The 57,858-nt window shown below is 48.1% G+C and overlaps 1 protein-coding gene across 1 annotated transcript; it reads right to left on the bottom strand.

Moving 5' to 3' along the window:
• Window positions 1-37,741: 37,741 nt before the first annotated feature.
• On the bottom strand, window positions 37,742-54,815 carry SCNN1G (sodium channel epithelial 1 subunit gamma). Its single transcript, XM_048867973.2, has 13 exons — window positions 54,710-54,815; window positions 49,299-49,623; window positions 47,831-48,128; window positions 46,739-46,932; window positions 46,142-46,245; window positions 45,497-45,660; window positions 43,896-43,994; window positions 42,854-42,971; window positions 41,600-41,678; window positions 41,452-41,509; window positions 40,758-40,819; window positions 40,479-40,554; window positions 37,742-39,979 (listed from the first exon to the last, which is right to left on the bottom strand). The coding sequence occupies exons 1-13, from the start codon at window positions 54,738-54,740 to the stop codon at window positions 39,590-39,592; spliced, it is 1,998 nt and encodes a 665-aa protein (XP_048723930.1). The 5' UTR covers window positions 54,741-54,815; the 3' UTR covers window positions 37,742-39,589.
• Window positions 54,816-57,858: the final 3,043 nt, after the last annotated feature.

The following is a 57,858-nucleotide window of genomic DNA, read 5'->3' as shown; positions in this document are numbered from 1 at the left end:
AACCAGCTTGATGTTACTTCGTCTTTCTCTAAATACTCATGGCTCAAATCATGTCCTTAGTTACAGGTTCCTAGGGTTGCACAGGTGTAACTGAGGACAAAGTTAGTAGTATGTGCTCTTTGAGGAATGGGTATCTGAAAATCTCCCATAATCAGCACTTTATTGGTTCCTTCCCGTTCTCTGAGGAGTGAAGTCAGACACTTTGTGGCTGCTGAATTTTTCAGCGTGAGGAAGAATTTGAAGGATCACTGATTGTGGCTGTCCTGATGACAGGAACATACTGTGCTTTTTGCATTAGTTATGTAAACTTTGTTGAGAAGGTCTTTATTTTTGAGCAAGATATTGTAGCATTGTTGCATATAAAAGATGGCATAGAATCATAGAATATCAGGGTTGGAAGGGACCTCAGGAGGTCATCTAGTCCAACCCCCTGCTCAAAGCAGGACCAATCCCCAACTAAATCATCCCAGCCAGGGCTTTGTCAAGCCTGACCTTAAGGAGATTCCACCACCTCCCTAGGTAACAGATTCCAGTGTTTCACCACCCTCCTAGTGAAAAAGTTTTTCCTAATATCCAACCTAAACCTCCCCCACTGCAACTTGAGACCATTACTCCTTGTTCTGTCATCTGCTACCACTGAGAACAGTCTAGAGCCATCCTCTTTGGAACCCCCTTTCAGGTAGTTGAAAGCAGCTATCAAATCCCCCCTCATTCTTCTCTTCTGCAGACTAAACAATCCCAGTTCCCTCAGCCTCTCCTCATAACTCATGTGTTCCAGTCCCCTCATCATTTTTGTTGCCCTCCGCTGGATGTTTTCCAGTTTTTCCACATCCTTCTTGTAGTGTGGGACCCAAAACTGGACACAGTACTCCAGCTGAGGCCTCACCAATGTCGAATAGAGGGGAATGATCACGTCCCTCGATCTGCTGGCAATGCCCCTACTTATACATCCCAAAATGCCATTGGCCTTCTTGGCAACAATGGCACACTGTTGACTCATATCCAGCTTCTCGTCCATGTCACCCCTAGGTCCTTTTCCGCAGAACTGCTGCCTAGCCACTCGGTCCCTAGTCTGTAGCGGTGCATGGGATTCTTCCGTCCTAAGTGCAGGACCCTGCACTTGTCCTTGTTGAACCTCATCAGATTTCTTTTGGCCCAATCCTCCAATTTGTCTAGGTCCCTCTGTATCCTATCCCTACCCTCCGGCGTATCTACCTCTCCTCCCAGTTTAGTGTCATCTGCAAACTTGCTGAGGGTGCAATCCACACCATCCTGCAGATTATTTATGAAGATATTGAACAGAACCGGCCTGAGGACTGACCCTTGGGGCACTCCTCTTGATACCTGCTGCCAACTAGACATGGAGCCATTATCACTACTTGTTGAGCCCGACAATCTAGCCAACTGTCTGTCCACCTTATAGTCCATTCATCCAGCCCATACTTCTTTAACTTGCTGGCAAGAATACTGTGGGAGACCGTGTCAAAAGCTTTGCTAAAGTCAAGGAACAACACGTCCACTGCTTTCCCCTCATCCACAGAGCCAGTAATCTCATCATAGAAGGCAATTAGATTAGTCAGGCATGACTTGCCCTTGGTGAATCCATGCTGACTGTTCCTGATACTTTCCTCTCCTCGAAGTGCTTCAGAACTGATTTCTTGAGGACCTGCTCCATGATTTTTCCAGGGACTGAGGTGAGGCTGACTGGCCTGTAGTTCCCAGGATCCTCCTTCTTCCCTTTTTTAAAGATGGGCACTACATGAGTCTTTTTCCAGTCGTCCGGGACTTCCCCCGATCGCCATGAGTTTTCAAAGATCATGGCAAATGGCTCTGCAATCACATCTGCCAACTCCTTTAGCACTCTCAGATGCAGCACATCCAGCCCCATGGACTTGTGCTTGTCCAGCTTTTCTAAATAATCCCGAACCACTTCTTTCTTCGCAGAAGGCTGGTCACCTCCTCCTCATGCTGTGCTGCCCAGTGCAGTAGTCTGGGAGCTGACCCTTGTTCTTGAAGACAGAGGCAAAAAAAGCATTGAGTACATTAACTTTTTCCACATCCTCTGTCACTAGGTTGCCTCTCTCATTCAGTAAGGGGCCCACACTTTCCTTGACTTTCTTCTTGTTGCTAACATACCTGAAGAAACCCTTCTTGTTACTCTTAACATCTCTTGCTAGCTGCAACTCCAGGTGTGATTTGGCCTTCCTGATTTCACTCCTGCATGCCCGAGCAATATTTTTATACTGTTCCCTGGTCATTTGTCCAATCTTCCACTTCTTGTAAGCTTCTTTTTTGTGTTTAAGATCAGCAAGGATTTCACTCTGAAGCCAAGCTGGTCACCTGCCATATTTACTATTCTTTCTACACATCGGGCTGGTTTGTCCCTGTAACCTCAATAAGGATTCTTTAAAATATAGCCATGATTCACTACTCTGAAACCTGTCATTATGACTCAGGGACTTGTAGTTTAATCAGGCTTCGGCTGTGATATTTGAAAAACCAAGGTGGGGCCACTGGTATATGTTCTGTGATTACAACAGCTTCCGGTGAAATCACAATGTCTTTTAAGTATTCTCTGAAGGGGACTTGTGAGGGGAGACATCTACTTTGGGAGAAAGAAAAGAGACACCAGAAACATCAGTATGTGGCAGGACAGCCACATGGAGCTGGCAACTCTACTTCCTGGGGCTTGGGGAAACTTTCTAGAGTTTAATTTTGGGTGGGTTCCCGCTCCTTGAGTTTTGTTCTGAGTCTGTTCAAATATCAAGTTTGAAGCAATACTCAAATACGGAGGAAGGATGGACACTTTAGCACATCTCAGTGGATTTGTGTTCAGTCTTTGACTCTGGCACAGACTGCATGGGTGACTTCTGACAAGTGATTTTTTCTCTCTGTGCCTCATTTCCCCATCTGGGGAAAATGGGGAAAATAATACTTCCCTACCCCTCAGAGCTATTGGGAAAATACATCTATGTATACTGGGCAGGCGCCCTGATACTTTGTTGATGGGGCCATGTAAAACCATCTATCTTAGATACATATTTTGCCTTTTTTTCAAAAATAATAAATCAATGATGGTTTGGTCAAAATTGAGCCCAGGTTTATTTGAAAGGTCCAGGAACACTGATGACCTTTTAGATGATCCTGTGCCAAATTTTGCTTTTTGTCACGAAACCTTTGCACAGCTCAGCGTAGCAGCCTGAACCACTTAATCAGAAACTGACTAACACAAAGGATACCGTCTTGCTCCCTTTGAAGTTAATGAGAATTTTGCCATTACTTCATTGAGAGTAGGAGCAGGAACAGGGACACTAAAAAACAAAACAAAGCCCAAGGTGCCTCACCACTACTGTGAAACCTGTCCAGTACACCAAGACTTGGGGTAATGCCCACAACACATTGTCATGCCAGCAATGGTATTGAAATAGGGGCTGTAGGAAGTACTGTATTGAGAATTGTGAAATTCAGGGCTGTGTGTATCAATATAATGAGTGATTGGACAGGTATGGAAATTACTACACAGTCAAACATAAAATGATGATAATAGTTTATGTGAACTCCTTTAAGGGCAGCGAAAACAAACAAACACAACTTGGTATGTTTGACCTAAAGCCCAGAAACTTATTTTGCTAGTATTAATAATTATATATCTGTATTGCAGTGTTTTCATAGCCATGTTGGCCCAGGAGATGAGAGAGATAAGGTGGGGAAGGTAATGTCTTTTATTGCACCAACTTCTGTCCGTGGAAGGGACAGGCTTTCGAGCTACACCTCAAGAAGAGCTCTGTGTAGCTCGAAAGCTTGTCTCTCTCACCAGCAGAAGTTGGTCCAATAAAAGATATTCCCTCCCTCACCTTGTCTCTCATTTATATATATAAAAATCCAAAATGGGGTTTCTCTCTCCATTGGCCTTCATTGTTTTCAAAGTCTTTGTTGTTTGTGGCATGCCATGCACACCTGGAAATTTTGGTTAGTATCTAATATCCTCTTGAATATCTTATCCTATGGATATTAGGTGTTTTAAATGCTCTTCGTTGTGTAATGTCATAAGTCCCTGAGAAGCAGATTTGGCCCTGATCCAGCAAAGCAATTAAACATTTGCTTAATGTTAAGCAAATGCCTAAGTGTTTGTAGGATCAGGACCTTAGGGCTGGGTCTGGTTCTCAGAATGATGGGGCACATGTTACTGAAGTCTGGTAAATGAAAACTTCACAAGAAGTTTCCGTATAGATTTTTCTTGTAAAGTGAGGGGACCAGGTGTAACTGATTTGCAGGAAATGCAGCCGCGGGGGAGTTTGCATTCTGTTTTGTATTTATCTGGTGTAGTTTCATTATTGCATAACAAAAGAATGATGTGTTTCCTTTGTCATGAGCCAGGCTGGTCTAGCTGTCCTAGAAGATGCTGTGCAAACACACATGAAGTCACATTCCTTCCTCTAAAAGAAAAGGAGTACTTGTGGCACCTTAGAGACTAACCAATTTATTTGAGCATGAGCTTTCATGAGCTACAGCTCACATGCATCCGATGAAGTGAGCTGTAGCTCACGAAAGCTCATGCTCAAATAAATTGGTTAGTCTCTAAGGTGCCACAAGTCCTCCTTTTCTTTTTGCGAATACAGACTAACACGGCTGTTACTCTGAAACCTGTCATCATTCCTTCCTCTGAAAAACCTTACAACCTGAAAAGGGTTCTTGCTAGCCCAGTGTGCTGACCAAGTTATATTTTATATTCACTCTAATTAAATCAAACTCTGCAATTTCAGTAGGAAAAGGTATTCTTCACTTCTAATTCCAAAATCTTGTATGTAGTATGGCTGTGTGCTGTTAAACAGCTGCTTTGTTCCACCTCAGAAGTAGCTGCATTTCAGTGGTGGATGAAATGACCACTGTGTATAGTTTCTATACCAGCTTAAGTTTATAAAATACCGCAAGATCCCTTATCATGAAAGATGCTAGTTAAATATGATATTATCATTACAAATAATAGTTCTTCTATTGTATTTTGCACCCAAAGGACTCGCTTTTTTACAGCATTAATTTATTAAGCTTTGTGTTACCTCATTTGTGGTAGAGAAGTATTGATTTCAGTAGGAGCAGGATTTTGCCTATTATATCCGTTATACAGATGGATAAGTTGAGGGAGAGAGAGATGAAGTGATGTGCTCTAGGTCACATAATGAATTTGTGGCAGAAACCCATGAATCCAGACTGTGTCTCCTGCTAAAACCTGTGTCTCCTGCATAAACCATGGTGTTTCCTTGTTTTTATATGTTAATTTATTTTGGTAAGTGACAAAAGTTCTCTTGATGCACAGAAACTCTTCTGGTGCTGCAGGGTAGTTCCTGAAACCCTTTCTTCAGGTCTCTGACAATTCTTCTCTGAAAGCTTATGCTCAAATAAATTGGTTAGTCTCTAAGGTGCAACAAGAACTCCTTTTCTTTTTGCGAATACAGACTAACACGGCTGCTACTCTGAAACTTCTCTGAAGGGTGTGGAGTCTCGCACTGGAACTAACTGCACCATGGAGGGGGAAACTCTTTGCAGTTTTTCCTCCTCTCTTCCAAAGTAGCTCGCAATAAACAAACATTTCACAGTCTGTTTCTAAAATATTGCCTGGAACTCAGGGCAGCTCCCAGTGGGACATTGAGGCAAATAGTGTAAGAAGGTTTTTTTAAAAGGGCTGGGAGTGGGTAATATTATGGTCATTGATAACATTTACAAGGATAGAAGCTAAAAGACAGTGAGCCCAATCCCCTCCCCAGGCTGTACATTATGTGCCACAAATCAATAGCAAAACTCCCAGTGCCTTCTCCAGGAGCAGGACTGGGCCCAACGTAATACAAGTAACATGCACTTCAGAGTGTAAACTCATCACCTGCCGGAGTAGCAAGTCCTGATATGTAAAATTTGGCTAAGGAGCATTATGGTTTATTTGTTTTATTGGGTATTTTTCTTCCTCTGAATCAGCAGGTATAGGCCACTACCAGAGGACCAAGAGACCTTTGGTCTTATACATTACTTAGCCTAACAGTCCCTAATAGGACAGTTTTTACTTTTATGATATTTTAATCACTTTAATTAAGTTCTTAAGACAAATGGGTGGAAGGTGTTCAAGGTTCTGGTTCTGCTAATCAGGAGAGTATTCTTTCTTAGGCACGTTTCAGAGTAACAGCCGTGTTAGTCTGTATTCGCAAAAAGAAAAGGAGTACTTGTGGCACCTTAGAGACTAACCAATTTATTTGAGCATAAGCTTTCGTGAGCTACAGCTCACTTCATCGGATGCATACTGTGGAAAATACAGAAGATGTTTTTATACACACAGACCATGAAAAAATGGGTGTTTATCACTGCAAAAGGTTTTCTCTCCCTCCACCCCACTCTCCTGTTGGTAATAGCTTATCTAAAGTGATCACTCTCCTTACAATGTGTATGATAATCAAGGTGGGCCATTTCCAGCACAAATCCAGGGTTTAACAAGAACGTCTGAGGAACAGTGGGGGGGGGGGGGAGGTGAAGAAATAAACAAGGGGAAATAGGTTACTTTTTATAATGAATCAACCATTCCCAGTCTCTATTCAAGCCTAAGTAAATTGTATCCAATTTGCAAATTAATTCCAATTCAGCAGTCTCTCGTTGGAGTCTGTTTTCAAAGTTTTTTTGTTGAAGGATAGTCACTTTGAGATCAGAAATTGAGTGACCAGAGAGATTGAAGTGTTCTCCGACTGGTTTATGAATGTTATAATTCTTGACATCTGATTTGTGTCCATTTATTCTTTTACGTAGAGACTGTCCAGTTTGCCCAATGTACATGGCAGAGGGGCATTGCTGGCACATGATGGCATATATAACATTGGTAGATGTGCAGGTGAATGAGCCTCTGATAGTGTGGCTGATGTGATTAGGCCCTGTGATGGTGTCCCCTGAATAGATATGTGGGCACAGTTGGCAAGGGGCTTTGTTGCAAGGATAGGTTCCTGGGTTAGTGGTTCTGTTGTGTGGTATGTGGTTGCTGGTGAGTATTCGCTTCAGGTTGGGGGGCTGTCTGTAGGCAAGGACTGGCCTGTCTCCCAAGATTTGTGAGAGTGTTGGGTCATCCTTCAGGATAGGTTGTAGATCCTTGATAATGCGTTGGAGCGGTTTTAGTTGGGGGCTGAAGGTGACAGCTAGTGGCGTTCTGTTATTTTCTTTGTTAGGCCTGTCCTCTAGTAGGTGACTTCTGGGAACTCTTCTGGCTCTATCAATCTGTTTCTTCACTTCCGCAGGTGGGTATTGTAGTTTTAAGAATGCTTGATAGAGATCTTGTAGGTGTTTGTCTCTGTCTGAGGGGTTGGAGCAAATGCGGTTGTATCGCAGAGCTTGGCTGTAGACGATGGATCGTGTGGTGTGGTCTGGGTGAAAGCTGGAGGCATGTAGGTAGGAATAGCGGTCAGTAGGTTTCTGGTATAGGGTGGTGTTTATGTGACCATCGTTTATTAGCACTGTAGTGTCCAGGAAGTGGATCTCTTGTGTGGCCTGGACCAGGCTGAGGTTGATGGTGGGATGGAAATTGTTGAAATCATGGTGGAATTCCTCAAGAGCTTCTTTTCCATGGGTCCAGATGATGAAGATGTCATCAATGTAGTGCAAGTAGAGTAGGAGAGTTAGGGGACGAGAGCTAAGGAAGCGTTGTTCTAAGTCAGCCATAAAAATGTTGGAATACGGTGGGGCCATGCGGGTACCCATAGCCACCAGGTTTGCCGTGACATTATCAGGGATAGTGTTACTGACGGCTTGTAGTCCATCTTTGTGTGAAATGTTGGTGTGGAGGGCTTCTACATCCATAGTGGCCAGGATGGTGTTATCAGGAAGATCACCGATGGATTGTAGTTTCCTCAGGAAGTCAGTGGTGTCTCGAAGATAGCTGGGAGTGCTGGTAGCATAGGGCCTGAGGAGGGAGTCTACATAGCCAGACAATCCTGCTGTCAGGGTGCCAATGCCTGAGATGATGGGGTGCCCAGGATTTCCAGGTTTATGGATCTTGGGTAGATAGAATATCCCAGGTCGGGGTTCCAGGGATGTGTCTGTGTGGATTTGATCTTGTGCTTTTTCAGGGAGTTTCTTGAGCAAATGCTGAAGTTTCTTTTGGTAACTCTCAGTGGGATCAGAGGGTAATGGCTTATAGAAAGTGGTGTTGGAGAGCTGCTGAGCAGCCTCTTGTTCATATTCCGACCTATTCATGATGACAACAGCACCTCCTTTGTCAGCCTTTTTGATTATGATGTCAGAGTTGTTTCTGAGGCTGTGGATGGCATTGTGTTCTGCATGGCTGAGGTTGTGGGGCAAGTGATGCTGCTTTTCCACAATTTCAGCCCGTGCACGTCGGTGGAAGCACTCTATGTAGAAGTCCAGTCTGCTGTCTCGACCTTCAGGAGGAGTCCACCTAGAATCCTTCTTTTTGTAGTGTTGGTAGGGAGGTCTCTGTGGATTAGTATGTTGTTCAGAGGTGTGTTGGAAATATTCCTTGAGTCAGAGACATCGAAAATAGGATTCTAGGTCACCACAGAACTGTATCATGTTCGTGGGAGTGGAGGGGCAGAAGGAGAGGCCCCGAGATAGGACAGCTGCTCCTGCTGGGCTAAGAGTATAGTTGGATAGATTAACAATATTGCTGGGTGGTTTGAGGGAACCATTGCTGTGGCCCCTTGTGGCATGTAGTAGTTCAGAAAGTTTAGTGTCCTTTTTCTTTTGTAGAGAAGCAAAGTGTGTGTTGTAAATGGCTTGTCTAGTTTTAGTAAAGTCCAGCCATGAGGAAGTTTGTGTGGAAGGTTGGTTTTTTATGAGAGTATCCAGTTTTGAGAGCTCATTCTTTATCTTTCCCTGTTTGCTGTAGAGGATGTTGATCAGGTGGTTCCGCAGTTTCTTTGAGAACGTGTGGCACAAGCTGTCAGCGTAGTCTGTGTGCTATGTCGATTGTAATGGATTTTTTACCTTCAATCCTTTTGGTACGATGTCCATCTGTTTACATTTGGAAAGGAAGATGATGTCTGTCTGTATCTGTACAAGTTTTTTCATGCAGTTGATAGATTTCCACTCCATACGGCTAAATGCAGTGCCTTGCATAATGACAGGTTTCAGAGTAACAGCCGTGTTAGTCTGTATTCGCAAAAAGAAAAGGAGTACTTGTGGCACCTTAGAGACTAACCAATTTATTTGAGCGTGAGCTTTCGTGAGCTGCAGCTCACTTCATCGGATGCATACCGTGGAAAATACAGAAGATGTTTTTATACACACAGACCATGAAAAAATGGGTGTTTATCACTACAAAAGGTTTTCTCTCCCCCCACCCCACTCTCCTGCTGGTAATAGCTTATCTAAAGTGATCACTCTCCTTACAAAGTGAGCTCTGTGCCACAAGTGGGTGGGGCGGTGGTATTTAGCACGTTGCACATTGGGAGCACTACCTGCATACGAATAAATAAGAAGAAGGAAGTGAGGATCTCACCAGCACAATTAGATGGGTCACAAAATTGTTAACAGGGGGAGCTAGCTATTGGCTTCAGAATTCTGTATGGATGTCAGGAGATAGCAAGTTTTGCACATTCTTTCGCTTTTAGCTAGACATTTCCCTGGGCCATGTGGCCTGAGAGGTCCCCCAATGCTAGCAGCTGTTACCTGATTATTAATCCACTGCAGTGCTGGGTTGATACTTTCTGCTTTTTAAATCATTCAGGTTGTTAGAATTATAGAGGCTGCGCTTAGAGCTCAGTAGATACAAAAAGGATTTTCATTCAATGTAATAACACCTTGTTACTGTCTATAGTAGCAAAAGATGCTTAATTAGAGTTTTGGTTTTATTGCAGTCTGAAAAAGTTTCAGATTTCTTTCAGAAGAAAGAGTTATGAATTCACAGTCCTTTTTGTAGCAATCAGCATGGTTCTTCCTAGGAATTCAGAGGCTCCCAACACATCCATAAGAACAGATTTTGGAAGGGAACATTCATCACAAAATCCTCCAAGACTGCCTCCAGAACTGGACTAAATGTTCCAACAAATATAAAGGAGATAGCCATATGCTAAAATGAAGAAACTACTTCTCCAAGATTTTGACAGACAGCTCAAGCTATCGAAAGAGAGGAAACAAAGCTTGGGCTACTGATTTCCTTACTGTGGGGCCTACTTTAAAATGTGACTTTCCAGAGCCTCAAAACATTTAATACCAGTAAATGGAATAAACCATCACTAATGTAAGCAGTTCACAAGAAACTGACACAGCAGAGTTAGTCATGGTTATTCCATTAAACAAGTTAAAAATATCAAAAGCACCAAGTAACTTAAGAGCCAAAGTTCTATTGAAAGTCAAGTGTATCTATACAGAGATTGCATTATCCTACTATTCTCTGAATAATTAAATTGCACAGGAACTAAAAGTCAATTACAATCACTAAGAAAAAAATGCACATGTTGCAATAATGTGGAAGCCACTGGGAATATCCAGAAGGGAATAAGGTCACAAGGCAGCAGCTGCATTTACCAGCTTAAACAAGATTTGGCCATTGAAAATCTACAACTTAAAGGTTCATAGTTAGATCTTTAACTCAGCTGTTATTTCCATATTAACATATGGATGTGAAAGGTGGAAATCCACCAAAGGTATAGGCAGATGTCTATATGCCTTCAAAAGAAATTGCCTTAGAAATATTCTAGGTATTAAACTGAATTACTTTATAACAAATACCACAATTTTGTTAGTGCTCAATAATCCCTTATCTATAATGTTATCCAAGAGAGAAGATGAAAATATTTGAGACGTATGAAGAATGAAGCAAGTGTGTCTTCCATGGCAAGTGCGCCACTGGGCAGCTGAAGAAACGCAAAAGGAGCCATCCCCTCCTTTGAACAGTACTCAGAAAGGGAAAACTTACAGGATTTAACAACATAGAGGACATGCAAAGAGCAGCCCAGGAGAGACCAGAATGGTCAGGGCCGACTCGAGGTTTTTTGCCGCTCCAAGCAAATAATTTGCCGCCCCAAGCTCCGAGAGCGCAACTGCCCAAGAGGAAAAAAAACAAAAAGTGGCCGGAATGCCGTCCCTGGAATCGTGCTGCTCCAAGCATGGGCTGGCTTTGCTGGAGCCTAGAGCCGGCCCTGAGAATGATGGAACCTTTTCCATGCCCTCAGCAATGTCTGATGGTGTTGGAATTACTCAGATTCGGAGGATAAGAAAGGGATTCCTCTTTAGGTTTATCACAGCAGTGAAATGGAAAGTGAAAATGCGACTCCTTTATTAAAAGGTGAGTTACACACTCACAGGGATGCCGGGGACAAAACAGCCAGCAGACAGTGCCTAAGGATTTTATTTTATCTGATGATGGATATTTTTCCCTTCCTTGCTGTTTTTCCACATGGAGGAAGAGGAGGAATGAAGGACAAAGTGCAACCTACCAGCCATGATATCCTTTGGCCAGGGAGGGGGCAGCTGGTTTCCCTATCAGCCATAATGACCACCCACTATTACTTTTGCTGGGTAACGTTCTCCCATAAGGCGGCGAGGAACAAGTGTCCTTACACTCCATCTTGAAGGAGAGATTGAGACACTCCCTCACTAGGTTTGAATTTAGATGTCGCTTGCGGTTACAGTTCCCACATACAAATCTGACTCTGAAGGGTTAATGGGAATTGGTCATGCACGTCCCCCTAGGCCAATGGAAGATTTTTTGTGTTGACCTAGTTACGCCTCTCGGAGAGCTGGATTTACTACACTGATGGAATAACCTCTTTTATAGCTGTAATATGTCTACACTACAGTGATACAGCAGTGTGATCTGCTGCAAGACCTTGGGCAGATCACTTCTTTTCTCTAGACCTCTGTTTCCCTCTCACTCTTTCTCTATTTTGTCTATTTAGACTATAAGGGCTTTGGGGAAGGGACTTTTTCTTATTACATATATGTACAGAACCTAATAGAATGGGGCCCTTGTCTTGTTGCGGCCCCTAGGAGATTTTGTATTATAAATAATAATAATGGCTGATTTTATTTATTTTATTTACTTTAGTTTAAAAATATCTTTAAAATGACTCAGAACCATCTAGCTGTGCACACTGTAACCCTATGCAACCCTATGGTCTTAGTATGGTTACCTTGTTTTCCCTTCCTATTTGTCACATCCATTTATTACATCTTGTTTCAAATTATATGTAAGCTCCTCAGGACAGTGTTCAGTGTTTGTACAGCACCTAACTCCAAGGGGCCCTGATCCTGGGGCCTCTGAGCATTACTGTCAGACAAATAATAATAATAACAGTCATAATAGAGGTTTCAGAGTAGCAGCTGTGTTAGTCTGTATTGACAAAAAGAAAAGGAGTCCTTGTGGCACCTTAGAGACTAACCAATTTATTTGAGCATAAGCTTTCGTGAGCTACAGCTCACTTCATCCGATGTAATAGAGGGTCTGATCCTCATTTACTTTATACTGCAATGTCAGTGTAACGGGACCGTAAAGTGGGAATAAAGTACATTTTACAGTTACATGTATGTGAACTTTAAGGAGCAGAGTAAAGGGACTGTAGTGTAAATGAGAATCTGATGCAGAAAATATTGATAATTGGGTAGTTTCCATGTTTTTACTATAATGGAAAAAGTATTTTAGTTAGCATGACAGCTGATCTCTCCACTCCTGCTTTGCATTCTCGACTTGTCGAGATGGTGGCTTCCTGTTATTTGTTATTTGTTTTAATTAGCTTGTTTAAGAAACATTTATTTTTTCCTCGTTGCTTCTTGTATGCAGTTCAGAGTGGTGCATAGAATTTCATTTATGTGATCCTTGAGTTTTCCTTGATACATGAGCCAACCGAATGGGAATAACAGCATCCAGAAAGACAACTCCACAATGATTCTTAGGGCCCAGATAAACATGCATTGCACAGTGAAGAAGGAGAGGAAACTCACTAATTTATCCTCCTCTCTCTCTCTCTCTCTCTCTCTCTCTCTCTCCCTGGATGTGGTTTGCAGGCTGGGCTCCCCCTGGGGGAGTGTGTGAGACAGGAGAGTATGAGAGAGAAGAACTGGCAGAGAATTCCAATCAAATACAGGTGGTGATCAGGTATCCTAGAAATCCGTTCGCCACAGAACAGTGCACAAAAATGCTGAATTTGCATTTTTACAGAGAATCTTTAGTTTTTATATTTTGTGAAAAAATAAACATATATTAACTAAATTTTACTGACAGTGCCAGTGTCACTTATTCAATGTGCACAACTCCCCTTCTTGTCGTTGATTTTTGAATGTGCTGACTGCCCGAGCCCCAGCCACCCAAGCAGCTGGTGGTTCGGTTACAGGGCTGGCCTTACCATGAGGCGAACTGAGGCAGACTGTGTGGGGCTGGATTCTCTCTGCTGGAGATGCACAGAGATGGTGGAGTGCTGGGCTGGAGGAAGGAGGGCACAAGAGACAGAACAGGCAGGCAGGAGAAAAGGGGAGAGGGAATCACAGAAAGCAGCAGGAGCTGCAGGGAGAGAGAGGAGGAGGAGACTCTTATGTACCTCTCTACTACCCCCAGGAACCTGGACTGATTAACCCCAACTTCTCAGGGAGCTTCCTGTGTACTGCTGCTTCCCTGAACCCACTTGAGGAGAACAGGCAGTCAACTGAAGTAGTAGGAGCCAGTTAGGCCCTTAAGATGCTGATATCTTCCCTCACTCAGGCCCTGCTACCAGCCTGCTTATTTGTCCCCTTCAATTGAGTGTTGAGAGCCACTCTAGCTGGCCTAGAACAGCAGTCATGAGTGAAAGAAGAAAACGCCCCTCTGGGGCAGCATTCGGGAAAAGACAGAAAGCAAAGGAAGCTTTTCTATCTAAGCAGGAAGGAGCTCTCCTGAGATACATAGACACAAATGTTCACGGTGGACCTTCCGGCCCCAGGGAGGATGTGAGTGGTGAGGAGATGCCTGATCTTCCAGTTAGTCAGAGTGCAGGTGACCTGGCAGCTACTGCAGCATCCATATCTCCATCTCAAATGGATGTAACCATGCACGTTCCTGAAGAAAAGTGTAGATCAGAGAAGAGTGTGGTGGGGGCACAAGAAACAGCTGCTGCTGAGTTTAGTTCCTTAAGTCTAGATGATCTGGGACTGTGGACCCACTTGAGCAGTAGCCTGAGGGACTTCCTTGTACTGCATGGGCCACAGCAAGTGAAAAACTTCATGTTCCCCAAAGACAATGAAAATAGAAGTTTCCATCCAACACATTACTGGCGTGAAATCCCCAATGGTGACAAAGTGGAGAGGCCGTGGCGTATGTACTCAAAAACGCAGAATGCTGCATACTGTTTTTGTTGCAAACTCTTCCAGTCTAATGTTCCAGCCACACTGGGTTCTACAGGAATGAAGGACTGGAAAAATCTGGCTAGAAATCTGGCATGCCATGAGAAGGCAGCAAATCACCAGAGAGCATTCTGTAGGTGGAAAAAGCTTGAGATGAGACTAAAGTTAAAGGCCACCATAGATGATCAGCATCAAGAGAAGATTGCATCAGAGTCTCTTTACTGGTAAAACGTTCTGAAAAGGCTCATTGCCATTGTGAGAATGCTTGCGACCCAAAACCTAGCCCTGCGTGGCACTTCAGATCAGCTGTACGTGCCAAACAATGGAAACTTCCTTAAAGTTGTGGAGCTGATGGCTGAGTTTGATGCTGTACTCCAAGAGTATTTAAGAAGAGTCACACACCACTACCTTGGAAAAACAATTCAAAATGAGATCATACTGGCAACAAAAGTCAAACAGAAGATTGTGGCAGATCTGAAGTCAGCAAGATATGACTCTGTTATTCTGGACTGCACACCTGACATCAGCCATATGGAACAAACTTCTTTAATGGTGTGTTTTGTAACAACAACAGAGCCTAGTGAAAATGTCCCTGCAGTGGTGACTGCCAGAGGATTTTCTAGACTGTATTGACATTGATGATACTACAGGAGCTGGTATGACAAATGTGCTTCTTAAAAAGCTGGAAGAGACGGGAATTGCGACAGCTGACAGAAGAGGTCAGGGCTACGATAATGGTGCCAACATGAGAGGAAAGAACAGAGCAGTGCAGACACGGATCCGAGAGTTAAACCCTCGAGCTTTTTTTGTCCCATGCAGTTCTCATTCATTGAACTTGATGGTCAGTGATGCAGCATCAGCTTCTCGTGAGGCTGCTGAATTTTTTAATGTAATTCAAAGCATCTATGCATTTTTCTCTGCATCAACTTATTGATGGCAAATTTTGAAGCAACATCTGGGAACATCCTCTCTGACACTGAAACCACTGAGTGCCACACGATGGGAAAGTCGAGTGGAAGAGATAAAGCCTATCAAACACCAGATTGGGAAGATAGATGATACCACAGTTGCCATTATGGAGGATAGTGTTATGACAGGCACTGTTCATGGGAGAACAGTGGCGGAGGGAAATGAAATCACCAGAAACATACATAACTTCAAATTTCTGTGTGGCTTAGTGTTGTGGCATGACATACTGTTTGAAATAAATGTTGTAAGCAAGAGACTCCAAGGTGTTGACCTTGATATATCTGGAGTAATGGAACAGCTGAACAAAGCAAAGTCTTACTGGTCAGATGAGGAATTTCAAAATGTTCTGAAGAGTGCACATAAGTTGGCAGAGGAACTTCACTATTTTCCCACCCATTCAAGCTATTTTCCCACCCATTCAAGAATACAAGAGTCACCGAAAAAGAAGACATTTTGATTACAAGGCACAGGATAATCCCATAAGAGACCCCAAACAACAATTCAAAGTTGAATCCTTTAACCAGGTGCTAGATTGTGCAATACAGTCAGTTGAAGAACATTTCATGCAGCTCAAGGAACACAGCAGTATATTTGGGATGTTGTATGATATTCCAAAACTCCTCACTATACCTGAAGAAGACCTATACCAGCAATGCAGGGCACTAGAGACAGTGTTGACACATGATGACATGCACAATATTGATGTGAGTGATTTAGGTGATGAACTGAAAGTCCTTTCAAGATACATTTCAGCAGGATCAACTCCAAACACTGTTCTGGAATATATGTGCACAAAATAAGATGACTACCCTCTTTCCAAATGCTTTTGTTGCTCTGCGCATACTTCTAACACTTCCTGTAACAGTTGCCAGTGGAGAACGCAGCTTCTCCAAGCTGAAGTTAATAAAAACACATCTACACGCCACAATGACACAGGAGAGGCTGGTCAGCCTTGCAACCGTCTCAACAGAGCATGAGCTGGCCCAGACTGTGGACCTTCAGGAAGCAGTTCAAATCTTTGCAACCAAGAAGGCACGGAAAGCACCATTTTGATTATTCAAACAGATAAAAATGTCAGTGTTTACTATGCGGACAAGAAAAGTTACATTTGCTGTTCAGGCGTTTGAAAGTTAAGTGTTACTTAAAATTTTTGAACAAGGCATTTTAAGTTGTTAGTTCTCCTTTATTGGGGTAGCAGAGCAGTGCCATGAGAGGAGTAGAAGAGAAAGAAGGCAGAATTGAGAACTTTCAAAGTTTTGGCCCAAGCGAGGGGGCATGGAGGTGTCATTTGAGCTCCCCGCCTCAGGTGCCAAAATGTTGTGGGCTGGCCCTGTTTGGTTAATATGGAGAGCCAGATAATGGAGGCTCTAATAAATGGGGTTCTACTGTACATAGCTAAACATATTCCAGTAAACTGCTTCCAGCGTGTGGAGGTTACGCAATGGCGTATAGGGGGTCATGTTTTAATGCATCTCAAATTTCACTTCGGCCTCCAGGACTAACTCAGCAAGTCAGTAATGTTAAGATAAAAGCAATTTTTGAGTTTTTTGTGTGCATTAACGCACCCCCCACCCCAATTTTCTGAAAATATAGACTACAAACATATAAGTATTGGGTAAATCTAACCAAATTTAAATTCTATTTATTTTATTTTATTATAATAATTGATGGCACTGGTAGGCTTTGAAATTGCTTAAACATTGTAAATATATCAATAAAATATTGTGTTCAACTGATACTTATATATATTGTGGATAGGGAAACTGAAGTTCAGTGTTTCATTTTAATTGTGGAAAATGGATTTTTATGTTCTTTTCATTGGAGAATTTTGGGGTTTTATCACAGAAAACTAGGATCCCCAGTGGTGATATAAAAAGGAGGAGAACAGTGTAATGTTAGTCCAGACCCTACAATTAAGTATGTTCTTTTTGCTCTTTCAAATTACATCGCAACCATGCTCACAGGCAGGAGGGACTGATGAGACTTCAGTTCCACCTGCTGAGGATCTCTGAGGCCTGATCGTGTTGTAAGCTAAAGGGAAGAGTCGCATTAAGTACATTAAGTAATTTTGCAATAAGGTTGTAGCCCTGCATTCCAAGGCTTGTGCCAACCTGTGTGTCAGTCAAGGCCAATGTTCCCTCTAATTTTTGACAGGCCGTGTGTGCAAAAAATTTCTTCTGTGCAAATTGTGCTTCTGTGCAAATTTTTGTGCGCGCGGTGTTTCGCTGTGTGCGTGGGGTTTAGGATCTGTGTGCGTGCACACAGCTTAGAGGGAACACTGGCAAGGCTGCACCCATGCATTCAGACTGGTTGGTGAGTAAGCTCGGGAATGGGAATTAGAAACTCCCAAGTTCCAATCCCAGCCCTAACATGGCCTTCTCCTGTGGCTCTGGGCAAGTTCCTTTACCTTGCTTCCTTTATGACCTCACCTGTATAATGGGGACAATGCTTTCTTACCTCACCTGGGTGTCATGGGGTTTGATTAGTGTGTGTTGCGCCCTACCTATGGACTCCACATTATTACTACATACTATCTGCCTGTCCCAGCCTGTCTTGTTTTCCTAGTTGTTCCAGGAGGGTCAGTTCAGGGTGTGGCTGTGGCAAGCGGCTCAGCACAGGGTTTCCTTTTGATGGGTTTCGAAGGCATTTTGTGGCTGTTGTCTACTTTGCTATTTGATGTATTTTTAAATCAGGGCTCTGGATGAGTGGATTAGCGAAATGTAAAGAAATAAAAGGAAGAAAACAGCTTATTGCAGTGTAAAGAAGAAATCTCAGAATTCTACGTACAGAATTCTGTGTACAGATGAGGTATCAGGATTCTGTCTACAGAACTGAGAGCAGCATAAGAGAGAAAGAGGATATTAGGCCTGTGCTTCAATTTTTTAAAATCTTTCATGAACTGTGCACTAGATTTCCCTCCACTATAGATCCTGGGTCTGATTTCTCAAGGTGCTGAGCATCGGCAGCTCCCATTTATTTTAACTGGAATCGTGGATCCTGGGCATCTCTGAAAATCAGACCCCAGGTTACTGTGATCTCATTTGTGGCTTCTTCTTAATCCCATGGGAGGAGCTTTCACTGCTGGTAAATAAGAAAGCAATGACTGTTGAAAGGAGGGGTATAAGCTTTGTTAATAGGAAGGCTGCCATGGGGATTCTCAGCCTGGGAAAAGAGTGGCATAAGCTTGATATTAAAGTAGGATATTTTCAGTGGGACAGACTGTGACTGGCAGCCAGTTTTCACATAGTTTAAGAACTGTATTCGAATTGTAACCTGCTTCCTCAATGGTTGTTCAGGCTTTGGACTGTCATAGGTCCTTAATACAGCCTGTGCAAACTGAGTTCTCCAATGCAGGCAGGTGCTGCTCACACAAAGGTTGGACACAAAGCTAAAGTTGGAGGGGGACACGTGAGAAAGAGATTTCTTCAAAGCTCAGCAACAATGAAAGATTCTCCCGCCAGAAAGTGAGGAAGAAAAATTGAGCAAAACTCTGGGAGAAGTTAAACCAATGACAAAAATAGCTTCAAATACAATGTAGCAACCTACCACATGCACATGAAATGCTCATAAATACCAAATAGCCACAAGGCTTACAAGCCCTCACTCCTGGAATGGGTTACCTAGGGAGGTGGTGGAATCTCCATCTTAGAGGTTTTGAAGGCCCGGCTTGACAAAGCCCTGGCTGGGATGATTTAGTTGGGGATTGGTCCTGCTTTGAACAGGGGGTTGGACTAGATGACTTCCTGCGGTCCCTTCCAACCCTAATCTTCTATGATTTTATGAATGCAAGGCAGGTACTGTTGCAGAAACAGGAGAGGGGTGAATATGCGACCAATAGGGAAAGCTTGGGGAGCACACTGGCCCACAGCAAAAAGGGGAAACTCTAAAGTTGTCTACAAAGGGAATGAAGCATATTTTCCATGAGGAGAATTGTCCACTGTGCTCTGTGATTGTGCCATTTCCTCACGCACCCTTTCTGCTGGACCTGAACATCTCTGAATTCTCTTAAAACGTGTGATCAGTTTTGCCTGCCTTAATTTTCCAGTAAATAAGCAATGGCAACCACAAGGATCTGTTTATGTTGTGGGTGTGGTGGGGCGATGGCAGGGACTTCATACCTGCCAAGTCTTGCTCATCTGCAAGGAGACCCCCCCCCTTATTTTGGATTAACCTCAAATTATTGAGGAATTTGGGGGGTGCTTACTGCTTTCAGAGGTTGCCTCGCTTCTGCCTGTGGCCTCCTTACTTCACCCTACTGTTTAAATTAAAGACAGCCACGTGACCCTCAGGCTCCTCCTACTCTTTACCCATAATTTGAGCTCTGGTTGGAGCAGGGGTGGGCAAACTACGGCCCGCAGGACGGATCTGGCCCTTCAGGGCTTTGGATCCAGCCCATGAGATTGCCCCCCGTGGTGCCGCTCTCAGAAGCAGCCAGCACCACGTCCCTGGGGCCCCGGGGTGGGGGTGGGGGGCAGAGGGCTCCGTGCATTGCCCTTGCCTCCAGGCACCGCCCCCTGCAGCTCCCATTGGCTGGGAACGGGGAACCGCAGCCAATGGGAGCTTCGGGGGAGGTACCTGGAGGCGTGGCAAGGGCAGCGCACGGAGGCCTTCTCTCCCTGCCCCCTAGGGGCTGCGCAGGGACGTGGTTCCGGCCGCTTCCTGGAGCGGTGTGGTGTGGGGCCCGGGCAGGCCGGCAGGGAGCCTGTCCTGGCCCTGGTGCATGCCGCTGCCACCCCTGAGCCCCCTTCTGCACTCTGCACCCCTCCTGCATCCCAACCCCTTCCCTGAGCCCCCTCATACGCCCCACACCCCTCCTCTGCCCCAATCACTTGCCCTGAGCCCGTTCCTACACACCGCACCCCCTTCCACACCCCGCACTCCCTCCCGCACCCCAACCCCCTGCCCCGGCCCTGCATACAATTTCCCCACCCAGATGTGGCCCTCAGCCCAAAAAGTTTGCCCACCCCTGGGTTAGAGCTACGTCTAAAGTATCTCACTTTCCAGAGGAAGAGTTTTGCACTGTGTTATTCAAAATCTGTCAGAATTGCCTGAAATCTCTCAGCTGAATCCTCACAGCTTGACAGAGACACAGGCTGATTGTTTTGGATGCTGTGTGTGAACTATGCAAGAAGGAGAAGGCATTTAAAGACACTCCTGAGAAGCAGTGGGAGTGAGAACTGCTGACTGAGATAATTCAGTTTAAATATTTTTGTTGGGGACTGAGAGTGAGAGAGATCAAAGAATATTATCCTGTTCTCTTCAGGTTCTTTTATTGTGTCCATCACCAGGGTATCTGAGCACTTAACTCTTTTATGCCAGGAGCTGAGACTCAAAACCTCCAAGAAGAGACAGGAATTCAAATTAATTAAGTACCTGTCTGCCCAGACTTTGTGGGCACAGCTGTGGCACATGGCTTTAAAAGTGTGTTTTTTAGAACATCTCTCCATCCTTTTATTAAATATTACTTTTATCATGAGGGATTGTTTCACAGCCAAGGACTCCTGGTTCATTAGCAATAAAAGAGGTGTCAGGCAGGAAGAGTTGGAGGAAAGTGGCCGTTGCTACACCTGGGGGCTCTGCAGTTGGAGAGCTAGCAGCCTGGACTCATCTTGCAGTTCTGAGCCCATGGTGTCACACTATTCTAGGTCCATCCTGAAGCCTGATCCTCTTTCTTTAATTCAACTCCTCATACTACAGCCATATGGGAGGCAAAGGTCCTTTTGAGCTGGAGCTGAAGTTGATCCTCCTTCCATTTCAGACCATGAACACATTGTGACCAACTGCTGATAAGCCTCAAGCAAAGGAAGCAACTGGTGCCCCAAAGGGAGCTGGGTGTCTCTTATGTTACAGAACAAACCAAAGGAAAGATACAACCAGCCCAGCTCCATAGCACATGAGGCTCCTGTTCTGGACATCTCAGGTTGTTCCTGCCCCAGATCAGTGGCCTTCAGAAAGGATGAGAAATTCTCATCCCAGAGCTCCGTGCTTCCTAAGTGCTGGGCAGTCACAGGGCCCCCTTGTTTGGTTTGCCCTTTCATAAAGCCTTTCCCAACATACTCTGTTGATAGCTGGCCCTTTAAGTCTGGGGGAGAGAAGCAGGGGCAGTCCTAAGGGGTCATGTTGTCTTCATTTACTCCAGACTCCAGCTTCTTCCTGCCTAGTTGGTAAGTACTCATCTTCTTTTATGTTGTTTTCAACCACAGGCACATACACTGTCCTTTCCCTGAAGTCTGATTAGCTGACCCCTCTTGGTGTTTGTACCTTTCATATCAGGCTCTGAGCTGAATGTGGAGCCTTTCTCTGTTTGATTGTCTCGTTATCCCCTTCCTCTGTATGGCCTGGTGCAGGTCAGTGTCAGAGAAAGGATATTGGACTAGCTGGACCATTGGTCTGATTCAGTTTGGCAATTCCCATGTTCCTAAGGTGTAGCTTTAAGTAAGGCTAAGAAGATTTGAGAAGGTTTGAGAAGGTCACTTCAATCTCTCTGGTCACTCAATAACAGACCTAAAAGTGGCAATTGTTCAACAAAAAAACTTCAGAAACAGACTCCAACGTGAAGCTGCAGAACTGGAATTAATTTGCAAACTGGATACCATCAGATTAGGCCTGAATAGAGACTGGGAGTGGTTGGGTCATTACAAAACCTAAATTTAATTTCCACAATACTAATTTCTCCCTACTGTTACTCAGACCTTCTTGTCAACTGTCTGTAATGGGCCACGCTCTTACCACTTCAAAAGTTATTTTTCCTTCTTTGGTATCCTGCTGTTAATTGATTTAACTCATTAGACTGACCTCACACTTGGTAAAGCAACCCCCCATCCTTTCATGTATTTATACCTGCTCCTGTATTTTCACTCCATGCATCCGATGAAGTGGGTTCTACCCACAAAAGCTTATGCCCAAATAAATTTGTTAGTCTCTAAGGTGCCACAAGGACTCCTCGTTGTTTTTTCTATGAAGGGGGCATTTTGCAGTCAGGCAGCAATTCAGTGGTTACGATGCTGCCCACAGCAGCTAGCTGAAAAGTCGCAATTCTTCAACAAAAAAACTTCAAAAACAGACTCCAACGAGAGAATGCTGAATTGGAATTAATTTGCAAACTGGACACCATTAAATTAGGCTTGAATAGAACTGGGAGTGGATGTGTCATTACACAAAGTAAAACTATTTTCCCATATTTATTTCCCGCCCCCTACACTGTTCCCCAGACGTTCTTGTCAACTGCTGGAAATGGCCCACCTTGATTATCACTACAAAAGATTTCTCCCCCTCCCACCCCTCTCCTGCTGGTAATAGCTCACCTTATCTGATCACTCTCATTACAGTGCGTATGGTAACACCCATTGTTTCATGTTCTCTGTGTATATAAATCTCCCCACTGTATTTTCCACTGAATACATCTGATGAAGTGAGCTGTAGCTCACAAAAGCTTATGCTCAAATACATTTGTTAGTCTCTAAGATGCCACAAATCCTCCTTTTCTTTTTGTGTTTTCAATGTATTTCTTTCCTTTTTTCACAGAATCTGGAGTGTGTGTGTATATGTGTGTGCTGTGTGTGTTCGCGCTGTTTGTGTGTGTGTTTGCCCAGTTTGTGTGTGTGTGCGCATGCGTCCAGTTTCTCTTTACCTCCCCCAGCTTTGTGAAGTGGTTCTTCCTCTCATAACTTGTTGTCATAAGGCAACAACTAGGAACCGGAGGTTGTGGGGGTGGCCTGATCATTCTGGGTTTTAATATTGTTCTGTTTCTTTTGTGCTTTAAAGACTATAACCCCACTACAGACTTCCATGTAATGTCTGAGCCCAGTACACACTCAATGGGAAAGAGCACAGATCCCGAGCAGAGCAGCAAGTGTTCAAAAATCAGAAGTCAGGCACATAAAAACCATGAGCTTTTAAAGATAATTAATTTTGCATTCTTGTGTATTTGCCTTCTGGTTTTTGAGCCTTTGGAGTTCTTGATCTCAAGCTTTTCTCCACAAGTCTGAGAGATGGAAACTTACTGGGGGGGAGGGGGGAGGGGGGAAGGAAGCCAAGATTCTCAGGAGCTGGGGCTTTAAGAAAAGCTCTGAATAGTGCAAACCTTGCAGTAAAACAGCAGCACTGCCCATGGCCTGATTTCAGCATGAGTCTGAATGAGAGCTGCAGTGGCTACCTGAGTTACAGGGAAGCGAATACAATGCATTAGAGAATGGTTTTAATCCTGTGTTATTCACTAATGTATGTTCGGGCTTCAGTGACTTTGAGTTTATAATCTGGTCTTGAATAGCCAGTTTGATCCATGTCCATTGTCAAACGCCCTGGATAGCAGTGGAGAAATCACCTTTCAAAGCACCAGAATATCATGTGAATGCAGCTGCCTTCTCCTGTAGTAAAAGCAACTCATTTATGACACAATAAATCAAATAGGTGATTGACAGTTGCACAAGGAATTCCAGTAACAGCACACTGTGCCTTGAAGCCTATGAGATCCATACAGGATTTATTACATTCTGGGAATAACAGGGTTTAAGATTTTATGACAGGTTTCAGAGTAGCAGCCGTGTTAGTCTGTATCCACAAAAAGAAAAGGAGGACTTGTGGCACCTTAGAGACTAACCAATTTATTAGAGCATAAGCTTTTGTGAGCTACAGCCCACTTCATCGGATGCAAGTGAAAGCTTATGCTCTAATAAATTTGTTAGTCTCTAAGGTGCCACAAGTCCTCCTGTTCTTTTTAAGATTTTATGGAAAACCCTGACAGAAAGGCATGGAATGAATGTCAACTAGCAATTCTACTTCATGTAGGCATTTACCCCTGTAATGGAATAGTATTGCACACTGCTTTGGCTTCTTATGCAGGATTTAGAGACATCAATCGTAGTCATTAATGGGAGCCAAAATACATCATTGTGAATGGAATTTCAGTGTCAGTCAGGCCTGGAGTTGGGCACAGCTTTTTGGCCTTTAACCTGAGGGCAGGGCCATGCCATGCAGCACGTGCACAGATGAGCCATCATGCCTGAACTGGGTAAGAGCTGCAGGACCCTGACTCTTCCAGTACTTTGGGGTGGAGATCTATATACATGGGTCATATCTGGGTCTCAAGCTCAGCCTTGAGACCAGCTAGTCAATTGCTGGGATTTCCCCCCTTTTTTCCCTCTGGGAGGCTCTGGGTATCTCTTGTAATCAGAAGGCTGAGAATCCTCTCTGATCCAGAACTATGTCTTTTATACTATATGTATAAAATTATGGGGTCTAAGTTAGCTGTTACCACTCGAGAGAGATCTTGGAGTCATTGTGGATAGTTCTCTGAAAACATCCACTCAATGCGCAGCGGCAGTCAAAAAAGTGACCAGAATGTTGGGAATCATTAAGAAAGGGACAGATAATAAGACAGAAAATATCCTATTGCCTCTATATAAATCCAGGGTATGCCCACACCTTGAATAATGCATGCAGATGTGCTCGCCCCGTCTCAAAAAAGATCTATTGGAATTGGAAAAGGCTCAGAAAAGGGCAACAAAAATGATTAGAGATATGGAACGGCTGCTGTATGAGGAGAGATGAATAAGACTGGGACTTTTCAGTCTGGAAAAGAGATGACTAAGGGGGGATATGATTGAGGTCTATAAAATCATGACTGGTGTGGAGGAAGTAAATAAGGAAGTGTTATTTACTCCTTCTTGTAACACAAGAACTAGGAGCCACCAAATGAAATTAATAGGCAGCCGGTTTAAAACAAACAAAGGAAGTATTTCTTCACACAACACACAGACAACCCATGGAACTCCTTGCCAGAGGATGTTGTGATGGCCAAGACCATAACAGGGTTCAAAAAAGAGCTAGATAAATTCATGGAGGATAGGTCCATCAATGGCTATTAGCCAGGATGGGTTGGGATGGTGTCCCTAGCCTCTGTTTGCCAGAAGCTGGGAAAGGGCGACAATCACTTGATGATCCCTGTTCTGTTCATTCCCTCTGGGGCACCTGGCATTGGCCACTGTTGGAGGACAGGATGCTGGGCTGGATGGACCCTTGGTCTGACCCAGTCTGGCCGTTCTTATGTTCTTATGTCTTGTAGTGTCTTCTCCAGTCCTACAGGTATGGTTCATTCATCTCGGTTTGCTTTTAGCAAAAGTCCTGCCTATCCTCATGTGATAACATTCCAACATTTAAAGAAAAGATACTGGTCTTCCAGGGGTTATCCAAGATCCATTCTGAGAAAACAACCATGTTCTATATCACCTGCTACAGCCCTCAGTGCAGGGCATTGTGGGCTAGGTTCAGGTACCCTGCTGGAGATGGAAGGTGTGGCTTCCACCTGGTATTCTAATGAGCGGAGCCGTCCCTTCGGTCTGAGATGTTGAGGGAGCTAGGAAGGATAATTTGAAACAGAAATTAGTGATTTCAGTTGCTGTCTATCTCTCCAGTGTTCCCGCGTTGAGCACATCCCATTTCAAAGGCTGTAGCAGAGTTACAAGTATATCTCAGATATTTGGAGCAATTCTGTCGCCTGCAATTATTAGAGGAACAAAACAACAAAAAATAAAGGCAAAAATGTCCCATCCTTGTGGGCTGTGTGCCGGCTGCAGTGTCTCCCTCTTTGCACCAGGGCTGGGGCTCAGGCCCTGGGGCAGGACAGTCACCCACCTAGGGGGCCCGCACTGACGGGGAGATGGCGCAAGGAAACAACTCGTAGCTCTAGAGTAAAGCTGGGCAAAATTGTTTGGCTGAAACTGTTTTTCCCTGAAAAGCGCAGATTTGGATTGACTGAAACATTTTGTGAATTTGTATCAAATTCACTAAATTGGTTTGGTTTGGAAAAAAAAAATCTGAAAAAATCTCGACATTCAGTTTCCACATTTTAAATCGAAAAATGTTTCAGTTGCTCAGTTTTTAATTTTACTTCCATTAAAAAAGGTTTAATTCCCTCAAAAACCAAATGTTTCATTTTAGATCAAATTACACTTTTTGTTAAACACCAAATGAATTTTTGTTTTTACTTTTTTGATTTGCTGAACAATTCATCTAGCAATCGAAAACTGAGTTATTTGCACAGCTCTGCACCTGTGGATCTGATTGTCACTGTGTTCTTTGGCACCTGTGGGATGGCTTTCCCCACACAGCCATGTACTGCTGCTCATGCACCTACCGCAGCCAGACTCCAGCCGGCCAGAGAAGAACAGCAGCTGAAATGTGAATGAACTGGTCATGATAATTAATTCTCCTTAACACTTACGTGGCATTTTCCATTTCAAAGCACATTACAAACATTCACTGATGCATCTGTTAGCCGTCTGGGGCCAACTGAAGTTTGGGATTTTTTGGCCAAATCTGTAGACAGAGGAGGGGCCTGCTTTGTGTAATTCAATCCACCTGTATTTCTCAAGGTCCTGTAGCTCTGGTGTGTAGGCACCGGCTTAGGGAATGACCTGTTCTACAGATTCAAGTACCAGTTCTTATTGCTAGTGTCAAGGAAAGTGGATCATAAATATTTACAGTCTTATTAACCCAAATGGCCTTTGCTGTGGACCAAGTTTTTAAGAAAACACCTCGGAGTCCAACTCTTTGCACTGTAGCTCTGACTGTAAAGGCCACTTTACTGCTCGCTGTTGAACTGTGTCTGCAGTAGGTGTTTTTACAAAAAAGTTTCCACTGAGGTCCTGGTACATGCAATTTTAGGAGCCTAGTGTAGACAGCTGTCAGGCTTCAGCAGCCACTCTCAGTGTTGTGCCAATTAGACTTTGTGTCAATTGTACCGGGATTAGCTAGTGTGGACAAAGTCCTTTAGATAGCGGCACCTTAGCTGTGCGAATAATCAAAAGAATATCTGGTAACGAAATATTCTGTTTGTATGGTCAGATCATGTGGCTTTGTATTAACAATCTGTCCCATTGGATATGAATGGAACATGAGGAACTATCTTGCCCGACTGGACAAATATTAGCTTGGTGTTTCTGATATTTAAGAGAGTTGGGAGTCTAACCTTTAACTCTGCTGATATTTAAATAGTGATAATTAAGGTTCGAGTTTAAAACCCCCTTGAGATGAAAGGGAAACATTCAAATGATGTCCTATTGCTCCACGGATCTGTCTGCAGGCTCCCAGGACTCCCGTCTGTGCTCTGAACAGTCTTTACAGACTGAATAGCTTTTCCCTAGGCATGTTTCTTAAGATGCTCAGCCCCACTTACCTTAATGAGGCATTTAACTTCAAAACTTGTTTGGGGACCATTGAAATGTGGGTGTTAGCCTCTGGAGTGGTGGAGTTTTTAACCCCATCAGTGCTGGTGGAATGTGCTGGATGTGCTTCTTGGGAGCAGCTTTCAGTGGAAAGTCCATTCGAACCAATGGGATGCCAGGAATCCCCAGGAATCATAGGACTGTTCTCCACAAACTTATGTTTCCAGGTATCCTTGGCATGTCGGTTCAGTGGGAAAGCCTAGCTAGTCATTGTGTTCACCCCTATTTTACCAGGGTGTTGGGCTCTTCCACTTCCCTCCAGCCTCCCAGGTGAGGCACTTCTGGCGGACAGCCTAAGCAGGGAGGAATTTCTGTATCACTTCCCAGTCTGCCTCCAGCTAGGAACATCTTCACTTAACACAAGAGTGTGGCCATGGGCCAAACACAGTCCCCAGAGTGTGTTTTTTTTCTGTTGTAATATCTGTACTTTCCACAGTATGCATCCGATGAAGTGAGCTGTAGCTCACGAAAGCTTATGCTCAAATAAATTGGTTAGTCTCTAAGGTGCCAGAAGTCCTCCTTTTCTTTTTGCGAATACAGACTAACACGGCTGTTACTCTGAAGCCTGGCCCGTGGCTTCAGTAGGGAGTATTCTGGCTTACAGTCTTAGAGGTGCTCTGTGTGTCTGCCCAGGGATGGAACCTCATGCATTTGGACAGGCAGCTTAGTTGTTTGAGGAGTTAGTGAGTGGGAATGCTCAGTTGGAGAGCGTGGAAAAGAGGGCAGGATTCACAGCCTGGGTGAAATGGGCCGAGTTTGACATTCAGGGAATGCTGTGTGGCTGCAGAGCCCTGGGAGATGCTGGGTAGCAAGTGGCTCAGAATGATAATGTGGTTAGTGAGACAAAGGGAATATCTTTTATGACCAGCTTCTGTTAGTGAGACACACAAGCTTTAGAGCCACACCAAGCTCTTCGTCAGGGCTCTCAGAGCCACAGGAAAGGAACATTCAGCATCACAGCAAAATGCCAGGTGGGACAGAGTGTTTAGCATAGGTAGTTAGCACATGCTGTAAGGGTCTATTGAAGGTAGAGAGCCCCGTTAACACCTCTGCAGTTATAGGACAAAAATGGGGGCTAGTGGGTTACGGATCGTTGTAACAAGCCATAAATCCAGCGTCTCTGGTCAGTTCATGAGTTTTAGTGTCTGGCTGGCAGAGTTATGAATGTAGGCTCCTGGGCTCATCTTTTGAAAGTGTTGTGCAAGTTTCCTTGGAGGCTGAGGCCTGAAAGGTCAGATACAGAGTGACAGATAGACATGGCTACAACTACACTGCATACAATGTGGTTAGTAGCAGCTGGATCGCCACAGGACATGGATGATCTCCGGTTGGCTAATGGCTGGATCGCCAACACTAGGAATTGCATGTAGTGTTGTAGCCGTGTTGGTCCCAGGGTATTAGAGAGACAAGGGGGTGAGGTGATATCTGTTATTGGACCAGCTTCTGTACGTGAGAGAGACCGAGGGCTTGGCTACACTTGTGAGTTACAGCGCAGTAAAGGAGCCCAGGGTGCACTAACGCACGACGCGTCCACGCTGGCCAGGCACGTAGAGCGCTCTGGTCGGCCTCCAGAAGTGTCCCACAATGCCTGTGCTAGCCACTCAGGTCATCACTTTGAACTCTACTGCCCTGCCCTCAGGTGACCAACCGTCAGACCCGCCCTTTAAATCATCTGGGAATTCTGAAAATCCCCTTCCTGTTTGCTCAGCCAGGCGTGGAGTGCTCTCAGCAAATCTTTGCAGATGACCATGCCTCCACGCGCCAGGCGATCCCCAGTATGGAGCAATGGCGCAGTGCTGGACCTCATCAGTGTTAGGGGGGAGGAAACTGACCAGTCCCAGCTGCGCTCCAGCCGTAGGAATTACAGTATCTTCGGGCAGATATCAAGGGCCATGATGGAAAGGAGCCATGGCCGAGATGCACTGCAGTGCAGGGTTAAAGTGAAGGAGCTGCGGAATGCCTATCGCAAAGCCCGCGAGGCAAACAGCCGCCCCGGTGCTACCCCCGCGACCTGCCGTTTCTACAAAGAGCTGGACAGAATACTTGGGGGCAACCCCACCTCCACTCCGGGGGCCACCCTGGATACTTCAGAGCCCAGTCCAACATGACAGGAGGAGGAGGAGCAAAGCGGGAGCGAGGGTGCTCCGGAGGAGGAAGATGCCCCGGCATCCCTAGATGCATGCAGCCAGGAGCTGTTCTCAAGCCAGGAGGAAGGTAGCCAGTTACAGTGGCCGGTGCTTGGGGAAGAACAAACACCAGAGGAGGTTCCCGGTAAGCGGCTTTTATTTTGGGAAGGAAGTTATTTGGTGCGGGCTCTTGGGGCGAGGAGGGTTAGGGCTGCATGCATGGCTCAATGTGGAATAGGGCTTTGATGTGCTCTCACATCGTGGTAATCGGCCTCAGTGATCTCTTCAGAGGTCTCAGCCAGAACTTGGGCAATGCGCTCGCACAAGTTTCATGGGAGAGCCACTGTGGTCCTTGTCCCAGTCAGGCTAACATGTCCCCACCACTGTGCCGTGAGGGGCCAGGGGGCCATTGCTGCACACAGGCAAGCTGCATATGGGCCAGGGCAGAAGCCACACTGCAGTAGAAGACCCTCCCTTGCTTCCCAGGTCACCCTCAGCAGCGAGATCTCTTCTGGGATGGACCTCCTGTTGAAAATGTGGGGACAGTGTTCAGTATAGGGGCCCCTGCCGCTGTTGGCTCTCCCCAAGGCACAGAACCCCAGAGGACAGTACAGCCATGAAAGAATCAGTCCCCCTTGACCCTGTGCTTACTCACCATTTTGGGGCTCCCGTGGGTTATGTGCACTTGCTTTGGGACAGGCAAATTATGCTATTGTGTAGACTGTGCTTGCCCTTATGTACAGGGGAATCATTGCTCTGTCTGGTGTGAACGATGCTGCCTCTGTCAAGTGATGCATTTTGCCTTTACAGATGCAACCTTGAGATCTCAGCTGTCCGTGTTATCACCGGCCAAAAGACTCCAAAGAATCAAAAAGAGGCCACGTAGAACCAAGGAAGACATGCTGCATGAAGTAATGCAGCATTCAAGAAATGAAAATCAAAAAGTGCAGGAGTGGCAGGACAGTGAAAGGAAGATCTGCCAGCAGAATGAGGAGGGCTGGCACAAAAGCGCGGTGCTCTGGCAGCAAAGCACGGATTGGCTGATAAGCATAATGGAGCGCCAAGCGGACTTGATCCAGGACATTTCCATGCCCGCCCCGCCACTGCAGCCTCTGTCCCAAAACTCTTTCCCTTGTGCCCCCATGTCACCTCCAACTCACTTTCCCCAACATTGGGGTTCTTACCGCCACCAGCTGCCTCCAACACCTGTAGGTTCACCACCCAGCCCTGAAAACTATGACCCTGACCCACTGCACTCAGCCCCCATCACCAGGCAGTATAGCCATCCTGAAGTGCAGCACTCATTGCACGGCTGAGTATGATAACAGGACAAAAGCAAATCTGTGATTGTACCGTTCCCCACCCCACCCCTTAGCCCTTTCTGTTTCCCAAGCAGTTGTGTTTCTTTTCAATAAATGAATTTTCTTTTCAATAAATGGATTTTTTGGCTTTGAAAACATTCTTTATTATTGCATAAAGTAAAAGATACCTTAGCCCAGGAAAGAAACAGGCACTGCAAGTCAGCGCAGCAAGCACAGATTCCTACTAACATTGGAACCACTGCACTTCACGCCCTTGCAGGGCACCAGACATTACTGCTGGCTTTCAGCCTCAAATTGCTCCCTCAAGGCATCCCTAATCCTTGCAGCCCTGCGCTGGGCCCCTCTAATAGCCCTGCTCTCTGGCTGTTCAAATTCAGCCTCCAGGTGTTGAACCTCCGAGTTCCATGCCTGAGTGAATCGTTCACCCTCCCCTTCACAAATGTTATGGAGGGTACAGCACACGGATGTAACCACAGGGATGCTGTCATCGGCCAGGTCCAGCTTCCCATGCAGAGAGCGCCAGCGGCTCTTTAAATGGCCAAAAGCACACTCCACAGTCATTCTGCACCGGCTCAGCCTGTTGTTGAACCGCTCCTTGCTACTGCAAGGCTCCCTGTGTAGGGTTTCATGAGCCACGGCATTAAAGGGTAAGTGGGATCTCCAAGGATCACAATGGGCATTTTGACTTTCCCTACGGTGATCTTCTGGTCTTGGAAAAAAGTCCCAGCTTGCAGCTTCCTGGACAGGCCAGTGTTCCGAAAGATGCGTGCATCGTGCACCTTTCCGGGCCAGCTTGTGTTAATGTCAGTGAAACGCCCACGGTGATCCACAAGCGCCTGAAGAACCATCGAGAAATAGCCCTTCCGATTAATGTACTCGGAGGCTAGGTGGGCTGGTGCCAGAATTCTATCCCATCTATCGCCCCTCCGCAGTTAGGGAAACCCATTTGTGCAAAACAAGCCACAGTGTCATGCATGTTACCCGGAGTCACGGTTCTTCTGAGCAGGATGCAATTAATGGCCCTGTAAACTTGAATCAACACGATTCCAGTGGTTGACTTTCCCACTCCAAACTGATTAGCGACCAATCGGTAGCTGTCTGGAGTTGCCAGCTTCCAGATTACAATAGCCACCCCGGCAGGGCAGCTCTCAAGCTCATGTCCTTGCGCTACAGGGTGGGGGCGAGCTCCTCACACAGTCCCATGAAAGTGGCTTTTCTCATCTAAAAGTTCTGCAGCCACTGCTTGTCATCCCAGACTTGCATGACGATGTGATCCCACCACTCAGTGCTTGTTTCCTGAGCCCAAAAGCGGCGTTTCACGGTGGTGAGCGTGTCCGTGAATGCCACAAGCAAACTCGTGTCATATGCGTTTCTCGAGTTGATATTGTCGGAGCCCTCACTGTCACTTTGGATCATAAGGAATAACTCGACTGCCAAACGTGATGCGCTGGCGAGACGTGTCAGCATACTCCTCAGCACTTCGGGCTCCATTCCCGCAGACCGAAAGGGAAGACAGAGCGGGCAGTACAAAAACTGTTGAAAGATGGCGCCAAATGTGGACAGAAGCCCAGGGATTGCTGGGATGCGAACGGATGCATCGGGGGTGTTGGGACAGGACCCAGAATGACCCACCCCCTTCCCACAAGCCCCAGCACCAGAATGGGAAGAGGGGCTCTGTGGGATAGCTGCCCACAATGCACCACCCCCAATGCTGCTGCAAGTGCCGCAAATGTGTCCACACCAGTGCGTTTGTTCCTGTCCGCGTGGACAGACTGCAGCGCTTTCCCTACTGCACTCTCCGAAGGCGGGTTTAACTCACAGCGCTCTACATCTGCAAGTGTAGCCACGCCCAACTTTCAACACAGAGCTTTTCCTCAGGTCTGAGAAACTAACAGTATCACTGCTAACTACAGGCTTTGAACAGATTTGTTTAGCATGTTTCAAGAGACCATTGAAGGCGAAGTGGCCGGTTAACACCCCTCCTGTCATAGGGAGGAAATGGGCAGAGGAGCAGCTGGGAGAGGTTTGTTAGTGGGTTACATATTGCAATAAGTCATAAGTCCAGCGTCTCTAGAAAGTCACAGCTCAGAAGCCAAATCAAAATAAACCCATGAGATTGACTTCCCCCCTGGAGCAGACATTCAGCCCCATACTCAGTGCAGGCCCTGTCTCCTGGGAATGTGCATTACGGCAAGTGAGCAAGAAGATTTGCACTTCATCTGCAACATATGATGATACAATGAACAGGAAAGTGTTTGTGGTTCTTGCCTGAAGCCCCGAAGCTCTGAGTTAAATCTTGTCCTTATGGCTAAAGGGTTCCTCTGCACTGTTAGTGTCTCCTCTGGGGCTACAAGAAATGGTTTCTGACCAGCACTGATTGTGTGTTCTACTGAATGAAAAAACTCTAAGTACAGGGTGACTCACGCATACAGGCAGCACCTTTGCCCCTGCCCACTGAGCCTGGAGAGAGTGGTGGGACCTCTCTGGCTGCATCTCTCTTTGCTCTAGGGGCTGCTTGCTCACACTTAGAAGTTTAGCCACTTTACCCATGCAGGCATAGACTGACAAGCCTGTCCTATGCAGGTGCAGTTATACAAGTGTTAAAGGGCTTTAGCCCACAATAGCTTGTTCCAGATTAGGAACTGAAATAATCCATACCACTCCAAGGCACCTTTATGCTGCTGTAAATGCCCCTGCTCATGGGTTTGCCCTGGGTTGGAATGTCAGCAAAAATTCACACCCCTAACTGACATGCTTATTTCTGTCAGACGTGCAAGTGCAGACCAGCCTGCAGTGCAGGTCTCCCATGCTTAGACCCATCTCCCCTCCAGCACACTGAGCCTTCCTGCTCTCCACAGCCTTCCGAGAATCTTACTTCTACTGTGTCTTATGCTGGCAACTTCCTGGCCCCTCTGGCTGCTGCCTGCCAGCACCCCAAAGCTCTAGTTCCTTAGTATTAAAAAGCAAAGCAAACAAACCACCAGCAAGAAGCCACCAAACATGAACTGTCCTAATGCCACCCTCACCTTATGATCTAACTTAGGCCCCGAACCTTCAATCCAGTGTTCTAGCGTGGAGCCCTGTGCCCCCAAGAAGCCCAGTTGGGCTCCTTGCTAGTGGATCCAACTGCAGGATCAGGACGTGAGACTGTGAACTCTTCTGGACAGGGACTTCTACTGTGTTCGGTAAAGCTCTGAGCCCTCTCTGTGGTGCTGTAGAAAGACTGAGTGAAGGCTGGATGTACAGACCACTTCACCTGCCTCTGATGTGAACCTTCCCAGCTGTTCTGCAGCACTACACAACAGCTTTGGGCAGGAAGTGAAGAATCCCGTGTGAAATAGAAGCTGCAATGGGAATTTTTTGTCGGTAGAATGTAATTACCCAAAGTGGAACACCGAGCCTAAGTCTTGTCAAACGTACCATGGGATCTTTAATTACTGGTTATGGTCAGGATGTCAGTGCCACGTCGGCCAGCCTGGGGCTGCAGGACACCACCCTGGGCCATTAGCTGAGCACTGCTGGCTAACAGGGATGAGCATGAGTCATCTATTCCATGTTTGCAACACCTGGGTTTTCCTGGCAGATTTCCTGTCGACGGCCAGGTCGGCCAGCAGAGCTATGTCAGTCCGGGGCGTGAAGAGCTGTGATCCATGACTGCCATGGCTGTGCCACCCAAAGCCTGAGTGTACATACCAGCAGAACGTTGCTTCTACCAGTATAGCTTGTTTTGTTGCAGTGCGTGTGTGTGTGGAGTGAGCTGTACCGTACACTCCTGACTATTCGCGTAGCAGGTGGGTCACAGACTTTATTCAGATAATTGGGAGGTTGGATAATCTACAAGGCAGAAGCCATTCAGCAGCAGAGTGGCCTTCCCCATGGCTAAGTGCTCATCCTCTTCTTCCATGCAGTCTTTGGGGGGGTCTCTTCTCTATTATCTGTGTACCACTGCATTATCCAAAACCCTTCCTTGTCTCCAAGCATGCGATTGCTGCAGAGGGCATGTGTCTCATGCTGGGGGACAAAAAGGGATTTGGATAATAAGGTTTTGGTTAAATGGGGAGTTAGCTGTACTGGCAAAAACCCTGCTTTGGCAGTATAGCTGCCTCCACGCGAGGAGTGCTTTGCCTTGAGTGCAGGGGCCTACACTAGATGGCCTGTTACGGTCCCTTCCAGTCCTGCCTGTCTATAAGTCTAGAGTATCCTGGCATTGGTAAAGTGCTCCTAGTGCAGAGTGGCCCAAAGTATTGACCCAGACCCAGTGTTCTTCAGTTGATGACAGATAAAATCTTGACATGAGGTGGTGGCTCCTGGCCAAGCATAGCCTGGATGTTACGCATCTGGATGTTGGCCCTTCTCAAGCCAGAAAATTCCTCAGCACCACAAGCTGTTTACAGTCTGTTGCTGCCAAAATATGCACCCTCCAGCGATTCATCTCCAAAGGTCCTGTCAGCTGAGATGGCCCCAGAAGCCTTTGGAATCAGGAGCCAGCACAGACTTAAACCTGACATTGGGGAACCACATATTTCTAAGATCAGAACTTCAGGCCATGTGTGCATTTAATCCAGCAACCTGTGCTCAGCAGACTGGCAATACTCACGGGTGATGTGAATCTAACAGGGGCTATCCAATTGCATAAGCATGAGAGTATTCGCTGCATCCAGTAACTAATTGATGTGGAAGCAACGCGGCACCCTTCCTCCGTCTCCTTCTCCTGGGAGACTTACAAAATCGACCTGAGTCGTCACTAACTGAGACTGCTACCCTAGTGGCAAAGAAATGGATTTTAAGATAATTGACATTCTCGTCTGCTCCTCAAATAAGTGATTAGTGAAAAGGAGGAAGAGATGTTGCTGTTACACAGGATGGAGCTGTGTAAGCTAGTACAAAAATTGTCTTGGACTTTTTGAGCGCATGAAGGCTGGGGTGTATTGAACAGCTGTTTTCCGCCCCTTTTCTCTGCCTTTCTGGCATTTAGGATTCTGCATGTATACAGTAATTGAAGCTTGAATTAACCCTCCCCCCACATACCCATGCTTGTACAGCCATGCCAGGGTTTTCTGCCCTTCAAGTGGCATCAGCAAGGACAGGTGTGATGCAGCTGCATGGATGATGGAGTGCAGCCTTCTAAAGTATGTAACATGTAATGGCTTATTCCTGAGCTTGCTCTCGCTTAGTTACAAAAGTAACTTCTAACCAGGGCACATGTTGCAGTTTTCTGATGGGTGTGACCCTGGGGGAACTCCCCACCTTCAGAGAACTGGATGCTTCAGTAATTTTAAATCAACCAAACAGCTTTTCACATACTGGAATGTCAGTTCAAATGCAAAGTGTGTCTAGTGGGCACACTTGCTAAAACCCTCAGCTTCGTGAGAGGTGTTGGGGCTACTCTGCCTAACTTGTGATTTTAGAAAGCCGCAAAGACGTAAAATGCTCTAGAACTCCTATTGTGTTGGAACATGCTGGCTCCTTGCCTCAGAGAGGGGTTGTAAACTGTTCTGTCTGCAGCGAAAACTTTCATTCTTTAAAGCCTCATTTCTTGCATAAAGCTCAGGAAGCCAGTGTGCAGCATTGGTCTAGCTGAGTGACACACAGGCCCCCAAACTCCTCACTGCTACCAAAAATGTGAAGCACAATTGGTGACATATCTCAGTGGCCCTAACAGGCTGAGAACATACCAGCTTCATCACATCCCGCTGCAAGCTGGCAAGGCCAGGCTCACGGCTTCCACTGGGAACAATGCCCAGAGGTCATGCAGGATGGCCTGGTGGGAAGCCAAGCTGTGTATATATGTACATCACGGCTCTCCATTGTGCATATGAGGCCTGGCATCCTTCTTCCCTTTCAGACGTTAAACTTCGTCATGGAGCAGAGGGAGGAGCTGACTGAGGTCATAGTCCTGGTTTCATCCAACTAAATGGAGGAGAGGCTGGGAAAGGCCCCGCCTTAAGAGCATGGCAGGTCGTGAGCCAGGGAGATGTTACCATCCTGGTTGCATAGGAAAGTGGGAAAGCCCTTGACATGTTTCATTTAGAATGTCACCCCACAAAAGAAAAGCATGTTTCAGTTCCCGAGCTTTGTTCCAGACAGAACCCCGGAGAATCCGCTGTCCAAGGAGCCCTGCCTTTCTCACTATAAATCACAGCATATTTATAGTGTTAATGAGGTGTAACTTCTGGGAAATGACCACCTGATTGCAGCACACACCTTTGGCAAAGCCCCGGAAGATGTGGGGGAATTTTTGTTTTGATTTGGCATAGAATTTAATCAGGAAGTTGGAAGAAGGTATGCCTTGTGGGAGAAGGTGCCTCTCCAAATAACAAGACATGGTTGTTTATAGAGGACCCAGGCAGCCAACCCTTTGCTCTCAGCATTTCATCCCTTCAAGGTAGAGCCTCTACCTTGCCCCTTTGGTGGCAAGGTAAATCAATTCCCCTATAGCGTATCTCCACGGTGGGGTAATGTGCTCTGGGGGATGTGATTTCTAAAGTGTGTTAATTGGTCCACGTAGACCCTGCTGGTAGTTAAAGCCCTCCAGGGAATGTGTTGTACACACCTGCGGGGACCACATGGACTAATTAATGTGCAACACGACGCGCTTTAGAAATTACAGCCGCATGGTGCACATTACATTAGCCACTGTGTAGACAAGCCCGAAGGGTAACTCCCAGTTGCTGAGCAGTTCTGAGTTGGTCCCTTGTTACAAATGTAAAGAACTAGGATAGAGCGGGCCAGGGCAGAGCGAGGCACAGCTCACTTGTTCTCAGCAATGACTTTGGACATCCAAGCAGAACAACACACACATCCATTAACTAAAAAACCCCAGTTTATTCAAAAATATATCTTTCCCTGTTCTTCGTTTTCCAGCCTCCCTGCTGGTAAATAATTCAGTTAAAAAAGACTTCTTATATTGCACTCTTGGAAACATCTTTGTTCTCACTGTTAAAATGCCTGATTCATTTGACAACACAGTACTCTGAAAGCCCATGAGGTCATGCTGGCCCAGCACACAGCCATCCTAACACTCATGCAGCCCACCCGACTCAGCTCCCAGGAGGCCATTGCTGGAACCAACTAGGAAGAGGGAGATTCTGAGTCATGGCTGGGCGCCCACCCCTCCATACAGAATGCACCTGCCAGCTGTGTGCTCCCTTGCAATAAACTGGGCACACCAGAGAGGACAATGAACTGCAGCCTTCACTCTGGGGTCTCAATGGGAGTTTTGCTGTTGACTTCAAGGGGGGCAGAATTGGGCCTTGAATGTTATCACGATCATGTGCTCAAGGCAGGGAAACGCCAGTGATTCGGGCTAACCCATTCTGTGAGAACGGGCGTGAGCAGTGACCTTTTTAGAACCAATGTTTGAAAACCAGCGTCTGTTTTCATCTCAATTCAGTGGGTCAGATCTACAGGCACAGTGCCTCCCGGCCAGGGAGGAACTAGTGGTAGGATCCAAGGAGCCCGTGCACAGGGGCTTGGCATCAGAGAGAGCAGCTCCATAGGGAACTCGCTGCATGCTAATGGACAAGGGGAGTTTAAGGGAAACATGCCTGGGGATGGGGTCAGTGTATCTTCTGCTCACTGTTCCCCGTTAAGGCTGGGTCTGGGTGCAGGAATTCCCAGGGGGCTCTGCTGCCACTGTGCCCTGGAGTGGGATTCCTCTTCCTTCCTGGCCCTTGAGATGCTCCCCAGAGCACAGCCCAGTTCTTCAGGCTGTGTGCGGGCTAAGGGTGTGTGCCAGTGAATGAGGCTGGCATTTGAATGGTATTTCCCAGCAGAAGGGCCAAAATGACTGTAGCATGAAGAGGATGCAGCTGCCCTTTGAGAGTGCTGGAACCCGAGTGTGCCAAGGGCACCTGAACTTTAAGTGGGTTACTTTGAGCGCACTGATTGCTGTGTCTGGTCATTATCCTGCTCAAAATTAGACTTCAGGCATTTTAAAGGAAGGGTTGGGGATGACTCTGGCTCCCTTTTACTCAGGCTGAGTCGTGCCTTACTCCAGGAGGAGTTCGATTGGCTTTCAAGGTTCTCCTCCAGGCTAAGGAATTTCTCTCTTGGGATGCAGCTGGCAGAATCCTACCTGCTCAGTGTTTAGCTGAACCGGTTAGAATCTGACCCTACAGTGGTATTTTCCTTTCCTCTCGCCACCATCCAGTACCTGCAGGTTTTAACTCTTTTCCGAGAGCTCCCTCTCTGCCTGCTCCTAGCCAAGTAACACAAGCCGCGCTAAAGGCCTGGGTTGGTCCCACATGTCAGGCCTGGAGCAGGTGTGGCATCATGTTGATATGCCTGCTTCTCCCGAGGCGTGATTCCTACCCAGATGAAATGGGGAGGGGTGTGTGGCTTGTCACTGTTTGGCAAGACCCATCACAGCTCAGTTCCACATCCTACACAAACCAGCGCCAGCAACCCTTCATTGGAAAACACCAGGGACTTGGACCTGGCGTTACCAACCCCTGCTCTATGCCGGGGGCTGAGTCCTCCTGCCCACGCTCCTCCCAGAGACGCTTTCACCACAAAGCTCCAAATCCCTGAATTCGAGGCTGGACCCAATAGTCCCCTAGCGCTCACCCCCAGACACACACCTCTCGCTCCTGGACACCCGGATGACACGTTCATTGCCTGCTTTGGCCTCTGGATGAGGAGACAAATATGGTCAATGGCTCCTGCCCTCCAGAGGGTCGGGCAGCGGGTCTGTGAATGCAGCGTTTAGCTGCAAAGTGCTGTAGTTGGGCGGGGGAGTCCTGGGCATGTGATTTTCCTGGGGCAGTGGTAAGTGAAGGGCAGTGTTAAAGGTGGGCAGGTCTTCGTCGGGGCACACGGCGTGGTCGTGGCCCCCTTTGGCTGGAGCATTACGCTGAGGGGGCTCCTGATGGGGTGTTGCTTTTCGGTCATTCCACCATTTCTTCGCCTTTTGCCAGCGGTGCCGCATGACGATGAAGAAGGAGTCGATGAAGAAAACTTCGATGATCTCAATGACACAAACCACGGAGCAGCTCATCCAAAGGCCCAGCTGGCCCCCGAAGTTGGAAAGAAGAATAACAATCTGGAGGAGAAGAGAGTGCAAGGTTACACCTGAACCAGCCAGGCAACCAGCAGCAGCCAGAGAGGAGACGTCTCTGAGCTAGAGCAATCAGCGTCTGTCACGAGGTGCCCAGGGGCTGGGTAACTAGACACTGTTAAAGGGACACAACTTGCCCAATACAGGAGTCTGGTCACTAAAGTGAAGGCAAAATATAATGGGCACGTCTCTAAGCTTCCTGCCTGCTCCACTCTAGCTTATGCTCTAGAAATGTCAACTAACGTTGAAACAGAACAGTCACTTACACTTGTCTCCGGGCAGTTCCCCATAGAGAGGTGCCTACATGACAGAGGACAAGGACTGAATGAGCCAAGGAACCTGACCTCCCCACATGCCCCTGGAGATGCTAGCGACAGGACAGGACTGGGGCACGTTGGAGGGCACTGTTTGGGGGAGCTTGTTCTGCCGCTGCCTGCACTGGACCTATTCTGGGTCTAAACAGACTGCAGACGTCAGAGCTTACGTTGTTGGCGGGATTCTCGGAAATGAATCTCTCGTTCAGGTCTTTGTAGAACACCACGAGGTTTGCGAGGTCCGTTCTGGGAAGGGAGAGAGAGAGAGCAGGCCCTGGCTTTAGTCAAACAATAGCGTGAGGCTCACTGAAGAGTGATTTAAAGAACCAGTTGGACGAGTAGGGCCAGGCCCGTCGAAGGGAGCGTTCTTTTCCATTGCCATTGTTAGGGCCGCTGTGATTGTATCTGAACTCCGGACACAGGCTGGAAATACACAGGGGGAAACTTACTTGTTCAGCATTTTGTTGATTTTCTGCCCTTTGTCCCAAGAGAGGACTCGAAGCATCCAGTCCTTGGAAAACAAGAAAACAATGCAACTGCCATGAGCACAAGCCCAGGGAGCCCAGGATGTGACAGCTCATTTGGCTCGGGTTCCATTCTAGAATGCCATGATTGTGTGGTGGGGCCCTCACGCTACCGCCAAGTGGGGGGATCTCACAGACCCAGAGAGACTGAACCCCCAGGGGACACGTTTGCAGGTTAGCTGGTGAGCTCCTTGGCCAGGGCCGTGTCCTTGTACCTGGCTATAGGAGCCTCACACATTGCAAGTGTTCAGATCCCCTGGTCAGGAGCACCAGGCCAATGCTCACAAATACAGAAGGGGCCTCTCACTCCCCAGGCTGCACCTCTGGATTTTACCTAGTTCCTGTTGGAGCTGTGAAGCTTCCCTGCCCCCTTTCATTGCGGGAGGCCGTTCGCCCTTGTAACCTCATCTCCCCATCGCTGAGAAATCTGGGCTCATCCCCCCCTTTGGGGGGAGGGCAGCCCTCACTGACACAGCAGCAGAAGCAGGGGAAAGCCCCAGCCTGACAATGATCCTGTGGTCCAAGGCACAAGGGAACCAAGCCAGCCTGAACGCGGAGCCTGCAACTCTCGTTGTGCATCTAGGCCGGCTAAGCAAGCAGAGCAGAACTGGGAGCTCACCTCAGAAACTGAAGATGGCCACTGGGCTAAGCTGGTGGTCAGCGTCCATTCCTTAAAGCTGTGGGAAAAGAAGCCTAGTGTTAGCTGTCAGTCTGAATTCCTGTATAAGGAATGTTTCATTTCTTGCCTATCTGGCAGCTGGACTTACCTGCAGGCTTCTTTGCAAATCTGCTGACAGCCCAACTGCTCCTTCACAAACTTCTCATGCAGCTTGTAGTAGCAGTACACTGCAGAAAGAGAGTGCAGGGTAACTGGCTGGGGAAGCCAGAGTCTGGTCTTGTGCTTAATACACTGGGCTTGGGAGATCTGGGTTCAATTCCTGGCTCTGTAACAGACTCACTCTGTGCCTTGGGCAAGTCCCCCCTCTTCTGAGGGTTTCATTTCCCCAGCTACGAAATGGAGGTAAATACTTTCCCTGGAAAGACACACTCCTCGGGGCAGGGACAGGCGCTCGCTATGCTTATGCCGTGTCTAGCAGTGAGCATGGTGTTTCTCAAATGCAGCCACCAGCGGCTTTTCTTGTGGCCACAGCCTCCTTGACTGTGATTTGGGAGGGATGGGAAAGCAGCGGCCCCTCCCCGTCCCTGTTGCTCCTGGATGCACTGCCCTGGTGTTGGTTGCTGCGGCCGCCAGCAGGGGGTTGGGCCCTGCTCCCATCTGGAGACACCTGGGGGAGCAGGCAGCTGGTGAGTTCCCTACCTTTCCAGTGGCAGTGGGGCTCAGGCGTTGGGCTCCAGCCCTGGGGTGGCAGGACAGCAGGCTCTGGCCATGGGGCTTTGGGCTCCAGCCCCAGGCCCTGACCCCCAGCCACAAAGCTTCATGCTCTGGACCCCTGCTACCTCCCCTGGCCAACCACCCCAATGCCCCATTACTAGTTAGCAATAAATAAGTTACAATGATTTGGCCGTGTCTATGTGCATATTTGTTTGTTTTTCCTAATGCTAATTAAGTATTTTAGGGAAAAGTGTGAGAGTGGCCACCAGCAAGAGTTGGTAGCCGCACTCTGACTGGCCACCAAAAAATTTGTCCTGAGAGCCCCTAGCACAACAGAGCCCTGGACTCAGGCGGGGCCTCCAGATGCTACCAGAGTACAATTAACTAGTGTTACAAAGTGTGTTGCTGGGATTTCAGAGACAAGGCGGCTCTTGCTAGCAGAGAGCTATCTCTGGGCTGAGCAATAAAAGCTGGCGAGGGCACCCGCATTAGTCCAAGGCAGATTCACCTTTCCTCCAGCCCGGATGGGCTTGTGTGGGTGGCAATTTCAGTGGAGTATAGTGTGTGTGGTAATGATCTAATGCCAGGGGCGGAGCTGGGACCTGTCTGCCAGCAGGACATTTGGTGGTTGTAACTAGGCAGTAAAGGAGGCTGTGCGGGGGCTTTACTCATGCTGTGGAGAACTTACTCCAGTTGGGGTATTTCTTGTAGTTGCAGTATTCTGCCCCGGGAGGTAAGGGCTGGGCATACTGGGCACAGCCACAGGTATCCACCATGGCCCTCTGGAAACAGGAATGCAGGCAAATCTGCAGGGAAAGAAACCAAGAGTTGGGTTTCCATGGGTCAACAAATGCACAAGCAGGCCTGGGTTGCTTCTAGGTTACTGCTCTGTTCCAAAATGGGTTGTCAGCTGGAACCAGCAGGAACTAACATTTTCAGCTGACATTTCCAGTAGGTGGGGCCCCATCTTCAGTCCCTACCGACTGCAGTGCCGGGCTCCATGCTTTAAGGCACTAACTCTGCTGGAGGCCCGTGTGACCTCAGCTGGCATCACATCACTGGGTGCTGGCATTTTAATACCCATTAAGAGAAAAATCAAGCCCAGGTACTGGATTTGCAAAAAGTAGCAATTAATACAAGAGCAATGGGAACTAGCATGGAGGAAACCAGGATGCTTGATGCTCTCACGGTGGAGCCTATTACAGGAGCCTTGCAAAACTAGTGGAAACTTTCTTTGTAAGCGTTCTGCTGGTTGGACACAGATTAGATAGTATCAGTTGTTCATGGAGTCTTATCTGACAGGGGTCACAATTTCTGGCTTCAAGGCTTACTAAGCTGCAACATTTGTTTGGCCAATATTTTCCAGTCCAGCAGTGCCAGAGAATTTCATAATGAGCTAATGTTCCTGCTATATGACAGAATCCCCAAGGCAACTTCAAGCTTCAATCATTTTGGAACAAAACCCTGATTTTAAAAGTACTGCGGTATTCTACAGCTGTGATCCAAAGCATTCAACTGCAGCAGTGATCCTGCAGGGTTGGGGGCAGAATCCTGTGCTGTTTGTACAAGGGGATCGCTCAAATGACTGAAAAGCCTGAGGAAGAGCTCCTTGTGGCTCGAAAGCTCGTCTCTCTCACCAACAGAAGTTGGTCCAAGAGCAGATATAATAATTTTATTAATATTACATCCCCCACCTGGTCTCTGAAAAAGCAAGCGTAACAGAGCTTTACCTGGAGTGAGTAGCTCTTGTTGTAGAGGTTCGCTACTGGAATGTCAGTGCCGGTCTCTGTGCAGTCGCTGTACGGTTTGCTTAGCTTGTGAGACCGAGTCTGAAAACCAGAAAACAAATGTTGACTTGAGAGACCCCAGCCGAGCTGAAGGAAAGAGACCATTCAGTGCTGCTTATTGGACGGCCTGGGAGCACAGTCCTAAACTATAACAATGATGGGGCAGGACTGAAGCTAGCTTACGTGAATTAGCCTGTAGGACGTAGGTTGCTTTTAGTAGGAGATTATGTGGCTAGAATGGTTTTTAGATTTTTTCCTAATTATATTTGACGCCTCCATGAGATGCCTCCTGCCTACCATAATTCAGGGTACTCAAAGTCTAACCGCCTACACATTCAGAATATTTGCAATGGCCCCCTGCTACGAAAGGGCACTTCTTCCACATCAGAGTTTGTGTGCTGTCAGTCTTTCCTGTTGGAGTGACTGTCTTATTCACTGCGCACCAAGTCTTGTTCTGCGGCCAGCCGTCTCAAGACGTGACTCTGGGGCTTTAAGGCAGCGTGTGGCTTGGCTGAGGGTTGCCAAGGCAACCCTGGTTTTCAATATCTAGATTTGTTCTAGCAGAGTTTGGTTGATGTGACGTGCGGCGTTGTCCTTATTCTATAGGCATCAAAACAAGGGCATGGGGGTTCGGCAGGGTTGGGAGGTATTTTAGGTCTCTATAGATCCAACCCTCTGCTGCTGATTACTCATGCCTGCTTTTATAGAAAGCTACAAGCCTCTTTGGGAAAGTCCCGTATTTTTAGACACTATAAAGTCACTTGTCCCTAATGCTTATCCAGACACCTGGAAGACAGTCAACTATATGCACATGTGAACCTGTCAGGCTTTACCCTACTGTCCTTTCTAATGCATGGACTATCAGGGCACGGCTTGACACACCCAGCCACTCCAAATACTACTTTGGGAAACTCCCAGCACCTTATTTCAGCCTCCACCCTACCCTGAGTGATAGCAATGGTGGGAGATTTCCCGAGGCAGGCGAGTGCAGACATGGCCACCTGGAAAGGTCTCTTCACAGCCAGGAGGGCAGTAAGCACAGACCCATCTGGCCAATCAGAATAGCCAGACGTCAGAGTTGTGCTTTAGCTCGTCTGCTCTGGCAGCCAAACCACCTGATCTGACCCACAACCATGTCTGTACTGTGCTGCAGAACATGAGTTAAAGCAGGGGTTTGATGGTGTGGATGGTGCCTCAGACGTTGTAGAAAACATCAAAATCCTCAAGAAATCCATGGGATAAAACCAGGATCACCCGTAGGTGTGGGATTCCCACAGGCCTGTATTTCCAACAGCTCTCACCCCTGAGCAGTAAAACCTGAGTCAGGAGAGTGCTCAAACACAGCTCAGTTACAGTGGCTCTCTCTCTGGCCTCATGCTTTCTAAGGTGCTTTAGATAGCCAGGCCTGGGGCATAAATGTACCCTCCCAGCTCTCTGCTAGCTTTCCTGGATGATGTGAGGCAGCAGCGGGGATCTATTTAACACAATTAACACAGTGTTTGTAAGCGCTCATGAGCCCGAGAAGAAAGATCTCTGCCACTCACAAAGTGCATCCCAATGGAGGTGGCCACTGCAGTCTCAATCTCAGTGCCAATATCTTCAATAAAGGGATATTCCTGCTGGTCGTGGACAATGATTTTGGCCCCCGTCGAGGTCACCAGGAAGGGATTGTAATCTGCTTCCTCTATGTAAAGAACGACCTGCAATCCTGCAGAACAAAGAAATAGCATTAACGGGGTTAAAAAAGCTAGAGCCCTAGCTCAGGGAGAGTTGACTCGTCTATGGTCACTGTACAATCTTCTTCAGTTTTAACTGTCATCATCCGTTTGGATTAAACATCTGGCTTCAAGTGGAATTGTCCGGATATCATTGGAGTGTCCAAGTACTCCTGCAGCTAATCTTTAGCATCCAGCACAACTAATAATAACTACTAGTGATGACTTCGAATGTTCCTGAAAACTTGTTAAAAAACCAAGTTACATAACTGGAGAGGAATAATTTCAGGTGGAAAAACTCTAGTGATGCAACAACACTTGATTCATGTGATTTGGCAACAGCTTGGGGAAATGTTCATTTGAACCAACCCAATCAGATAACACGTCTAATGCCGACATGTCCGTCAACCCCCTTAGGATGCAGTTCCCTGAACAATCTGCTTTCGAATGTCTCTACCAGCTTGGTCCCCTTACCATACTCGCTGCCTCCTGTGGAAGTGGTCAGGACTTTCCCGTCTTCTCCACTATTGAAGGTGTAGCAGTTGCCGTGCAGTGGATGATGGAAAGGGGTGAAGTTTCTAAAAGAGAGCAAACATTTTTTTCATCCTAGGCTCTGGTCTAACTGCCCATGGCAATATAAATTACTCACTGGATCGCCCATGAGCCTGAGAGGAGAGAGAACAAGCAGGTTTGGTGCTTGAAGTTCATTTTAACAGTCTTTCTTTGTGCTCCAAATGACTATCCTCCTTCATTCAACCCACCTTCAAATGCACGTTTACTGCTAAACCTGTCAGCGATAATCTGTCAGAGCAAGACGTGTGTAACACAATGTTAAAATTTACACATCTGTCTTCACCATTCTGAGCCTGGTGATTGGCTGATTGTCAGTCTGAATGGTGCAGTCCGCCTAATCTAGATAGTAAGCAAGGGACGGTGGCTTCCTCTATGCTCTGTATATTCCTGAGCGCACTGATTTGCACTCTGTAAATAACAAACATTTAATTCCTAATTGTTTGACGTTTATTTTAAGAAGTGAGAAGTTAGGCTGGTGAGTAATTTTTGTGCACTGACCTTGTGTCGCAAGATATGCCATCGAAGAAACACGTCAGCAGAAGATCCTCAGCGGAGTAGCCCATATTCACTTTCGTCTCCAGGGGTATTTGTGCCATGATGTTCATATAATGCAGCTTGTACCATTCTTGAATAGCATTTACCCCAGAGCTGAATGTGTAAACTGCACAGTCACTGCTGTTGTTTGGGTCACACTAACAATAATAAAGGAGGAAAATGAGTTTCAGATGAGGAAGATGTGGTATAATTTTCCACTGAAGGGTTTGCAATATGATTTCTACTGAACAATGCTACTCAAGCAAGAAGTTTCTAGTTGCAGGTGGAGGAAAAAAAGACAAATAAGGTATTACGGGATACAAACAGTTCCTCTTCAAAAAGTCCTTGGTAGACCTCGTGTTGAGAACTGTGTGCATTCTGAAGGCAGATCAGTCTGGAAAAGGTACAGAGGAAGCAAAAAGAAAAGGAGTACTTGTGGCACCTTAGAGACTAACCAATTTATTTGAGCATGAGCACGAAAGCTCATGCTCAAATAAATTGGTTAGTCTCTAAGGTGCCACAAGTACTCCTTTTCTTTTTGCGAATACAGACTAACACGGCTGTTCCTCTGAAACCTGTCATAGAGGAAGCAAAGTGGCTCATCTGGGCACCAGTGGCCTTTCCTGTGAGCATGGACATCAGGAACTGAATGTGTGTAACTTTAAAGAAGCATGGCTAGTGGGGGCTCATCATAGGGGATCTAAGAAATGACCTCCCTGGTGTCATGGTTGGCAATAAAGAGGAAGCAGTTTAGGCTGGATTTCAAAAAGAACTTTTTGTCCCCGAGGGTTGTGGGTATGTGGAATAATCTGCGGGAAGCAGTGGATGGAGATGTTTAAGGAACCGATGGATTTGGAAGACCTACAGTACAGGGTCTCTCCATCCTGGAAGGTTCTTTGTATCTATTCTTCTCTAAAGCCTCAATTAACTCTTGAAAGTTTTATCATTTCTCTCCACTGCTACACTTGTCATCTGCTCAAATAGTCATGCCTGCCCTAGCACATCCACTCCCTGTGCCAACACCGCGCCCAGTCACCACGTAGGAATGGAACTCACCAGCTGAAAGCCCACGACATCTTGTGGCTCCCCAGTATTCACCATGCTGGAACCTTGGTGAAAGACACTAGTCTCAATTTTCCGCTTATTGCCACTTGGAATCTCAGTAACAGTCTTCTTAGAGAGGTCTTTGAACTTTAGCAGAGGGATTCTTTCAAGAAATTTGCTCTCTGTAGCGTTCCAGTCATCTGCATCCCGACGTATCTTGGATTTGCCCTCTGAAAAGCCATATAAAGTCTCCAAAGCATTTTTTGTCTCTTTGTCCAGTTCAGACAAATGCTCTTTCATTGCACTATATCTACATTGGAGAGAAGGTAATAGCAAATAACATGCCATATTCTCCCGGTGTCAACCTGCTGGACTACTCCCTGCAGTCCTATCCTGTCCTACGCATTGTACAATGAATAGCCCATTATAGGGGACACCCAGCTCTTCCTCATTCTCCTCCCTAGACTGACTTAGTGCTGATGCTTCACTTGGAACATTTATTCACACAATTAATTTGAATTGGCTTGGGTAAAAACTAGACCCTAGAGATTGCCCATTGACTGAAGGACTATGGACAACAGGCCATTATAAACAGCAACAGACTGAGCTGTGAAGAGGTCACTGTAAGATCCGAGCTTCTTTAAAATCTTAATTAATGAGCTGGAGAGGCTAGAGAAGGCAGTAACAGATAGATATTGGGGGATTGCACTAAATGAGGAGGAATTGCCAAAACTAGAGAGAGCAGAAAGATGGACAAGAAATGGAAAAGATTTATCCTGGGGACAATGCAGCTGGGACAATACAGTCTGAAATGCAGATCCTCCATGGGCAGGAGAGACCAGAAATCAAGAATGGCAGAGAGAGACTGGGGTGGGGAGAGCGGACAGCAGATTAGACAGAAGTGTGCAATACAGTTTGGCAGGAAAAAGAACCCCATGCGATTTTGGACGGCATATGCCAAGGCATCCCATCCAAGCAAGAGGAGATGGAAAACTCTCTGTCCCCCGTTGGAGAGTTTGTGCCTGGAATATTAGTTAGGCCTGAGCTCTCCATTACTGGAAGGACGGCATTCAGAGAGAGGGGAATGGGGGGGCTGATGCGTGCAGAAAGATAAAACAAGCTAAATGCATCTAGCTTGGCTCAGCACTGGTAAGTCAAATATGGCTACAAATATCTGACGAGTGTAAACAGCCAGAAAGTAGAGGTGCAGCATTTTAGGGTGCTGTGGGAAGGGGGTAGAGCTAACAATAAGGGGATGGAATTAAAGAGCAGTGGTGTCAGAGCAGCAGGATAAGCTTCCTGAGGGGCTCAGTGCTGGACAGAGTTTTGAGGAAAAATTATTTAACAAATGTCTGAGAAACACTTTCCTCGTGTCCGTTGAAAGCATGCCCACCCTGGCCATAATGGCATGACCCTGCCATTCATACATGACCCTGCCATTCATTCGTAATTAGCCATCCCCTGGCCCCTCATGGCTTACTTGTAGGGGTTGATATTGCAGATGGTGACAGCGGGGAAGGGCAGCTTCTGGAACTGCACGGTGACTGAGACAGAGGCCGTGTAATAGGACATGACGAGCTCAGCACACTGCCACAGGATCAGCCCCACGGCGCTCAAGGTGAGCAGGATCCAGATGAACCTGCGCAAGCGTCCCCTTGATACCACGATACGCCGGCAGCCATGCGTATTGGTGTTCATGCAGTACCAATGCATCAGCTCACTGACTGTTGGAGCCTGAGGGCCAGTCACTGGCAAAGTCTTCTTGATCCTGGCTTTGATCATCTGCCCAGGAGCCATGTTTAACTCTACACATGGAGGGTGAAAAAATATTTTAAAGAAACAAAATGGGTGAGGTAATATCTTTTATTGTACCAGCAATTGGTGAGAGAGACAAGCTTTTGTGATCAACGGCTCAATGTCTAGTTGGCAGCTGGTATCGAGCGGAGTGCCCCAGTGGTCAGTCCTGGGGCCGGTTTTGTTCAACATCTTTATTAATGATCTGGAGGATGGGATGGATTGCACCCTCAGCAAGTTCGCAGATGACACTAAGCTGGGAGTGGGGTGGGGGAGATAGATATGCTGGAGGGTAGGGATAGGGTCCAGAGTGATTTAGACAAATTGGAAGACTGGGCCAAAAGAAATCTGATGAGGTTCAAAAAGGACAAGTGCAGAGTCCTGCACTTAGGATGGAAGAATCCCATGCACCGCTACAGACTAGGGACCGAATGGCTAAGCGGCAAGTTTGCAGAAAAGGACCTAGGGGTTACAGTGGACGAGAAGCTGGATATGAGTCAGCAGTGTGCTCTTGTTGCCAAGAAGGACAATGGCATATTGGGCTGTATAAGTAGGGGCATTGCCAGCAGATCGAGGGACGTGATTATTCCCCTCTATTCGGCACTGGTGAGGCCACACCTGGAGTATTGTGTCCAGTTTTGGGGCCCTCACTACAGAAAGGATGTGGACAAATTGGAGAGAGTCCAGCGAAGGGCAACAAAAATGATTAGGGGGCTGGGGCACATGACTTATGAGGAGAGGCTGAGGGAAGTGGGTTTGTTTAGTCTGCAGAAGAGAAGAGTGAGGGGGGGATTTGATAGCTACTTTCAGCTACCTGAAGGGGGGTTCCAAAGAGGATGGATCTCAGCTCTTCAGTGGCAGCAGATGACAGTACAAGGAGCAATGGTCTGAAGTTGCAGTGGGAGATGTCTAGGTTGGATATTAGAAAAAACTATTTCACTAGGAGGGTGGTGAAGCACTAGAATGGGTTATCTAGGGAGTTGGTGGAATCTTAGAGGATTTTAAGGCCTGGCTTGACAAAGCCCTGGCTGGGCTGGTTTAGTTGGGTTTGGTCCTGTTTTGAGTAGGGGGTTGGACTAGATGACCTCCTGAGGTCTCTTCCAACCCTAATCTTCTATGATTTTGCATTACAGAGCTCTTCTTCAGGTCTGGGAGTAGAGTTGCCAACTCTGACTGAAGCTATTCTGGGAGATGTTTTCCCCCAACATGACGAAATGTCGTTTAAAATATCCTATTAAAATCTCCCAGATTACTTTCAATAGTCACCAGGTGATCAGTGCTGATTCCTGGAGACTCCAGGCCAATCCTAGAGGGTTGGCAACCCTATCTGGGAAAGGTATTCAGTATTTTAAAACAATATGGAACCAAGTGAGTACAAGGCCACTTCCCTAAGCAGACAGCGGTCTCTGGAGGGCATTCACAAATCTAGCAAAGGCATATGCAAACTCATTAATCTCTGGTATTTCTTGCTTGCTCCCTTTGCTATTTATCCGGGTGATCTGTGTTAAGCCAGGGCCCCCTGCCTTAGAGCTCATCTGCTCCTCTTGCACCAAATTCACTGTGGGCCCAATCCTGCAAATACTGTTGATCTCAACGCCGGGGTTTACTGACATGAGTAAAGTTACTCTTACACAGAACTGTTTGCAGGATTGGGCCCTAAGTGAGAATTACAGGCACTTCTAGGGCAAACAGGATAATGACATCGGCATAGCAGCTCACTGAGACAGCTGCCAGGCTGGGAAGCACAGGCCTCTGATTACAATAGAAACACCTGGCAGCTACAGAGACAGGAACCCGCAGTTACTGGCCCTAGCCTATTATTCTGTATCATGGAATTTGAGCACCTAGAAAGTGTCCTGGTGCAGTGCCAGCTGCTAAGTGCATCACTGATCATTTTTCTAAATATTTCCCAACTAGGAAGTGTCACTGTCACATGCATTTGTGCAAAAAATAGCAAAACACTTCCACACAAATGGCACATTGAAATGGCGAATACAGACTAACACGGCTGCTACTCTGAAACCTGACATTCCACAATATGTTCTTATTGCAGATTTGCCCAAGTCTCTTGAATTCATGAATCTTTTAAAGGAAAATCCCACTATTCAAAACCAGACGTAAAGACACGCACACCTGCAGATCTCCAGTCATGTACAAAATGTTAGAAAAATGATTATCATACACATTGTAAGGAGAGTGATCACTTTACATAAGCTATTACCAGCAGGAGAGTGGGGTGGGGGGGAGAGAAAACCTTTTGTAGTGATAATCACCCATTTTTTCATGGTTTGTGTGTATAAAAACGTCTTCTGTACTTTCCACAGTATGCATCCGATTAAGTGAGCTGTAGCTCACGAAAGCTTATGCTCAAATAAATTGGTTAGTCTCTAAGGTGCCACAAGTCCTCCTTTTCTTTTGCAAATACAGACTAACACGGCTGTTACTCAGAAAAATGAAGTTTACTCAAGAAATAGGAAACCATCATCTTGTACGTACAGACACTGGGGCCAATTACAACAGATTTAATCAAGTGAGCAACTTTACTGGTGCAGTCAGTCCCATTTAAGTTAATAGGGCTACTGAGATAAGTAAAGTTACCCAGGTGCATGACAGGTTTCAGAGTAACAGCCGTGTTAGTCTGTATTCGCAAAAAGAAAAGGAGTACTTGTGGCACCTTAGAGACTAACCAATTTATCTGAGCATGAACTTTCGTGAGCTACAGCTCACTTCATCGGATGCATGAGTTTCCCCAGGATCAGGGCCATGATCTGTGACAAGGGAAGGGTCCCTCCGCATTTGAAAGCAAGAGCCAGGCAGGAGCTTTCCCGTGTGGTTTAAGTTATCCATTATTACAAGTGTTTGCTGATTTTAACGTGAAAGATACACACTTATTTTCTACCCGGATGTTTCTAGGAAGTGGAACTGAAGCAGCCCTGGAAGGCACCAGCCTCACCTCTCTGCTAATTGGGGCTCTCCTTTGTCACCCCCTGCCCTGAGGTTCACCTGGCCTCCTTGGGCACAAACCCTTGTGCAGAACTCCCACTGGTGGGACAGACCTGCAGGGTCCATCCCCAGCACTCCTCCTGGCCCTGGGTTTTGCCTATACAAGGAGGGAAGGATCAAGACCCCAAGGCTCCTGCCGGGAAGAAGCAGTACATGAGCAGTCCCCGTCCCAGTCGGTCCTGGGACCCTTCGCTCAGGAAGAGAATGAAAGGCTGAAAAGCTCTGCCATGCCCCAGGAGCTGTGGGTTGCCGCCAGCTCTCCAGGCAGGCGGACCGGCCACGAGCCCAGCCAGGGGCGCTGAGCCCCGCCAGCTCTCGGAGGCAGGCGCTGGGGTAGCTGCAGAGACAGAATCGCCTTTAAAACGCTCCGGTCTTTCCCAAACGGCGCCGGTGTCTCCAGGCCGGGGAGGGGAGTTGGGGACACGAGACCCTCGGCCCGGGGGAAGGCTCTGGCTGCCCGGAGACACAGGAGGGGGCATCGCAGCGCCTGGCGCAGGCTGCCCGGCTCACCCCAGAGCAGAGACTGGCAGGAGTCAGCGCCGAGGCCATAGGGCGGAGGAGATGCCCGTGGACCCTGAGCGCGCTAGGACTGACAGGTGCGCACTCGCCGGGTCCCTTTCCCCGGGCCCCGCTCTGCTCCGTCCCCCCCGGGTTCCGCTCTGCTCCGTCCCCCAGTCCTCCCCGGGTCCCTCCCCGCGGGCCCCGCTCTGCTCCGTCCCCCAGTCCTCCCCGGGTCCCTCCCCGCGGGCCCCGCTCTGCTCCGTCCCCCAGTCCTCCCCGGGTGCCTCCCCCCGGGCCCAGCTCTGCTCCGTCCCCCAGTCCTCCCCGGGTCCCTCCCCGCGGGCCCCGCTCTGCTCCGTCCCCCCGTCCCCCCCGGGTCCCTTTCCCCGAGCCCCGCTCTGCTCCGTCCCCCCGTCCCCCCCGGGTCCCTTTCCCCGAGCCCCGCTCTGCTCCGTCCCCCCGTCCCCCCCGGGTCCCTCCCCCCGGGCTCCGCTCTGCTCCGTCCCCGCCGGGTCCCTTTCCCCGAGCCCCGCTCTGCTCCGTCCCCCCGTCCCCCCCGGGTCCCTTTCCCCGAGCCCCGCTCTGCTCCGTCCCCCCGTCCCCCCCGGGTCCCTCCCCCCGGGCTCCGCTCTGCTCCGTCCCCGCCGGGTCCCTCCCCCCGGGCCCCGCTCTGCTCCGTCCCCCCGTCCCCCCCGGGTCCCTTTCCCCGAGCCCCGCTCTGCTCCGTCCCCGCCGGGCCCCGCTCTGCTCCGTCCCCCCGTCCCCCCCGGGTCCCTTTCCCCGAGCCCCGCTCTGCTCCGTCCCCCCCGGGTCCCTTTCCCCGAGCCCCGCTCTGCTCCGTCCCCGCCGGGCCCCGCTCTGCTCCGTCCCCCCGTCCCTCCCGGGTCCCTCCCCCCGGGCTCCGCTCTGCTCCGTCCCCGCCGGGTCCCTCCCCCCGGGCCCCGCTCTGCTCCGTCCCCCCGTCCCCCCCGGGTCCCTTTCCCCGAGCCCCGCTCTGCTCCGTCCCCCCGTCCCCCCTGGGTCCCTCCCCCCGGGCTCCGCTCTGCTCCGTCCCCGCCGGGTCCCTCCCCCCGGGCCCCGCTCTGCTCCGTCCCCCCGTCCCCCCCGGGTCCCTTTCCCCGAGCCCCGCTCTGCTCCGTCCCCGCCGGGCCCCGCTCTGCTCCGTCCCCCCGTCCCCCCCGGGTCCCTTTCCCCGAGCCCCGCTCTGCTCCGTCCCCGCCGGGCCCCGCTCTGCTCCGTCCCCCCGTCCCCCCCGGGTCCCTTTCCCCGAGCCCCGCTCTGCTCCGTCCCCCCGTCCCCCCCGGGTCCCTCCCCCCGGGCCCCGCTCTGCTCCGTCCCCCCGTCCCCCCCGGGTCCCTTTCCCCGAGCCCCGCTCTGCTCCGTCCCCCCGTCCCCCCCGGGTCCCTTTCCCCGAGCCCCGCTCTGCTCCGTCCCCCCGTCCCCCCCGGGTCCCTTTCCCCGAGCCCCGCTCTGCTCCGTCCCCGCCGGGCCCCGCTCTGCTCCGTCCCCCCGTCCCCCCCGGGTCCCTTTCCCCGGGCCCCGCTCTGCTCCGGGGCAGGACCCCAGTGACGGGGCACCCCGGGGCGCTCTCACCTCGGGCGTCTCCTGGCCTGCGGGACTCCATGCGGCCGGCGCGGCGGCCGGCGGGTGCTGCAGGCAGGAGGCGGCAGGTGTCACTGCGGGATGCGAGCGCTGCGCCCCGACCCGCACCTGCTGCGGCCGCCCCGTCCCGGTCCCCGTCCCCGTCCCCTGCCGCTGCCCCGCCCCTGCCCGGCCCGCGGCGGCCCGGCGGCGCCCCCTGCCGGCAGGCCTGGTGCTGAGCCTGCCCCTGCGTGCGTCGGGGGCCCGTTCCCTGCGGAGCCGGTGGGGCTGCAGCTGCGGGGAGTGGGGCGGCCCGGGCTGCAGGCAGGGGCCTTGCGGGGCTGCCCCCTCTGGTGGGACATGGGGTGAGCCTGGGCGCACTGGACCGGCCAGCCGCAGAGCAGTGCGGAGCGCTGCCCGGGGTTCCCATTCCCAGGACAGTAGCCTGTGGACCGGGGCCATCCTGGTGAAAGCCCTGGAGGGGATGGAGCAGGAGAAGGGGTTAAAGCGTGGGGCACTTCCCCTCCTGTCCATGGGTGTGGGGCAGCGCTCCCCACTGCACCCTCTGCCTGGCTTTTCTGAACATTACTTTCAAAGGAACAAGGCGCAGTCTCAATGTTGACACAAACACAAGACACATAAAACTTGCCCCAAAGGAGAGCAAGTCACAATGATACTGTCCGAGGATTCCCAAACGGAGTCTCCTGTCCCCCTAGTGTCAGCTCCAGGCCTCTTGAGCCCTGGGCCCAAGAGCCTGCCTGCCCTCCTTGCTCTTCACTCCCTCACTCCAAGCAAGGTCAGTCCGTTGTGGAGGTTCTAGATCAGGGTTCTCAACCTATGATCCATGGACCCTGGGGGTCCCAGGCTGTGTCTAAGATTTCCAAGGGGTCCGCACCTCCATCCAAATGAAAAAAGGTTGAAAACCACTGTCCTGGATGAGCACCTGCTCTGGATGTCCCTCCTGCTGCCTGGTGGTGATGGTGGTGTGTGTGTGTGTGTGTGGGGGGGGTTATCACACAGGTACAACATGTGGGAGACCCCAACGTGAGCGCAGGTTCCTCCCAGATCTTGGGAGATGGTGGAGAGAGATGTCCTCTGAGCACTAAGAAATCTCTTGGAAGGCAGGGTGTGCATGAGTGTGTGGTTGGGGGGATGAGGTATAGGAGGCTATTACGGTATTTTGTACACATGTGGGGAGGGGGTTATTTCCCGTGATTTTCTTTACAGTATGCTCCCCTGGTACTTCCCCAAAGCGTTTCTTCCTCATGTATTAACAAGGAGGAACAAATGCCTCCATGGGATAGCCATGTGGAGGGTTAGACAAATGTTTTGGTTGCTCATCTCTACACATTGAGGGACTCACATAATTCTCAGGGGGAAACATACCCCGAGGCAGGGAACTGTGCAGTTCTGGTCAGTTTCCCTATGCAGCCAGCTCTGTGTGGAAAGCAGGGCTGCACAGGAACTCCCCCTCGACCACCAGTCTGCCTGCTGCCCGAGGTGTATCGCGGCTGGTGGCAGACAGCAAGCCAGGAAACAGGGCACATGGCTAATCATCCTGGTTCTTTGTCAGACATAGGTGCTGCTATGGGAGAAACAAAGGGCCAGAGATAATGGCAGAGGGTCAGCTCCACAAAAGAGCTTTGGTGCTAACTGAAATCCTCCAACCTCCTGCTCAAGTTGCTGCCCAACTCCATAGATGCTGTTTCTCTGGGAAAGTGGGTGAGGTGTCTGCCAGTTGGTATGCACAAACCACCTACATCCTAGTGCTGACCGGCTCGTCACCCTCACCCAGGCCTGAGCCCTGGACCAGCTTCAGCAGAATCCCCTAGCATGGCGGGCCATCAGGTGACTCACCTGGGATGTAAGAAACCCAAATTCAAGTCCCTGCTGCAAATCAGGCAGAGTAGGGATTTGAAAACAGGTTTCCCACATCCCAAGTGAGTGCCCTGATCATGCCCCCTGGGCTACTGCTGTAATGGGGTCTCCTGCTCTCTGTTCTTTATCGAGAAAGGGAGGCCGACCTGGCTTAGGTGCCTAATTCCAGGAGAAAGTTCATGGCTGTGAATCCCAAGCAGAGCTAGGCGCCTTCCTAGGGCCCGGAGTTCAGTATCTAACTACCTCAGAAGGGCGGGGCTTGGATTGAGCATTGCAACACCTACGTCCCTTTGTGGTTTTAGCCCAGAGACACGATGTTATGGAGAGAATGGGCCTGGTATGGAGGAAAACTTACACGGCTCTGGCTCTCCAGCCCCACTGCTTCCTGAGGTGGCATTGGCACTGGTCTCACACTCCACGTGTGCTAGCACTTGGGAGCTTGGAAAGTGGGCGTTGAGGAGTTTGGGGAAAGAATGGCCCTCAGGATGAAATGTTCGTGGCTTCTTGTGATCTCAGCAGTGTCTGAACCCAAACTTGGAACAGTTCCCTTCCCCTACAGTCTGAAGTTGGTCACAGGGAGCTGGCTAATCTTTATACAGTTCTGGGTCATTTCCAGGGTGTGGAAATGGCAGCCTTGCATCACTAAGCCCAAGAGCTGCAAACAACATCATGACTAGGATTTCAGAGTTTCCACTGGTGCTGCCAATAGAGAGGGGAGAAAGAGGAGGGCTGTCCACAGGCCGTGTCTGAAATCAGCTGTACCTGGAACTATTCCATTACATTCACAGAGGGCGCGGGATGGGATCCATAAGGTGTCTGCAGACAAAGCGCTGACATGCTAAAGCAGTCATTGTAAAAATTTCAATTGCTTATCTCACTAATCCCACACACCTAAGAGAAGCATTCCTGAGCTTCACGTATTTCAGGGTTCTGGACTGGCATCCATCACTACAGTGTCTGAGCACCTCCTTGGTTAATAATTGACATGGTAAGGTCCCCAACGGACTTCGTGGAGTCTTTGGCCTTTCCTCCCTCCTCTGGGTTTTTGGGGAAGCCTGGGGAAAGGGGCAATTGTGAATATCAAGAATGTGTCACTTGTATTCTGATCCCAGTGTGTGAACTAGTCTGTGTAATCCTGTTTCTCTTTTTGTGGTGGGTGATCAGAAGGCCCCTGCTGCTTTATGTATCAAGTCAGTGGTATGGATTTGGTGGGCCTCATTCACACCACCGTGAATCTCAGACTGTGCCCATAACAGGTTATACAAGTCAGACCTCACGAAGCG

Source organism: Caretta caretta, chromosome 10 (genome assembly GCF_965140235.1).
Source record: "Caretta caretta isolate rCarCar2 chromosome 10, rCarCar1.hap1, whole genome shotgun sequence".
In the NCBI taxonomy this organism is placed as follows: Eukaryota; Metazoa; Chordata; order Testudines; family Cheloniidae; genus Caretta; species Caretta caretta.
Note: the sequence above shows the minus strand (reverse complement) of the source record. Positions and strands in the feature narration are given on the sequence as shown.

What these genes read in the sequence shown, in the direction of transcription:
- SCNN1G (XM_048867973.2), bottom strand. Translation starts at nt 54,740, where the DNA reads ATGGAGTCCCGCAGGCCAGGAGACGCCCGAG. An exon ending in TGCAATATCAACCCCTACAA is followed by an intron (nt 48,129 to 49,298) that starts GTAAGCCATGAG and finishes TCTCCAATGTAG; the next exon opens with ATATAGTGCAATGAAAGAGC. An exon ending in CCTCCATTGGGATGCACTTT is followed by an intron (nt 43,995 to 45,496) that starts GTGAGTGGCAGA and finishes TCTGGTTTTCAG; the next exon opens with ACTCGGTCTCACAAGCTAAG.